This window comes from Cryptomeria japonica, chromosome 4 (assembly GCF_030272615.1).
Source record: "Cryptomeria japonica chromosome 4, Sugi_1.0, whole genome shotgun sequence".
Taxonomy (NCBI): domain Eukaryota; kingdom Viridiplantae; phylum Streptophyta; class Pinopsida; order Cupressales; family Cupressaceae; genus Cryptomeria; species Cryptomeria japonica.
Window position 1 is genome coordinate 520,746,202 of NC_081408.1, and position 72,089 is coordinate 520,818,290.

A 72,089-nucleotide genomic window follows, 5' to 3' on the forward strand; every position below is an offset into this window, starting at 1 on the left:
CGGAACCTGAATGGAGACCCCGAAACCTGTTTATGACACCAAAAACTGCATTTTTCAAGCACCCTGGCCTGATCCTCCTTGCACCCTGCTGTCCCTGGAGGTGGGACCATGGCGCCCAGCGCCCTGGTCCTTTAGGACTAGGGCGCCCGACGCCCTGGTCCCCCAGGACCATGGCGCCCAGCGCCCTGGTCCCTGGCCCTATTTTGGGCCCGGTCTCCTATGGGGCTTCGGGTCTTTATGTTTGCAATTTGGAAAATAGTACTTCCTGGTCGGCCCAAGGTCGGAAAAATCAGTCTTTTAACCCTAATTGACAAGTATATAAACTACATTTCCTCTCCCATTTTGGGGAGAGAGGACATATGTGTACAAGACGTGGAAACGATAATCAAGCATTCAAGCATTCAAGCATTTCCTTCAAGCAATTGATTATTCTAAGTCTCCATTCAAGGCTAAGTGTTGCATTCAAGACAAGGATTCAACCATTGAAGAGGAGATCACATATCACATACAACATACAACATATAACAACATCTACACCTTCGCATGTAAGAATACAAACATTCTTACAACAAGGTACTAGTACTTGTTTTACATTACAATCATTTACATTTACAACAATTTCTCATTTCTTGGTTAATTCCAAAACCGGGGTTTGACCTAAAGGCAAACCCCTCATCCGTAACCCCCCAATCGTCCTCTCTTTTCTGTGTGTAGGTTGCAGGTACGCGGCTGTAATTGAAGATCTGGAATCCTTGTGCAGAGACGAACAGATCCCCCTTCGTTTCGCGGATTTTTTGGAGGACCGTGTGCACGCCGGGCGCCATCGTCCCGTCAACTTTCGCTCAAATTTGCAGAACAGCACCGTCTCGACATTTTACTGCTAATTCCAGGTCCGCAGCTGCATATCATATTCCTATCTCTATTTATAAGTGAATCTTTCCTACTTTACATGCATTCCTAGTTCAATCATTCTTTCCACATTTCTTTACAAAAGAGGGTATCCTTGATGTCTTGACCCTTGAAACTCATATAGAATCCAATCTTGCATTGCGTGGGATTGGATCTTGTGGGTTTCAACCCCTCTTTTGAATGTAAAGTCTCTCCTAAGTGAAAACCATCAACCCTAGTGACTCCCCCTTCTCTCTCCTTGGAGTTGGGGAGGGGAGAACAACTAGGGTTCGATATTTTTTCCGCTTTACATTTTGGTGAACCCGACGTGAACATCCTCATTCTGATTATTCATGGTTAGATCTTAAAATTTTGCTTTCCTAATTATATTTCCATGTTTGATCTTTTGCAAATTTTAGAGGTTGATTGCATAAAAACCCTAAAATTTTCTTTTTAGTAATTGAGCTTGTGAAATATTTAATTGTTAATGTTTGTGTCAGATCTACCCTTCTATTGCAAATTGTCAATTCATATTTGTGTTTTAATTTTGAAAATTAAGTGGTTAAATGTCAAAACCCTAATTTTTAAGACCTTCTTGATTCAACCTTTGACTGATAATTTCACTAATCAAAACACTTCCAAATCGGCTGTAACTTTGGATTCCGCAATAAAATCACAATATCTTTCATCCCTGAAAATTTGGAAAAAAGTTGCGAGGACCGTGTGCACCCCGAGCGCCATCGTCCATGACATTTTTTCTGAAATTTCGGGAGCTAGATCTTACTGTATTTTTCTGCTAAAATCCAGAATTTTGGCTGATTTTATCAATTTTAACACTTTCAAAATTAAAGTCAAAGTTGGTCTAGCGATTGCTTGGATTGAGGCTTCTAATCATTCAAAAATTGTTGAAATTGAAATTTGTGTCAAAATTGTGTTTCTTATAGTCCTAAATCTGAAAAGTGTGTTAGCATTCATTCGAAATTTCAGCGCTTTATTCAAATTTTTGCAGTTTGTGACTTTTGAAATTAAGTGTTTAATTGCAACAACTTTGTTTTCCACTTTCAAATTCGAATTTTGCATGAAATCGAGTCAACTTTTAAATTTCAACACTTGCATTGCTTTTAGTATTCCCTCTAAAATCATAAAATTCAAAATTTCAGTTTCCCTCTCTTTTTCAAAATTCAAATTTTACATTTTTCAACAATCTTGGTAGGGTTCAATTTTGAGATTGCAACTTTAATTTGGCCTATCTACAGATCGTAAAATCACTCAATTTTTTCAGATTAGCTTTAAAATCATCATAACTTTCATCCCTGAAAATTTCGAAAAAAGTTGCGAGGACCGTGTGCACTCCGTTCGCCATGGTCCCAGACATTTTTTCTGAAATTTTGGGAGATTGTCCTGATTGCATTTAACAGCTTAAATCTAGGAGATTGGCTGATTTTATTGAAATTTGCTACCTCTAAAATTCAAAATCTTCTCTCTTTCTTTAGTGCATGAGTTTTACAACAATAAGTCCTACTTACACTATTCCCGTTAGACAAAGCCTTAGAATTAAGTCTTTCCAAGGTGTAATTACCAAGGAGATCGAACCTAATTTGAATGGCCTTTTTAACGAGGACATGGGTAATTCCTCTAATCCTCTTAATGATGAAGAAGCTCTCCATGAGGTTTCTGTAGAACAACTTTCGAAATTGGATAACCAATTTGATGATTTTCGACAATGGATGTCTCAAGAATACCCTGATAGTCAAGCTCTTCCTTTAATTGAGGGTCTAAAACGTATGCTTCAAAGTGATAAGAATGGAATAGATATTTTGCGTGGTATTGCACACATTGTGGATTCAAATGTGATGCCTATGAAGAGTTGTGCTGAAACTTTGGGTTATACACAACCTCCTACTCAAGTTAATCATTCTATTCCTTTGACGACTCCTATTGCTAATATACCTACTTTTACATCAAACATAATGACTACTTCAATACAAGACATTCCTCCTATGATCACTAATCATGGGGGCAATCCCTCTTCTTCAATCAATCCTCTTCCTTCATTCAATCCAACTTCTTCATTCATTCCTTCAATGAGTGTTCCTATTATATCACCACAAATGAACATGACGCAAGGGGGCAATTCGTTTTTCATTCCTCCTTGTAGTGTTCCTCCTGTCCAATCATCTCCTATGACTAACTATCATAGTGTCCCACCACCTTACTCTCTACCTTCTTTCAATAACATAACACCTCCATCACAATCTAACACGTCTAATATGAACTCTTCGACTGAAGCGACCATTAACAATCTTGCACAAACTGTCTCTTCTTTACAGCAACAAATTGCCTCTATGAATCAATCTAAGTTTAGTGTGCCCACATTTGATGTTGCGAGCCCACTTTCTCTTGACATTGTTCAAGCTATTCCCCCTAAACATGTTGAAATTCCGCATTTGGAGCTTTATAATGGTAAGGGTGATCCTCTAACACATGTTAAGACCTTTCAAACAATATGTATTGATTTTGCTTATGACCAAAGGTTGCTTGCAAAACTGTTTACTAGAACATTAAGAGATAAAGCCCTACAATGGTATTGCTCGTTGCCTTCCTATTCTATTTCTTCTTTCGAACAACTTGCAAATGCTTTCATTCAACAATTTCAAAACAATATAAGTCCCAAAGTTACTTTGATTGATTTAATGCATTGCAAACAAGGTGTTAAAGAAAAAGTGACTGATTTCATTGGTAGATATAAGCATTTGTATGCTCAAATTTCCTTTCCAGTGCCTGACAATGATATTCAAATAATCTTTATTTCTAATTTACAAAAAGATATTAGAGAAAAACTCCTGTTTTCTGAGTTTACTTCTTTCCAACAGTTGTGCACAACTCTTCACCATTATCAGCTGACTGTGAGTCAAATGGAACAATCACATCCTATGACTTCGAGTGATAAGGGTGATAGTAGTCAACAACCATTTGGGAAGTTTAAACCGAACAGAGAGTCCATTAAATTCAATGAAAACATCATCAACAACAATGTGAATGCAACATCAGGTGTGCCTCCTATTTCTAAGTTTTTCAAGAAAGAAAGAAAGTTTACTCCTTTGAATGAATCATTGCATAGTATTATGAATAAGTTATTGGAACAAAATGTGCTTACTCTTCCTCCTATAAAGCAAATAGATCCTGCAAAGATTAATTCACCCTATTTTGATAACAAATCTTTTTGTCAATTTCATCGTCATCCTGGGCATGATACTGAAAAATGTTTTGCTTTAAAGGGTAAAATTCAAGATTTGATTGATAATAATACTATTTCTGTTTCTGGAGTGAATGATAAAGGCAACACATCTGTAGCTCCTCCTAACCAAAATCTTAAGATTTTTACTGATCCATTGCCTTCTCATACCTCTAATGCGATTGATAATACTGATTCCTCTGTCTCACCTGATGATCTTGTGTCTATGACTCCAAATGTGATTAACTTTGTGGAGCAGCAGAAAATCCCTAAAGAACTTTCCATCACCTTTGATTCTAGTGAAACTATCAAGGCACATGATGGTCCTTTATATATAGTTGCAAAAGTCAAAAATACACCTTGTCGTGGAGTGCTTATTCATCCTTCTTGTATGGTTAATATCATTACTGAAGAATTCCTTTTTACTTTGCAATTGAATCAAGTGATCTATGATGAAACAAATGTGGTTGTGAAACTATTTGATGCATTTTCTTCTCCTGCAATTGGTTCTATTACATTACCTATTGAGGTCCATAACAAATCCCTTGATGTGGACTTTGCTATTATTCCATCATCCAAACAATTTCGTGTGAAGCTAGGCTATCCTTGGCTATCTTCCATGAAAGCTATTGCTTCTCCTATTCACAAGTGTTTGAAATTTCCCCATAATGGTGAAGTTGTTACTGTCAATCATAGTCTCTTTAAACCAGCTGAAAGAACTTCTAGCGTTCCTATTGATTATTGTTGGCCTAAACAATTCCAACCCCTTCCTCCGCGAAGTGATCATCTTTTCAAATCTTATCAAAAGTGGAAAAAAGATATGATCCTATCTCTAAGTGAACCTAGAACACTCAAACTTGACATCCCTATCGTTCTTGAGAAGGAAGTTCTTCCTTTGAAAGATAAAACTAATGTCTTTCCTCAAGAAGATTCCCAACCCATCCCTATGGATGTGACTATGCCTATATCTAATAAACTTCCTAAAAGTAGACCTATCCCTCCTCATCATGATGGACTTGGTCTCCTTCCTAAACCAAATATTCCTCCTTTATATGGAGCAGTTCCTCCTCCTTCCTCTTATGGAGAGAAGATACCTTCCTCTTCTCCTATTTTTCAACCTAAGAGACCACAACCTAAACACCCAAGTGATAAGGATGAGAACATTCCTCCTCCTCAATCTTTTCAACTTCCTACTAAGACTAGACGGAATCGTTCTGCATGTGAACGCCGGCGAAAGCGTCATCTTAGAGCTCAAACTTTACAATCCCCAAAAACACCTTCAACTAATATTATTCCATTTTCTCCTCAGCCGATGATTGAGCCGAAATCTCCTAAACATAAGATGCATGATGGCCTTGATCCTGTGCGAGTTAAAGATCCTATTTTTATAAATCTTGATGATGATATAGATGAAAATGTTATTCATGATGAAAATGTTACTCCTGTTCATTCTGATAGTGAATATGAATATGTTGATGTTGATAACCATCTATCTAACGAATTTTCTAAAGCACTTATCCTAGCTCCTAGACAAGAACACCGTGGCTTGGGGTATGAACATAGCCCTTGTTTGGATCTTGTGATAGCTCCATCTGCTGTGTTGGATGTTTCTCCTCTAGTGTGTTTCCTACCTTCCCGAAATATTGATCAGCAAGATCGGGGGGTAGATGACGTGCTAGACTAGTTCATTAGCATAGCAGACTCTCTCCTCCTCTCTTTTGTTACTTCTTCTATGTGTTACTCCCATTCTTCTATTTGTTGTCCTTAATGTTGTCTACTTGAGGACGATGCAAAACATTGAGATCTCTTTTGGTCTCTCTCATGTTGACTCAAAAGACACATGTGTTCCCTTCTTCTAGGTGACCTTCCTTGATTGGGGAATGAAGAACAATTATGCATACATACATATGATATACATAAATTATCATACAGCATACTGACCCCGAGGAAAGCGAAGTCACCTTGTGCTTTGTGTTTTGTGTCTATTATCCTTGGGCTTATCTCACACTTGGGGGCTAAATCCTTGTGATAACGTGCTCCTTTCTCATTTCTTATATGTATCACTACCTTAAAGCAATCACCCACGGTGAGGCGTGTGCGATCGCTTTAACGTAGGGGGGCATACATCCCGTTCATATCTTTTCAAGATACTTGAAAATTTCTTGACAAATTTAGCTTTGCCTTGAAAATTTTTGATATCTTTCTTGCATGACTCATAGTGAGGGAACCTTACTACTGACAGTCATGGTTCTCCCTCGTGATCTTCCCTTTTACTTTTTCAATCGAAGTCATAAGATCCTTAGTCCACTGGGGGCTTGGTGTATCTTGCCTCCTTGACATGGTGAAAGTTTTTCAATGTTGTTTCCTTGTACTTTACCGGAAGTATGAGCGTACGTTTATACTCTCGCTAAAGTGGGGGCTAAATGTAGCGTCCTAAAATTGTGACACTTGCAATTTTGACTGCATTTGGGTCTTCACGATGGCGGCGCAACACGGAACCTGAATGGAGACCCCGAAACCTGTTTATGACACCAAAAACTGCATTTTTCAAGCACCCTGGCCTGATCCTCCTTGCACCCCGCTGTCCCTGGAGGTGGGACCATGGCGCCCAGCGCCCTGGTCCTTCAGGACTAGGGCGCCTAGCGCCCTGGTCCCCCAGGACCATGGCGCCCAACGCCCTGGTCCCTGGCCCTATTTTGGGCTCGGTCTCCTATGGGGCTTCGGGTCTTTATGTTTACAATTTGGAAAATAGTACTTCCTGGTCGGCCCAAGGTCGGAAAAATCAGTCTTTCAACCCTAATTGACAAGTATATAAACTACATTTCCTCTCCCATTTTGGGGAGAGAGGACATACGTGTACAAGACGTGGAAACGATATTCAAGCATTCAAGCATTCAAGCATTTCCTTCAAGCAATTGATTATTCTAAGTCTCCATTCAAGTCTAAGTGTTGCATTCAAGACAAGGATTCAACCATTGAAGAGGAGATCACATATCACATACAACATACAACATATAACAACATCTACACCTTCGCATGTAAGAATACAAACATTCTTACAACAAGGTACTAGTACTTGTTTTACATTACAATCATTTACATTTACAACAATTTCTCATTTCTTGGTTAATTCCAAAACTGGGGTTTGACCTAAAGGCAAACCCCTCATCCCTAACCCCCCAATCGTCCTCTCTTTTCTGTGTGTAGGTTGCAGGTACGCGGCTGTAATTGAAGATCTGAAATCCTTGTGCAGAGATGAACATATCCCCCTTCATTTCGCGGATTTTTCGGAGGACCGTGTGCACGTCGGGCGCCATCGTCCTGTCAACTTTCGCTCAAATTTGCAGAACAATACCGTCTCGACATTTTACTGCTAATTCTAGGTCCGCAGCTGCATATCATATTCCTATCTCTGTTTATAAGTGAATCTTTCCTACTTTACATGCATTCCTAGTTCAATCATTCTTTCCACATTTCTTTACAAAAGAGGGTATCCTTGATGTCTTGACCCTTGAAACTCATATAGAATCCAATCTTGCATTGCGTGGGATTGGATCTTGTGGGTTTCAACCCCTCTTTTGAATGTAAAGTCCCTCCTAAGTGAAAACCATCAACCCTAGTGACTCCCCCTTCTCTCTCCTTGGAGTTGGGGAGGGGAGAACAACTAGGGTTCGATATTTTTTCCGCTTTACAGCTGGAAAAAGCCTTATTTAAATAAAATTAAATAAAACAGATATATATATATATATATATATGCTAAACGTTTTTTTTTTTTTTTAATATTAATAAAGAAAAAAAAATAGAGCCAAGTCTGTGGTTGTCGGCGTCCACAAATTGTGGGGGCACCGCAGTTGTGGGCGGCGCCATCCACAGACCGCGGGATCACCGCAGCTATGGGCGGCGACGTCCACAACCTGCGGGAGCGCCGCAGCTGTGGGCGGCGACGTCCACAATATGCGGGAGTGCCGCAGTTGTGGGCGGCGTCGTCCATAGAATGCGGGAGCGCCGCAGCCGTGGGCAGAGCTGTCCGCAGCCTGCGGGTGTACCGCTCCCCTCCTCCCTCCTCCGCGGACTGCTCGGCTCGGCCCTGCGCGAAACTCCAAACCCCTACCGTGGCATTAAAAAAAAAAGCGCCACCTCCCATGGCCACCGCTTCCCCACACCTACACACACACAAAAAAAAAAAAATGGAAATTACACACATAACACAACACACACAAAAAAGAATTATCACACACATGCCCTAACCCTAATTTTGGGTTAGGGCAAACACACATGGGTTTTAAAAGAAAATGTGTGTGGGATATGAGTTTAAAAAATGTTAGGGTTATCATAGGGATTTTTAGGATTATCTTTTAAAAAAGGTAAAGTAATAAAAAGAAAAGAGGACCACCTCTTTATCCTTTGATTACACACACACACACACACACACACACATATATGTATGTATGTATGTATGCATGTATGTATGTACGTATAATTTTATATTTATTTGAAACCAAATAGTTTAATTGCAAATTATTTATAACCACTTTCAAATATTATAGGAGTGAAGAAGCATTTTAATAAGAAGTTTTAAACTTAAAACTTTTGGGAGGATAAATCTTAGGGAATTAAAATGACCTATGTATGTCATGTTGGCCCCCTTTTCAAATTCTAAATTATGAGGTATTTTAATTAATTGAAAATTGTGTTTAATAGATTTACTTAAATCTAAGAGCTAGGACAAATTTATTTAGACCCTAGGTAATTAAAGAACTATAAGAGATTATTAATATCCCCTATCAATTAATGTTGAGATTATTTGCTAAGTAAGTTTAATTATTTATTAATGGAAGATAATTTTAATTCTGTTGGAGAATTATAATCGCGCTTTAAACTTAGATGGTTTTTCACCAAATTGGCTTAGTGGTTAGACTCACTCAAACATAGTTAAGACTAAACTAGTTTTGTGTTATTTTAATTAGGTTAGTTGTATTAGGTTAAGTAATTTAAAAAAATAAAAAATAAAAATTATTTCGTTTGTGCCCAAAAGTTTGGGCATGACATATTGCTAGGTGGAACACCTCGGTGTCTAGTTGGCAGAAGGTTCTTAGTACCATTGGCAAGAAGAAGGCCAAGGATGCTAGACAGGTGGAGCTTATCCTCTCTTCTAATCTACATAAGGCAGATGAGGACATTCAAAATGATCCCAACAATTCACATCTTACTCACTTGGTGGCGGTGGCTAGAGATAAGCTTAGAAGAATACAACATGTAAGAGCCATTGGAGCCAGGACTAGGGTGATGTAGAGGGAATGGTGGTAATGGGCAAATTCCTTGGTTTCTTCTTTAGGGGGTCAACATTTGGCACCATCCAATGGTCCAACCTCTCCAACCTTCCAAAGGTTATCAAGTTTGTCCTTGATCCTTCCCAAGTATCAGTCTTCTCAGGATAACTTAGTTTCTCTAGGAGACTCCTACTCCTAAATACTCAACCCCTAAACCAAGACACCTCACAACCCCCAAGCCCTTTGCCTACATGACCTTTTGCTCAAATGGTGGAATCTATCATATGTGAGTGTTTTTATATGTTTTATATGGTATTTTCATTGACCTTGACCTTTTTGATAGGTATTTATAAGTCCTTTGTGCCTTTTTGCCCCTTGGGACCTAAGAAATAGGGCTACAAGCAAATAGCCCTCCATTTGGACTTCTACCACTTTACCTATCAAAATACCTGAACAACCCCCTAAAAAAATTTGATATTCGAGTACCCTTTTGGGCATTCTAAAATATTTCAAACTTTTGCATCTGGGTTTTGAGTGCAAGTTTTCAAACCCTATTGGGCATATTTTCGGTCTAACTAGCTGGTATAGAGGTTTAGGCCTCAAAACCTTCACCAGTCGGATGGAGAAGAATTTAGGGCTCTTGGAGAGGGTCTGAACATGCCTAAGGGTCCTTCCCATGCAAAATTTTACCACTGTTGTGTCCACTGTCTCAAGGATTCATTCAATCCCTCACTGCATAGACTTGCCACATGGAGATGTCAAGTCTAGGGCATCACTCCAACAGTGCCAAGGCGGGACCTTCTGCTCCCCAAACCAAGAAAAACAACTAGTATACATGGTAATCCATCATTCCTTAGGGTTTTAGACCTTTCCCATAGAGGAATGTTGAATAGGGTCTCCTTTTGCATCCAAACCCTGGTTTTGAGGGTTTTACCAAGCAACGAGGAAGAAAAATCAACTACTCCTCAATCACAAAAATTCAAGACCTCAAACCAACTTCAAATAAGAGGTGATTCACTGCTACACTCATTTCAAAATATTATATCTTCCAAAAGTCCGTACAAATCCGTACCAAGACCAAGAACCCAAGAAAAACAGTAAAAATGACAGTTTCAGATTGGTAGGAAGCATAAATTTCATTCAAAGCCTCAATGTAACCTTTGGGAATCGTTCCTCAGGCTTAAATAAGATTAAGGAAGCCTTCTAACCACTTCCCAATGTACAAAATGCAACCAACTAGCCGTTGGGCAACCACAACTCAAAAAGTTACAAAAAATGCTCATGACAACATAACAACTTTTGACATATTATGGCATCACACACTTGCCCTCATATTGAAGGTTACAAATTGGACACACAACATCTCTAGGACCCCTAGACACCAAAAACATAAATAAAATTCCCATACAAGGCTTGTGACCAAGTATACAACTTTTGAGCCTTAGGGCTTATTACAAGCATCGGTAGTATTGGACCTACCATATCCATTTAGGAACATATACAAAAAACCTTCGAGACAACACATCATGTTGCTTGCAAACACATGGTATAGCACACCTTTGAGTGCCCCTGCACCATAGGGCTAGGATGCAGTGGTTGTCTCAAGGAGATAAAGGGTCTAAGTTCTTCTTCAACTCGCTGAAGCAGAAGCAGATCAGAGAGAAGATAGACAAGTTGTGGGTGGATGGCAGGGAAATATCTGAAGAAGAAGATATCATGGCAGAATTCCTTAGCTTCTAGAAGCTTCTTTTCTCCTCAAAAGATTCTCCTTCATCCATGCTTGCTAGAGACAAGTGTCGGTCTCTTGTCCTTGAGATTATGTCACTTGAAGAAGGCCAGACTCTTAGTAGACCGTTTTCAGTTGAGGAAATCAAAAGAGCCATCAACTCTCTGCATAATGATAAGGCCCCTAGGATGGATGGGCTTACCATTGAATTATATAAGGCTAACATTAGTTGGATTGCAGATGAATTGCTTGAGGTGTACAAGGAAGCTACTATGACAGGGTCACTGGGTGCTGACATTAATAGAGGCCTTATCAAACTTATCCCTAAAGAAGGGGATAAAGCTCTTATCACAAATTTGCGTCCTATTACACTACTTAATGTATCCTATAAGATTCTTGCGAAGATGCTTGCTATTAGACTGGAAAATATCCTACCTAGATTTATTTGTGCCACACAGACTGGTTTTATTAAAGGGAGATACATCCTAGAGAACCTCATTACCAATTGGGAGGCTATAGAGTGGGCTAAAATTTCAGATCAAAAGGTGGCCAAGTTTCTACTGGACTTTGAGAAGGCGTACGACAAGATTGAATGAAACTTTATTTCCATGATGCTTAAAGCTTTTGGTTTCCCTGAGGTTTTTTGCCAATATGTTCAGGTTCTCCTTAAGGATGCACATGCTCAGGTTGAAGTTAATGGTTCTATCTCTCAACCCTTCAAGCTTAGTAGGTCTATTAGGCAAGGGTGCCCTCTTGCCCCTACCCTCTTTGTGATAACCTTAGATGCTTTGTATTACCTACTTAGGGATAACTCTCTCTCCCCTAAAGTTAGAGGGATCTCCCTTCCAGATAAGTTTGAATTGCTTAACATTCAATTTGCGGATGACACTGCACTATTCCTTGAGCTATCCAATGAAAACATGAGTGCTTTATCCACCAAGCTCACCTTGTTCTGTGATGCTTCAGGGGCAATAATTTCCCAAGCCAAATCTACTTTGCTCAGTTGGTCTAAGCGACCACCAGTCTGGCTTTCCACCTATGGGTTTCAATGGGGAGGACCTAACACAATTGTCAGATACCTTGGGATTCCTTTCACAATCTCTCCTTGTCTTAAAGATATGTGGTTTTGGATCAAGGGCAAGATTGAAGCCAAGCTTACCAAATGGAATAAACACTACCTCTCATTTGCTGGGAGAGTACAAGTTTGTCAAAATATTTTGTCATCGTACAGTATCTACTACACCTCTATGTGGATGTTTAGTAATTATCAAATCAATGAGTTGCAGAAGATCATCAGGGAATTCTTGTGGTCGGATGATAGAGGACACATAAAAACACACTCAGTTAAATGGGAGTGGTGTTGTATGGATAAGGCTATTGGAGGACTAGGCCTTAAGGATCTTAAAGTGCAAGGGATTGCACTTGCTGCTAAATGGATCTTTCATGCACTGGAAAGCAACAAACCTTGAAAAGTTCTCATTTGGAACAACATCAGACTAGGTGTTCCCAAGGAGGCTAAATCCTGGAGATCCCTTCCTATTAGTGACCTCATAGCTAGTAATTTCTTAGTCTCTACCGTAGGCTCTGCTATCTTCAAATCTATTTGGAAGGCTTGGGAGAGTATTAGGATTAATATTGATAATAATTGGATCAGCCGGGATAACCAAGTTTGTGGGGAAAGTTCAATTTGGTGGAACTTAACCCACAATGGAAAACCCCTCGCACTCACTCAAGGGTGTTCGACCAAGAAATGGGCCAACAAAGGTATATGTTGTTTTAAAGATATTATTATAAATGGCGCTCTCTTTTCATGGGACGATCTTCCAGTAAGTATCAACTTCCCTTCTCTAATAGAAGAACATATAACATCATGTGCAATGCATGTGGTATCTTGTAGCTTACTAAAGGATGCGATGTGAATGATGATAGATTTGTATCCTTTTCATGGGTTGATGGCAACTTGCTTTGTAATGTGAAGTCAATCTCTATTTATAAAACTTTGACGTATAATGTTAATATTTTTAATCATGTTAATGCTAATTGGTATTCGGATCTATCCCCTGCTCAATGGGGAAAAATGTTTAAGGTTCTTTGGAGCTCTCCTCTGGCCCCTAAAAAGAAAACTTTTAGATGGTTGTTAATGCTTGATAAATTGCCTATTAGTTTTGACTATAATAAAGATGATCTTTGTAATATTTGTAAAGTGAAGGACTCCATCAGGCATATTTTCTTTGATTGTATTATTGCTGAGGAAGTTTGGCTTATTTTTGGGCTGATTTTACCGATGCATATTAACATACTTGATGTTGTAATTGGATTTATTAGAGGCATTAAGAAAGACACTAATCTTTTTTGGAATTTGTTATCTTGTGAAATACTTTGGTATCTATGGAGAATTATAAATATAGAAAGATTTCAAGGGGAAGTAAGGGCCCTTACTAAGTCTTTTCGTAAACTCACCTTTCATTTTATCTTCTCGCATGTTACTATGGTTATCAGGTTGAACAAGGAGAAATTTCACAGATTCCTTACCGACGACCATACAAGACTATTTATCTTTGAGCTCTCTCATGGTTATACCTGGGGGAGAATGAATGCAGAAAGGACTCCCTTTGTCAACGCCCTGGATGCGCTTATGGAGGAAATCCAAGGAAATGGAGAGCTGGCTCGCCATCAAATGGTGCACTTTGCCAGAATGATGGATGATCAGAGGCTGGATTGGATGGAAGGCCCCCTAGGCTGGGTTGCCTGGATCTAGTTTGGGGTTGTCTCATGGTGGATGTTTTGTATAGCTGGATGGCTTTTTGTATATGCCTGTTTAGATGTATAGGACTGTAGTACCGGATTGGTATTTTGTATAAACCTATGTATTAATGACCCGATCTATACATACTTACTGATGTGTATACCTAGATAGAAGGATGACATGAATTGCTGGCTGCAGTTCTAACTGTTTTGTAAATCAGTTTATTCTCTATAATCAATACAAAAAAAAATTAATCTCAAATTTAATTATTAATTTGTAGTATAATATTATATTATTTTTTATGTTTATGTAATAATAATTATAATTGGTCTTAATTAAATAACTATAAATAACTATCAAAGTGAAAATAAACATTTTTTAAATAACTTACTAAAAAATATTGAAATTTATAATTAAAAGTTATTATATTAAATTTTGTATAAATTAAAATGATTAAAAATTTATGATTTTCAAAAAGTATTAAAAAATAGAATGTTTTCAAAAAGATATATAAAATACATTTATAAAGAATACATATAATAATTAGTTTTTTTTCAATAGAAATACTTGTATTTAATTTAATTTAAACTAAATCAAATCCCTATAATTGGTTTTATTATTATATCTTGAGATAAAAAAAATTATTAAAATTTATATATCTATTTAGAAGAAATATTTTATTTACAATATTATAAATAATAATAATAATAATAAAAAAACTATTTAAAATAGACATTTCTTTTTTTTAAATACAAAGGAAATCCAAAACAACAAATTTTTTATACCAATCACATTGTAGATAAATAATTTTTACAATATCTTAAAATTAAAAATATAATTATGAACTTTACAAAAACCAAGTTTATTTTGAAAGCAAAATAATAATCAAGTTTCATTGGTGATTGATTAGTTGGACTTCAAATGCAATAATGAAAATATGTTTTTTTAGCTTTTCATGCATTTAAGTGTGACAAACACATAAGTCAAATGCTTCTAATTTTTAAGTGTCACAAACACATTAGTCAAATGTTTTTATTGAAGATGAGTATAAAACATGTTTGGTTGTAATTAATTGATTGAGTTGGAGGAATTAAGAATTATAACTATTCAATTTAATTGATTTAATTAATTGCCCATAAAGAAGAAATACAATTTAATTGTGAGAAGGATAATTAATTCAAATAATAAATTATTAAATTAACTAGAAAAATATGAGATAATCAAGATTATGATAATAATGAATAAAATATTTATTTAATTGATGAATGAAAGAGTCAATGCTAAATTTGAAGTGTCTATACATATAAGACCATATCCATTTTAATTTACTTTAAAACTATTTTATTTTTAAATATATGTAGACAATATTTTAACATTTTTTAATTATATTCAATTATATAAAATTTATAAGATTTATTCTAAATAAATATATTTAATATCTACATATATAAATTAATTAATATAGAGTCATTTTTTTTTATGGTGAGAGCTTCTCGATTTGACTTGTGTAGTATGATTCGAAATGTTATTTTTTCAGATAACAAAAAAGCACACACTGTCAAATCAAGAAACTTTCACCATATAATTATCAAGAAACTTTCACCATATAATTATCAAGAAACTTTCACCATATAATTATGAACTGTGGATACTTAATGTCTACAATTTTTTTGTATATGTAAAGAATAATTTTTTAATTAATATTATATCATAATATTTCACACAGTTCATAAATTATTACTCCTACAGTGCTGGACGTAAACGGTAAACGGTAAACGGCAAAAAAAAACGAACGGTAAAAAGGACGGGGAGGAGAAGACAAAATCATATTTCTTACTTTTATCGAAGAGGAAACGCCTTTGGCATCAAAATTCAAGTCGGCATAAAAATTAACTAGGATCTTGAAGGAATCGTACAGTTTATTCCAACGCCACGTAAGCTATTTAACCGCAAAGAGTGGCGAAAACAAAACAAATACTATTTTAATGTAACTAATGTACAAGGTAAAATACAAGTAATCCGAAAGAAGAAACAAGCAGTATGGTAGTCAATAATCTGAATAAAGAATACAAGCAGAAGAGGTCTAAAATTATAGTTTTTTAAGACTTGGGATGCGGGCCGCAGGCCCTAAATTTGACGCTCGACCTTACCTTTCAAGCAATTTTCTTAGGACTATATATTCAAAGATGTCTTTAAATTATTAAAACATTCTTTCAGTATAAATAAAATTATTTAGAATCATAATATATATATAATACTAAAAATAAATATTTATAGTGTCATATTTGACCCAAACCCTTTTTAACATTTGATCATATTTGACCCGAATAAAGAATACAAGCAGAAGAGGTCTAAAATTATAGTTTTTTAAGACTTGGGATGCGGGCCGCAGGCCCTAAATTTGACGCTCGACCTTACCTTTCAAGCAATTTTCTTAGGACTATATATTCAAAGATGTCTTTAAATTATTAAAACATTCTTTCAGTATAAATAAAATTATTTAGAATCATAATATATATATAATACTAAAAATAAATATTTATAGTGTCATATTTGACCCAAACCCTTTTTAACATTTGATCATATTTGACCCAAAGAACTAGCCTAAATACGGTCATACAGCCATTAAATTTAGGCTCCAATGGGAGTTAAACATCATACACGTGCTAACTAAGTATACGGCATCAGCTTTAGTTGTTTGCGTAATGCGTATGCCTGGGCACCATTACATCTTCAAACCCTTGTTCACCCTTAATTTTCTGTGTCAGATCCGCGGTTCGATTTTCATTCGGGCAACTTTCTGATGCTTCACTCAACAAATTTTGCGAAGATTGGAACGGATCGAGGGGTTTTCGGCTTAAGTCTGCCATGATTTGGGCAAATATGAGCTACAGGTCTTGGACATTATGGATCTCGCAAGATGAGTGAAGAAAACTGGCATTAAGCGTGGCAGCGGTGATATGGATCTGTCCAGAAGGGTTTGATTTTGCAGCTGCATTGTGCTGTGCAAAGCGTTTCAAAGCGGGGCTTCGAACCCAGGCCGCTCAGTAAACCCAGGCGAGTACATAGACTATGTTGTAATTTGAAATTTTGTGGATATTTAGGATATCTTATACGTCTTCCGGAGTCGAGATTTACGTCTTTGAGAATTATCTGAATCGACTTAACAGTTCCAAGCAATCTGCTCGATCATTTTTACGCTTGCGAGAATTTACTTATTGTATCTAGATTTTGTAGTGGAGATTCAGGTCTGTGTCTCTAAGAAAGTTAAGAGCAAGTACACAAACTATGTTGTTGTGCCAGATCAGTGGACATTCGCTATAATTTTTAATTCATTTAAAGTTTAATTGGAGGTTAAGACTCCTTTCAATAAAAAAACCTAGGGCAAGCAGTAAAACGATGTTGCAGTGTCAGATTTGTGGATGTTTACCGTGTTTATTATATTATGAGATTCATTTAAATTTAAAAAATGGCCATTCGAACTCAGGTCACATAAAAGGCCTTGGTTGAGTAGCTGAACTAAGCTGTAATGCCAGATTTGTGTATTGTTAACATAACTTGTACATTCCCAAGAATTTATTGGACCGATCTTGTATATCTTCGAGAATTTACAGAGTTCATTTAAATGTAAAGTGGAGAGTCAATGTTAGATAACTAAGATAATTTCAGAATAGCAATCAAGTTACATTGTGATGCCATATTTGTGAATATTTACCATGGTCTGACTTGTAAAGTGTTTAATTTGGGTAATAATACAACATCCAACTTGTTGAGTGTGGCATATTGCAATAGATAAGGCCAGTTACAAGTTTTAGTGACAGAAGAGATGCCCGTCATTAATGGCATTACGAGTTGGATGATGTAATTTATTCAAATTTAAAACTTTATCATATTTCCTGGGGATTTGAGCCCAGGACTCTGGTACGGAATCCTTGATGCGTTCTGGCTGAGCTCATCCCATTCAACAGAGTCCGTCGACATGTTTGTTTGTGATGTTTTGTATGGTTTTCACATCTTCAAAATTCTATTAAATTTATTAAATTTAAAGTAGATATTTTAACCCAGGTCAGAGGAAAACCTTGGTTGAGCAATGGACGTTAGGTTTTAGGAGCTTTTGGCAATTAACAGATTAATATAGTATACTACTTTCTTCTTCTTTTTTTTTTTTCCAAAAAACTGGCAATTTAAAGTTGTGTCAGTAAAGAACCTTGAGCAGGTAATGAATACTCATTACTGTGTTGATTTATGGACATTTTAACAAAATATTTACATATTTGGATCATTTAAATTTTTTGAAGTGGAGACATGGATCTAGGTCACCGAGAAATGTCAGCCCCTTTCCTTTCCTTTTTCAGGAAAGCAACAACTATTATGCTACTGTGTCAGATGTGTGCATATTTAACAAATAGTTTTCATTTTGTTGGATTTACTGATTTCTTCTACATTTTAAAGAAAATATTTTGATAAGAAAAATTATATTTTCATACTTGAAAGTTCTCTAAAATTCAGTTAAAATTTTCACCTTTTGCAAATCTTAGTGTTAAATGAAGTTAACCATAGGAAAGCTTTGTGAACCTTTATGTATTCTAAACTTTGCTTTTATACAAATTGTGCGGCATTTTCAGCTTTCTTAATGGTTATTTGCACACTCTGAGCATTTTTCTGTTCCTTAATGCATCTTTTGATCTTCTTTTCTCTGTAACTTACTGTCTAATTGTAAATGATGGCAATTGTCTCTGAGTAGTAGAGGGTAAATTTTTTTCACATCTATTTTTATTCAGTGTAAATATTGTGACATTGAGACTCTTTTTCCATTTTCAGGAGAGGGAATATATTGCACTAGGGTATAAGTTAAGATCTCTTGTTTGCATAAGACACTTCATGCACAAGATGAAGAATGGTGTGCTAGAATGCAGTGTCTGCCATTCGAAGTTGGGAATCTCCCCAACTACTCGGGGGATTTCCAGGGCATATGATAGTCATCGGAGCAAGATGTCCTCAAAGTTCCGTGCTCTAAATGTTCTTTTGGTAGTGGGTGATTGCATTCTGATTGGTCTACAGGTGAGTTCGATTATTTGCTGTTCATTCATTGGCTTGCTGTTTCTTTCAAATGTCTCTTAGTTGAATGGTTTTAATTCTGTAAATTAAATAATATACGCATGTGTTTCAGTTATCCGTATTTGTATGGAAACTAATATGGTGAATATCACTGTTATACAATCACTTAGCATAATTGGGACAAAGAAGAGCAAAGCTTTATAAGTCAATCTTCTTTTTTTCTACAAAAAGAAAAAATTCCCCATTTTAATATATTGGCTAATCACTCCATTTCCGTCTTTTGTTATATTGAAGAAAGCTTGCAATTGACAAAGATGGCTCAGTACAAGCAACTGAGAACAAATAACACCAAGCTCCTAAAGAGCATTAACATTAGAATGCAACTTATAAATCAAAATTAGAATGCAACTTAGAAATCAACAATAGAAGCCAACAATGGAAGTCCAAGACTGACAACTTAGATTCCCATATTAGATGTCACTATTTGGATTTGAACTTGGGCATCCATGCTGAGAACTCAGTGATATATAAATCGAGTCCAATCCCTTGACATTACTCCATTTCCTTTGTTTGGATACTGTAATCTATAAAACCTCTTTGGCATTTTGTATTTGATTGCTTATTTGGAGATGTGCCTTTTGTATTTGGACAACTTGGATGTACTCATTTTGACCCAAATGGTAAATGCTCTACTCATAGATATTCCAAATTAACAACAAATGTTTGCCTTCGTAACTTTGCATTGTTATTTTTGACTTTTATCATTCTAGTTTTAACATTCTTCTCATAGATGGCCTAAACTAACAAAATATAGTTGCCATTGTAACTTTGTATTGCTATTTTTAACTTATATAGTATTGGTTTTTAATAAGCATATTTCTGATAGAGTGATGTGTGCTCTTAGACCAAGGCTGTATATTTCTCAATGATAAAATGTACACTTGATATTTACTGTAAATTGTAATTTTTTTCAGTGACAATACAATTGATTTGTTTACAGGGTACATCTTCTTAATATATCTGATGGGTGGAACCTCAATACTCATTCTGTACCCTAAAGTGTCATGTGGGATTGCTTTTGATAAACACTGGAGAATTCAATTGAAAAGGAGGATCCATAATTTTCTGAATCTTCTTCTGGGTTAATTGTGCTTTTGAATTATTTTTATTTTTGATGAATAGAACCCTGAGACTAGTTGTATTCTACAGAGGATTCATTTAGGACCACTTTTGATGAACTTGGGAATCTGGTGGAAACAGAGAACCCATAATATCTTGAATACATGTTGTGTAAGATGCATGCTATTGTTGTTTGTGGAGGCCATTGTCTTTTCAAGATATTATTATTGTCTTTTGCCAGAAAACTTGTAGGAATGGGAGTAATCTGTAACACAATCGATTCCACTTCTTTTTATACAACAGGTTACAGGCCATATGTGTAAAGAAAAGCAAAAGAATTACATTAGTCTATTCACTTCCTAACTGGTAGTAGCATAAAAATAATGCCTGAACACAAGAAAATACCAGTATCCCATGATGGGACACCACATATCCCACTAGTGCATGAAATTTAACCATGTAATTAACCTCAATACTGATACAAATCCAAGAAAGACTAAATACTGTTCAAAAGTGTAACTGAAAATAGCATAATAATGACAAAGATCATTGGGGATATTCCTCCTTATCATCAAATAAATAAAAGCACTAAGCATCACGAGAAAAAATACAAATTAACCAGCATTAGGATGAGGTGGCATGGCAGGTGCAACACCTTGTTCATGTTCCATTCTGATTGTATCGGTGGGTTGGCAACTGGGATTAGGAGCCAACCATGGTCCTTTCCGCACAAAAGCTCATCCATCAGGGGGTTGGCGAAAAGATGTCGCTTCAAATTCAAAATCTATCAGACTATTACCAGTTCACTAACCTTTACTCTTACACAATTTTATTTTTTGCAGCAGTTCTTTCTATGAAGGGATGTTTATTAACCTTTACTCTTACACAATTTTATTTTTTGCAGCAGTTCTTTCTATGAAGGGATGTTTATTATTAAATTATAATATGTTTTCTTCTAGCTAAGATCAATCCGTGCTAGATTACAAGCACTTTGCTTTGGTTTTTGTTTTCACCTTGAATTTCTAATGAATAAAAACTCCTAGCATTTAAAGGTCCAGGAATTTTTGGGAGAAGCAACATCAATATATAGCTTCACCCAATAGGCTTGTGGGTGTCCATTTGGTTCCTTGAGATTTCTTTTGACAACTCAAATCAAATTCACATTAAATGCTTGATAAGAATACAAAACATAATATAAAAGGTACAACTCAAATCAAATTCACATTAAAAGTAGAAAAGATATTCTAAAGATGCTCAAGGAAAAATAATAGGGTTAATGGTTATTTAAAGGATAAAGAAGGATAATGGTTATTTGACATACTTGGTTGAAGGATACAAAAGGAGCTCTTCTTTGTTCTACGAAGTATTTATTGTAAATACAAAACCAAGTGTCCTATGGTATGTCTTTTAAAGAATGCTTGGCACTCGCTTGATAAATCTTGTGACATAAACATGTTGCAAGGTGTGCGCCCTTGGTCTCCTTGTGCTGTGTAGTGCAGCGCTCGGGTTTGTGACATGGCTTAACCGCCTCCTGTGGATTCTATAAGTCTAGTGGTTGTATCGGGAATTGACAAGTTGAACTTTTGGCGCAATGGCAACCACACTTGTAACAAGTGGTATTAGAGCTTGGTCGTAGGTTCAAACCCCTCGCTTGTGCTTGGGGGGGGATTGTTGCAAGGTGTGCGCCCTTGGTCTCTTTGTGCTGTGCAGTGCAGCATTCGGGTTTGTGACATGGCTTAACCGCCTCGTATGGATTCTATAAGTCTAGTGGTTGTATCGGGCATTAATAGGTCGATCTTTTGGTGCAATGGCAACCGCACTTGTAACAAAACATTTTCTTGATAGCAGTTAAAGATGAAATATTAGATCTATAAAATGGGATTGTTGTTGAGTGTGTTCGACCACCTCTTTGAATTGTGTTTCATGTGCTGGGTCAAAGGCAATACTTAGTACATCTAACACCACCATTTTGAAAATTGGAATCACTTAGAAGCCATTTCATGCTATCATTGAGTTTGATATGGTGGAAAAAGGAAGCAATGCATATATATTTTTCATAACAGAGCCCTAAAGTGATCAACACAGAAACACAAGCATATCTTAAAGTTAAATGAACAAAGCTAGATATCAAGGATGGGAAATGATCCTACCAATTCTAGTCTCAAGTGGTTGGTTATTGAAAGAGAAACTAAGTTGCTAGTTTGAGTAAATGATGAAGTATGGTCATAGATATGCCGGTATAATGAATTTTTCCTTGGGTTTGGTATGGTTGTGTATTGCAATACTATATATATTATGAAAAATATATTAAAATACCCATAATTGTGCAAATATATGAAATTGAAAATACATTTGATGCTTGATACTACGATAGTGATAAATATAATTTATAATTCAAAGTATTTTTATGTGTCAAATCAATTGAAAATAGTATAGTTGACTATAAACATCATGGGCAATGCCTTGTTTATTTTAGAGATTTTATATAACTAATTTATTAGGCTAATGTTATTCATAGTAAAAGAAATAATTACTGGCTTCATGTTATTAAAAACAACACAAGCTTTACATTTTGCCACCTTTGAAGTGTCTAGTGCATTAGTATTGCGGGTTTTGTTTTTTTAACTTTTTTACTTTATGTTGGGTACACACGAAGGGGGTTAATATTTTAATATTAGATACATATAATCTGATTAATTTTTTATTGTTGTTTTGTTTACTAAATGTACGTTACTTGGTTTTTCATATATATATATATATATTTGGTACAGGTGTACCCACAACAAATTCAATCCCCATGTTTTTTTGCAATACCAGCCTACCCACACTGGAACTAGAACTGATAACTTAGTCTCTATACATTCACATATCATTAAGTTTCTATCTATTTGTCGCTATACCTTCACATCCCATTAATTTTCCATCCATCTTTGTTTTACTATATAAAGTCTAAAGCCCCATTGTAGTTTGATCCTCCCCTTATGTTCCTGGGCCATTCTTTTAGCCAATTTTAATGTATTTTATTTTTTCGGCAGCTGATTCTCTGCTTGAATGAATAGCCCCTTCAGTATTCTTATTCTTTTTTAGTAGATACCTTGAACAAGTTGCCTATGATGCTTCTTGGCATATCCTCACCTTGGGTCTATGTGTATCTTTATTGGGATAATTACTTACCTCCATCTTCTTGTTTCAATCTGATAGCTTGATGTCCTCTCTTCTTCCATTTTTTCAGATCTTGATGCTTATTTTGTGCTTCCCAATTTGTTTTTCTTCACGGCATATTTTGTTTTCTGTTATATTATATGCTTGCAATCTGAAATTCCTAGATATATTAAGAATTTATTTCCTTGCCAATTTTATTTTATTTTATGAACACATAGTATTGTTTGCCACATCTTTCACAAGCCAGTTTTTTAATATTGTTTATGTTGGTTTCTAATGACTATTTTCTGGGTATTGCAGCCGATATTGGTATACATTTCTAAGGTTGATGGGAAGTTTGCCTTTAGTCCTGTAAGTGTTAACTTTCTGACGGAGGTTGCAAAAGTTGTTTTTGCCATAGTCATGCTCCTGTTCCAGGTTCATACTTTTCACCATTGCTTGAAATTGCTGCCTTTTTAACTTCCCGTTTCATGTTATCATTGGAATTAGTTAGATAAAAAATTTGCTACTGTTCCAGTGATTTTACATGTGTAAAGTTTTTCTACCTTATGTGGTTGTACATTCAATTTGTGTGCTATTCTGTTAGTTTCAATCTTATGGAACCTTTTTGTTTTGTTTAGAAATGAATCTCATTTAACACCAGTCAATGCTAAAGCCTAAAAGTACATTCACTGTTGTAATTACTAATTAATAAGGTAAAAAAATTTGTTACTGTTTCACTGATCTTATACATGCAATTTTTTATATTTTATGTGGTTCTACATTTAATTTGTGTGCTAGTCTGTAAGTTCTAATCTTATGGAACATTTTGTTTTGTATCTTGTATCATACCAGTGAATTCTAAAACTATTGTCAGCTCAGTCTTAGGATCATATGGAAAGTCTTGCTCCATACAAACCATAAAAGCTAATATCTGAGCCTTTGCTCGAAGAGAGAGATTTAACATCCTTATGAAAACATGGAAGCTTGGCTTTGAAAAGAATTGCCATTTCCTTCTTAAATCATTAGCTTTGCTAAGGTGATTGGGTAGTTGACCTCATGGGAAGTATCCTTGCATATAGCTGAATTGTATGCCAAATAATTTTGCAGCGATTGCTGATCATCCAAGTCACCAAGAAAGTAGGGAAATGAAAAAAATGAATCCAACCTGCAACCATGCCTATAAAATTCTCACAAGAGTCTTATCTCTATAAGACATGATTAATGGACTTCTCTGTCCCATGCAAACTGCATAAAGAATTTGTTATGTCAACTTTGTGAAGCAGTAGCCACCTTGAGACTTTACTTGAAAGAATCTCTTTCTTTTTGAACTAAGTCTGGTAGCACTTTAGCCAACACATTCGAGGGTGTCATGTGGATGTAGTGTCTCACAATTTCTTTTGTTCATATATCTATGCTAATGGCCTTGCCCTTTTCATGTATTCAATAATATCAATCTTTTGTACGTATAAGATGCCATTGACTTCGACTATAATCTGCAGTAACTGGAAGACCTTACTATAACCTCTTTGTGTAGAAGTTAACAGATGGAACATTGATTTTTGCTCCACACTATGTGTGGAAGTCATGGACTAATCCAGAAGGTTAATTAGCAAGAAGAAAAAGAAAAAATATTGTTCATGCTCGTTGCATCAGAATCTCTTGGGTATGTTCAAGAATCATTTGAGACATTGGTCATCGATTGAGTTGAGATGCTATTTTGTGCTTATGTCTGTCATAGCAATGGTTTGTTGTACAAGTTTTCTCAAGTCAAGAAGAAAATAACAACACATAGGTAACATCCTTTTTGCAAATCATTCAGTATGCACTGTTTGTTAGAACTACCATAATCTTTACTACATCAACGGTATATTAACACTTGATAATGATCCCCATATATATAATTTCCTCAAAAAAAGCACACACACATGTAGTTCAAAGAGTTCTGGTAAATATCTTTGTTCTAAACTCCCTTCAGCAGTCATGGAGGTAGAAATGATACTTATAAATCCACCCAAAATGTTTACTGGAAAACAAGTTTGAAGCCAAAATACAGGACAATTTATGATGAATATCAAGTAAAAACTGAGGGTAACCAGGAGAAACCAAATAGGATAGGTTCTATATCATTGTTGTACTCTGACAGTAAATTAGAACATATATCGAAAAGTTTCATTATGCATCTGCACTGCTAAGTAGAACAATTGAATTAGGATAACAGTGGAAAGATTAATGAAGATGGCTGAATTCAATCCTTCTTGTACCATTCTCAAGGCTTTTAAATCTTCTTTCAACATTGAAGTTTTAAACTTAAGACAATTTTCAAGTCCGGATAGTTGAAGTATAAGTGTCAGGGATCCTAATTTTATGGAAACCTTTTGAAAGGCATTTTCCAATGCTTAGGAATTTGATAAAAAATTGATAGGGGGCATCAACCGAAATGTGACTGGTAAATACTAAATAGAGAAGGTTTATCAGCTTGTGGATATGTCGAGGTCGTATGTTGGAATGGCTGACATTTTCAAAAGGGAAACTTTCATTTGTAGAATCTTGAACTAAAAAATTGAGCCTTGGATAGAGGATGAGCATAAATGTCAAAATAAGAATCTATTTGGAGGCTTTTTTGAGTCCAAACTTTACAATCTTATAGCAATCCTCAACTTCAGGTGAAATCTATGTAAGAGAACTGTTATACAAGGAGAATGGAGGGAAAGAAAGCTATGCACTGCTTGACTTACCCTAATCCAGATGGGTGCCTTAATAAAAGTAGGGTTGTTAGCATAATCGTATGCCTGAATAAAATTTAGGTTGTTAGCATTATCATTATCTAGTAATTACTTTCTTTCTTGGGAATGTGAAAGAAAACTTGAACTTGTTCCACCAGAGATTTAGACCACTTAATGATGGGAAAATTAGAAAGGGAAATTTTATGCTATGATACTAAATTGTGGAAGGCTATAATGAAAATCACTTTGTTTTGATAAGAATATCTAGATTCCTCGCTTCTTAATGTACTTTGGGTGCAAAGATATTTATAAAATGGCTCATTTCCTTTAGGTGACAGCTATGATATTGTGACTTTGAGGTCAACCAAATGAAGTTAATGCGCAAGATTTTCATGTTTTTATTGTGTTTCAATTTTTGATGAATGCTCTCAATAGGTCAGTTGTAAATCAAGTATACGTGCACATAGTTGTTATTCTTATGTGAGCTCCCCCTTGAAATTCAGTCTCATCTATTCAAAGATTTTGCTAAGTTTACATTTTTGGCTTAAGTTCACAAATTGCTTCTTTTGTTCCAATATTTTCCGCATTTAAGGCTAAATCATTCTGTTTCAAGGAAAAGGAGGAGATTGAAAGAAAATTATTTTATCCCCATCATCTTAAAACACGAATATCCAATCTACATTCACTGTGAAGCTAGGTGTTTGTGGTCTTTATGCATCCATGAATGCATATGTGGTTTTGCATTAGATCATAATGTTGTTGATTCTTCTGATGCAATCCTTACTGCGAACAGTTTATGATGTTGGTATCATTTCATATTCTCCTCCATGATCTTCAGCAGCTCAATGTTTCTTTGAGGGGTTCTTCCCTTGCAGAGCTATTTATACTTGACAATATCTCATGGCTCAAAAATTTAAATATTTTTTAGGTTTACTCCCTCTTGCTTTGAGCTTATTTACCGTTTATAACCTAGGGGATTTTGACTTTGGTAATCTTCTTGAGCATCATTAACCTATATTGGTTATTCTGGGAATTTGGTGTTAATTTTTTTCTTTCTTTCTTTCTTATAACATTGAGGCAGTTTGAAAGGTACAAGTGCATGCTTGGCTTGAGCAGTTATAGAATTCATTTCACAAACAAGTAGTCTAGACATATGCCTCTTCGCAATTTTGTTGTATCTAACTTCTATTGTTTTTTGGATGTACATGCAGGCCCGGAGACAAAAACCAGGAGAGAAATCTATTCTTTCTTTTTCCACGATATTGCAGGTGAGAATTTTTTAACATCTTTACGATTTGTACTCAATCTTGGTTGCTTACTTCTGGAACTATGTTAATTATCTTTGGATCAGTTAATTGTTATGAAACATATTCCAGGTCATACTAACTAATTTTTTTTTTGGGAGTTAATCAGCAAACGAAAAGAAAATATTTTTTCAAAAAATTTTGATTTGATTGGGAAAAAAGTCAGATAGAGTTAGGGTTATGGAAAAAAGGGAAAAATGGTTAGGGTTTCTGAAAAAGAAAAAAAATTGCACTGATCAATTGCTTCCCCCTCTATATAAATGAGGAGAGGGCCCCTGCCCCCCAGGCAAGATATATGGCCTAAAATTGGGAATGTGCAAATTTTTCATGGTTATTCAGGTAAAAATTGTGATTTATTACGGAGAAATTGCCAGAAAATTATCTAATCGAACAATTAAGTAAAACTTGCAATTTTGGCAGTGAAGAAATCCTGAAATGGTCCAATTCCCAAGAAATCATGATTTCTCGCAATTTACAGGTCACCTCTAATGGATGTGTGTCACCTCTCTAATAATTTATTGACAGGTCAATTGGTAGCCACAGTTAACGATCATAATCTACACTGGAAGTTTTCTGATCTCCAACTGTCTTCCCAAGACAGAGGACATAGAAATATTGAAAAAAGCTCACTAGCTTCATTCCTAGCTTTGACTAGTATATGATTTTGACTTTTATAGCAGTGTTGACCATCAAATTTTCAACCACTCCTGCAGTGTTAATGAAGCATGTGAAGGGAATCTTATTCTTCATTCACTTCATAATGGTCGGTTTATTTCCTGCTGCATAAATGACCATTGGCTTTCTATGCCTACATTGACCAAGAACAAGTTAGTGTTTATTGATCAAGCTCTCCCACATTGATTGAAGGTACAATTGATAATTTCTGCTAATTTTTCAATGTGATGGCTCCGCTAATATTTCATTGTCACATCATTCTGAGAACTGTCTAGATTGATAAAAAACAAGATATACGTTTTTGTAGTACTTACTTCAGTAGCAGACCCTGTGGTTATCCTCTGCATTTTCATTATGGCTCTCAACTCATGGAGCTCTCTCACAATGCTGGACATAGATTATTTGTGGTAGATCTTAGAAAAATCACAATGATAATGAAACGTACGTGAATGGGATTGAGAAGAGGACCAAAGGTTCTCGAAAAGAGTACAGTAATATGACTGGTGGGGCAAAGACAAGTGAACTGCACCAAACGGGGATCACAAGATTTAGGCTTAGAAGAATAACTTTCAGTTAGCTAAATATGTCTCCATTAATAAATTGGAATAAGTCAATAAACTAATTTAGTTAAATATCTTTTTTTTTAGGTAGATATGTGTAATCCATAATCAGCTATTTAATGATTGAGAACAATGCTACAAACACATCCTTTTCCAAAATGAAGGAATTAAAGTATGCTTCTTACTCCATAATTCTTAATTTTCTATATGAGCAAAATTACAAATTACAGTGGGAAAAAAAAGATTCTTAACCTTGTGTCAGAGAAATATCTTTACAGTACTTAGAATAATCTACAACAAAACATGCATCCATGACAGAAAAATAATTTACCTGGAGAAACCCTCTTGGGATATTCTTTGCTACAGTACTTGAGAGAAATACATATATATCAAGAGTTGATTTCTCCCTCACAGAAAATGTTACAACAGACTCCTCTGTGTTTGGCTACTTTTGACTTGGCTAAAATTTGAATGGTGATTTGGATGGGTTTAGACTCTGGTTCATGAGCTACACCATTTGGTGCCTCTCCATACTTGACTATCATCCCTCAACTCTATGAGGAGGACAAGGGAAAAAGAAGGCTGTATCCACATGGATGATGCTTTCTTGCCTTTCCTTTTTTTCTACATGATCCGTTCAGGTCAAATGTTTGTCATTGGATTATTAACTATAGTTGAGTACTCTAAATTTTTAGTTTCTATCATCAATAAATATAATTAGAAGTTTTTTTTTTTTTTTTTTTGTTAAGATAAGTGCTATCATTTATGGGGATAGCTCCCTATATTGCTTGAAATTATGAAAATTATGATTTTAGACAATAAAGACCCACTTGTCAATACACACCTATCCCTCTATGCACGTATACCCAACATTACATGAAAGATCCAAAAAGTTATCAGCCCACATTTATCCATATATACCCCACTACTATTCTGACACTACCCAGAGATTACACCTGCCCCCCGATGGCTTGATAGATTACAGCATCAAATTCACCAATACCGATTTCATTGCGGGTGGAGTTCTCCGGAAGCCACCAATATAATTAGAGGTTAAAGTTTAATTAAATTTTATAGATGTTGTAATGTAAATACTATGTTTATTGTTTTGTGTTTTGAATGTTTGATATGTTGTTGATTTTTTATTGTTTTGTTTTTATGAAAGCGATATTATTGGTTATTTATTTATTTTTTTTATCGTTCATATTATTGGTTATTTTTTTATATTTTTTATTGGTAATATTATTGGTTATTGTTACAATATCAATGTCTGTTATTTAAAATCCATTGTGCAGCAATCTTTCTTGTATTTGAATGGTTTGTATTTTGTTTATAAAAATGATGTTATAATAAAATGCATGAATTTTGTATTCTTAACTGAATTTTGTTTGATGAATTTTGTGATGCATATGATTTTACAATTTTATACCTTTTCTTTAATAGAATCTAACTTTTTACAAATTCCTAAGTTTTACAAAAACAGAACACAGAAAGCTTACCGAGGAATTCAATTGAAAATATAAGAAGCAAACACTTTCTTATATAGGTTTACAATGAGCTAAGAATAGACTGAACTGAAAATAGCAAAAGCTAAATAAAGCATAAAGACTAATTTAAGACAAACATAAAATCAAAATGGTTTTACAAAAACAGAACACAGAAAGCTTACTGAGGAATTCAATTGATAATATAAGAAGCAAACACTTTCTTATATAGGTTTACAATGAGCTAAGAATAGACTGAACTGAAAATAGCAAAAGCTAAATGAAGCATAAAGACTAATTTAAGACAAACGTAAAATCAAAATGGTTCCATTGCATATAGCTAGATTCTAGATGAAAAGTGAACCAAATTAGATCTTAAGAGTAAGAAATTGATGCTTATAGGATACAATGACAATCGTAAGGTCTAAAGGTTGATTGATTTTGACATTGACCACTAGACTTTTAGTAGAGATGTTGTGATTGATGAGGAAGCATGGCCTTTCTAGACATCTCGAGAACTCCAGATTATCCAAGATTAACTAGTTGTAGCTAAGGATTCGGGTGTTTAGCTTTAGGAAGCTTCGCCTGAAGGGGGGGGACTTAGAGCACGAGGAATTAAACCCAATTTTCATTGATGATAACTTGAATCAGCATCTAGGTGACACATATACATGTAGCCCAAGTCATGATGGCAATGCTGATTTGGATGCAGAGACTTCTAATAGAAGACCAAAGTGGCGAGAAAGCACCATTGGAGATGTTTGGGTAAGTGAAATGATCGAGAGTAGATCATCAAGAGGCAAGAGCATGCCAAACACAAACTTTGGTCTCATGGCCAATATTAAGGATGTGTATGAGCCATAGGTGTTTATAGGGGCAAAAGGAAAACCGAAATGGGAAAAGGCTATGGAAATCAAACATGAGAGGCTTATGAAGAATGAGACTTGGGATCTTTCAGATTTTACCAATGTAGAAACCAATTGGCTGCAAATGGGTTTACAAAGTCAAGTACAAGGTAGATGGTACTCTTGACAAGTACAAAGTTCTATTGGTCATAAAAGGGTTCTCAAAAAGAGAAGGCATTGACTATGAAGAATACTTGCTCCTATAGCAAAGTTGAACACCATTTGATTAGTTCTAGTCATGCAATGTAGTCTAGCTTGACGGTCCATCAAATGGATGTGAATAGTTCGTTTCTCAATGAAGATTTGGATGATGAAGTGTGCATGTCACAACCACAAGGCTTTTAGGCTGCAGGGAAGGAGCATCTTGTGCCTATTGAAGAAATCTCTATAATGCTTGAAGTAGGCAGCTAGGCATGGTACATCAAAATTGATAAGTATTTGGTTAAACATGGATTCCTATGGAGTCCTCTGAATCCAAATCTATACATCAAACACAATGGTAATGACATCATTCTTTGTAATGTCCCCAAATTGGGATTAACTTGTTTGTGTCCAAAAACAAGAATTTCAACAATAACATACTAAAGTTAACTCAAATTAATCATTAATAATTTAAGAAGTGATGAACCAATACACACGTTAGTGAATAAGTAGATTATGATAAGCATTATAACTAGCGAACTATCCTATAACCAATCATAGCTTAGTTTGGTAAGAAAACTCAAAAGGGCGCTATTAAACTTCCCAACCCAACTAAGCTCGAGAGCACACAATGTTCAATCATGGCAACTCGCTCTTGTCCAACAAGCGACAAGAACGCCCAACTATGACTAATTCCATCCCTTTGGGTAATCTATTCGCATCTCGGTCCACAAGAAGCAAGGATGTCCAACTATGACTAGTTCAATCCCTTGGGGTAATCTATTTGGCTCTTGGCCCACAAGCGGCAGGATTGTCCAACTATGACCAGTTTCATCCTTTGGGGTAATCTATTCACCTCTCGGCCCACAAGCACTAGGAACGTCCAACTATGACCAATTCCATCCCTTGGGGTGGTCTACTTAGTTTGGGGGAGCCGACAAACCTCATCTCCCTAGCTTATTTCCTCCTTATGATTGGGGTTCCTTAATCCACAATTGGGTGTCCAGAACATCCTTCCCTTCTAAGCCCAAGGGCGGGGCACTCCTTGCACCCCCTTGGCCTCATGGGACTATCAGTCAACCACCATGTGGTGGTGTGCTTAGAAGAGGACCTCATAATTGTTTCCCCTCCTTTAGTTCCCTCACTAACCTTCTCATGATTGGTTGCAGCAGTTTATATATTCTTCATTATTGACTATATGCAATATGTGAGGTTTTATGCATACTATTTTATTCATATATCACACATATATACACTAGATACAATGGATGTCCAGCCATTACTATGGATTTTCATCTAGTAAGTTCATAGCCATATCATCTAGACTGCATAGTATCCTACACTAGGTATAACCGTAATCTTTTAGCATACATTCCTAGAAGGATTATTACATATTACATAGGTTATTATGTATCTATTATTGGTTCATCACTATGTGAAGAGTTATTCATTAAACACCAATTTGCCGTGTACCGATGGTTTTTGAGTTGTCAGGTGGTTGTTAGGGACTGTGGGTGGTCTGAAGCAATATATGTATTTGGAATTAAAGATCTTATGTTCTTGATGCCCATGATCCCCCCTTTCTCCAAGGAAGATCCAGCCTATATATAGCTGTTGGGGTGAAGGGTCACCTCCCTTGCTTATGGTGATGTCTCTCCAAATTGTGTTGCCTCCTTAACTTGAAGTGCTGTTCTTCCATTAACCCAGTCAGCCTTTTAATATAGTAATTAATGTTATGGGATTGTTGATGTGGATTTTGTACACGACCAAACACAGAATAAAAAACCTATAGGCACCTTATCCTCTCTTGAATAAAGCTCCCGAATGCTGAAGATATCGCAGAAGGATCAATTGGAGAAACTTCAAGGTTTTGTTAAGTAGGATCTCTACTCGTGGATAAGCCCTTCGTGGTATGATGTGATTTTGTTGGAATCACAAGGGGACTTACACTCGATGACCTGAACATCTGATTTGCTGGAATCACAAGTCCTATTTACTAACTGGAAGACAAACAAATGGTAAAAGATGCAGGGTCTAGGAAGTTTGCTCTACTGCCTAGAATGCGAGAAGATGGATGGATGACTAGGTGGAGTCCTACTGGGCTGGGTCTCACCATCAGGCTTGAGCAATCCGACACCAACTCAGTGCGATCTTCTAAGGGATGCTTCCAATATGTTCAAATTGTACGCCATCAGACACTGATCACCATTCAAGATAATGCATGAACAATAGATGTGTAACGACTTAAGATTAAGCTCATTTTATGCTAGTTGACCACGCAGGGCGCACTTACAATCAGTAAGGGGCTAGTGGTATGGACCAGACGGATTCCACATAGGTGCATTCAACGACTTCTTTCATTCAATTTAATTATCTATCATCTAAAATGAAGATTCAACAACAGACCATGCATATTGCAACGAAACAACACACTTCACCATAACTTCAATGAAAATGGAGTTTGATTACAATCACTGGCAACAATTTCTTGCCTTTTCCTCCTAATTTACTCTAATTGCTACTCTATCAGCTGACTATTCACTATTAGCTAACTATTCACCCACTAGCAACTATTGACTAACTATTAGCCTTTACAAATGAGGAGCCAGGGCTTATATAGCGCCCTCCATACAATTCAATGGCTTAGATCAACTTGAGATCAATGGCCGAGATTTTACAATGAAAACCCTAATTAGGGTTTGTTACAACAAACTCAATTCTGGCCAATGAAATGATTGCATTATTTGGACACGTCTTCTCTGGAATATTCGACCAATGGATAACCGGGGTAGGTACATTGAAGTTTGTGTCATTTTTGAGGAGTTAGGTACATTGAATCTGGACACGCTGAGATGGACCAATCCGACCGGAGGAGTGATGACTGAGATGCCACCTTGTCTGACACTTGTAATTTGGTAGATGTTCAATTTGATGATGCTGAGAAGCTAACTTTAATTAACTCTTCTGAAACTATCTACTTCTTCAATAGACCCTTGCTTTAACCCCCTTTGTCTTTGATGTGCAGGATGGATGGTGTACCTTCCCTTGAAATGCTGGATTGGAAGAAGTTGTCCTTGATGATGCTGGACTGGAAAAGGTCGTCCTTGATGATGTTGGACTGGAGGAGGTCGTCCTTGATGATGCTGGATAGGAGGAGGTCGTCCTTGATGATGTTGGACTGGAGGAGGTCGTCCTTGATCTGGCCTGGTCTTCTTTCATCTGCAAGACAAACCAAAAGATGATTAAGGTCATATAACGAATTCATTTCAACATAGCTTTTTCTACCTTAAATCATCAACAAGAAGATATCAAAATGAAGCTTGCTCAAGATTCTTTCCAGGGACAAGCCCTATAAGAATTTCGCCCTGGACCCTCTGGAAGGGTCAGGAGCGAAATTTGCTATTTTGCCTAATTTAGACTTCTCTTCAACATTATCTCACAATTAGCTCTTCGCCTGGCCCAAACAAGGTAAAAAATAGGAGTTTCAAAAGATTTCGCCCTGGACCCTTTGGAAGGGTCAGGAGCGAATTCTCTTGGTTAAGCCTCAATTACCCCATTTTTTACTCCAAAATCCTCCGGAAGGTGAGCATATGCTTGTTTTAGTCCAACAAAGTCTATGGATCCATCCTTTTTGCTTCTCACATGGGTAAATTAGGTGATAATGGGAATTTCGCTCTGGACCCTTTGGAAGGGTTAGGAGCGAAATTCCAGTTTTAGGCTTAATTTTACACTTACTTTACCTCAATTCATCTTGCAAGGCTTAAATAACCTCCCTCCAGTCTTTTTATGCCTTAGGAATCAAAATCTTGTCTTGATACAAAGGGGAAATAGTGATTTTGATGAATTTCGCTCTGGACCCTTTGGAAGGGTTAGGAGCGAAATTCACTTTTTGCTTGCCTATTCACACCCAATTTCACTTTCTCCACTTCACTTTATCTGGACTCCCTCATATTGAATCCACTTCACAACTTGGCAACATTGGTTTGATCTTCACAAGGCCTAAAAAGTGAAATTCGTTCAAAAACCTAGCTAGGGACAGGACCTATCCAGAATTTCGCTCTGGACCCTTTGGAAGGGTCAGGAGCGAATTTCTTCCTCTAGCCCAAAATCATCACTTTTGGAGACAACAATCAATTCAAGGGCAATCTTAAGGGCATCCCTCACCTTGGTCTAGGCATGGCTTGGCACAAATTTGAAAGGAATAGGTGGATTTTAGGATTTTCGCTCTGGACCCTTTGGAAGGGTCAGGAGCAAAAATCTTATTTTAGGATTATTCCTTCATCTTTCAACCTTAACCAACTTCAAAAGGGCAAGAACACCAATCCTGACACTCATCCAAGCTACAAAAACCCAAGTTCGACTTGACTTTGGTAGGAAAATAAGGGTTTTTAGGAATTTCGCTCTGGACCCTTTGGAAGGGTTAGGAGCGAATTTCCTATTTTGAGCTTGTTTTGGCTACTCTATTACCTCAATCCAATATTCAAAGGCAAGAACACATCAAAGTCCTTCTAACCATGCCATAAAACTCAAGAATTTGACCATCTCCAAGAAGAAAATATGAGTTTCCAAGAATTTCGCTCTGGACCCTTTGGAAGGGTCAGGAGTGAAATCCATATTCTTGATTGATTTCTCACCTCCTTCATCCAATCCATCTTCAAAATTGATCTAACTCAACTCTCCTCTCCACAATCAAGCCCACTCACCACCAAATTAGCTTGAAAACTTCACCTCTCAATGCCTTAGGCAAAATAAAGGGGGGTAAATGAGGATTTCGCTTGGACCCTTTGGAAGGGTCAGGAGCGAAATCCATGTTCTAAGTTGATTTCCACCAGTTCTCAAGGAAAGAACACATAAATCTACCTTTCAACACGCCCTAGAAACCGGGGGTAAATGAGGATTTCACTTGGACCCTTTGGAAGGGTCAGGAGCGAAATCCATGTTCTGAGTTGATTTCCACCAGTTCTCAAGGAAAGAACACATAAATCTACCTTTCAACACGCCCTAGAAACCAACACTTGGCCAAAACTAGGAAGGAAATAAGAGCTACAGAGATTTTCGCTCTGGACCCTTCGGAAGGGTCAGGAGTGAAAATTACCTTTTAGTCTTCTTCCTCCATCCTTTCAACTTAAATTCACCTCAAAAAGGCAAGAAAACACTTCTCCTCACTCATCCAAGTTATAGAAACCCAAGTTTGACTTGATTTTGCAGGGAAACATAGTTGATTGAAGAATTTTCGCCCTGGACCCTTTGGAAGGGTCAAGAGCGAATTTCCCTTTCTAGCCCAAAATTGTCATTCTTTCAATCCCAATCTTCATTGCAAGGTAAAATCTCATCTCTCTTTGCCCTAGGAACAAGGTTTTAAGCCCAAGCAAGGTAAAAAATATAGGCTTGCAAGGAATTTCGCTCTGGACCCTTTGGAAGGGTCAGGAGCGAAATTTCCTTCCTTGGCTAAAACACTCATTCTTCAACTCTTTCAAACATTCCCAAAGGTGACAACATGTTCATTCTCCCTTTCAACATGCCTTGGACATCAAAATTTGGTCAAACAAGGAAGGGAAGGAGGTCTAAGTAGATTTTCGGTTTGGACCCTTTGGAAGGGTCATGAGCGAAAATCATGATTTAGGCTTGCTTGTTCAATTTTCAAACTTTCAATCTTATTTGGGAGTAAACATTGATCATTCTTCACCTAGGGAGCAAGGTTTCAAGCCAAAACAAGGGAGCAAATGAAGTATATAATGAATTTCGCCCTGGACCCTTTGGAAGAGTCAGGAGCGAAATTCACCTTTTGGGCAAAATCCTCATCTTTCAAAACGTCTAACTCCCTCTCAAGGCAAGAACACTCCACTTCATCCTCCTTCATGCCAAAGCCTAACCAAGACAGGGAAGAAGATAAGAGCTACAAGGATTTTCGCTCTGGACCCTTTTGGAAGGGTTAGGAGCGAAAATCATGTTTTAGGCTTGATTCTTGACTTGCCTAACTCCAATCTTCCTTGGGAGGCAAACATAGACTACTCTCATTTCATTTCCACCTTGGTCCTGACTTTGGCTAAAGGAAAAATGAGTGTTTTCAAGAATTTCACTCTGGACCCTTTGGAAGGGTTAGGAACGAAATTCACTTTTTAGGCTAGAATCCTTCATTTCTTCACCTCCAATCCTCTCTAGAAGGCAACTAAACATCATTCTTCACCCAAGGGACAAGGTCTTAAAATCTCCTCTCTAAGGCAAAGTTGCATTGAACCTTCTCAATTATGCCTCAAAAGTCTATAATTTTGGTCATATCCTGGAGCAAAGTGGAGGAAAAATGGATTTCGCTCTGGACCCTTTGGAAGGGTCAGGAGCGAAATCCATGTCTTAGGACTCAAATCTTCATCCTTAAACGCTTTCAAACACTTCTAGGCAAGAACATATCAAAACCTTCACCACATGCCTTAGAAATAAGACTCTTAGTGCAAACAAGGTGAAGAATGGGTGTGTCCTTGGAATTTCGCTATGGACCCTCTGGAAGGGTCAGGAGCAAAATTCACCTTTTGAGCTAATTTCTCACTTATTTTTTTCCCTTTCATACCTTGGACAAACTTCATTAGGCCTCCTTCCCTCATGATCACATGAATTTGTTCTTCAAGCTGACATGTAGCCCAAGAATTTGGTGAAAAATAAGGTTTCACATGAATTTCGGGCTTAATTCACCTCCTTTTCCACTTGACTCTGCCTTAGTCTTGATCTTTGATTCATTTCCTTCTATATCCTTGCCAAATTTGCTCAACCACTCCCTAACTTCCTCGAACTCAAACGGGACACCACTAGCAAAAACTAAGCCTAAGGAAGACCTTGAAGGAAACCCTAACCCGGAGCATCCACTGACTCATCCTATCTCAAGCAGAGCCTGCTATCCAGTGATTCCCCTGACAGCACTCAAAATGCAAAGGCTAATAGACAAAACCCTAGAAACCCAGAAAACAAACCCTAGAAAGCAAAAAAGCAGGGGTCCCCATTTGCAATGGGGTGATGTGTGAATACATCACAACAGGGATTGACAACCAGAATAAGAGTGGCAATCATATATATTTAATTTGTTATTTGTTTGATATAATGGCTTAATTGCCGAGTTAATTAATAACTGCCAGTGTGATTGCTAGTGTCAATCCTTGATTACTGCCAAAAAGTTAAAATTTGTGATGTCTTATAAATAAGACAAATTTTCTAAGGTTTTTATACTATTTCTTAGGTGGGGGCCATGACATTCTTCTAGTCCTATACATGGATGATATCGTTATTACAGGTAGTGAGGTAAGTGCTATTTGATCAGATCAATTCTGATATTAGTAAAGCTTTTGACATAACCGATTTAGATCTTCTACATTATTGTCTAGGTGTAGAAGCATGACAAATAGGTGACAGCATTTTTATTTCTTGGTCCAAATATGCCAAGAGTTTGCTTGACAAATTTAGAATGAAAAATTCCACTTTCGGATATGTTTACATCCTTGGCATGGGTGCAGTCACATGGACCAACAAGAAGCAAGAGTCAGAAGATCATTCTCTCCTTGACTGAAGCAGAATATTGAGGAACAGTAAAACTAGCATGTGAGGTAGTATGGCTTAGAAGGATGCTTCAAACATGAAGATGCTTCAAGTAGAGCCTTCCCCCTTTTTTTGTGACAACCAAAGGGGTGCTTGCTCAAACTTGGCAAGAATGCAGTCTTCCACAAGCATACCAAACATGTGGAACTACATCGTCACTTCATCAGACAACTTGTAGAAGATGGATCAGTTATCCTGCAGTCTTGTTCTCTAGAGGATAAACTTCAAACAATCTTACGAAGCCATTGGGTCTCGACAAATTTGTTGAGTGCAAGGAGATTGACCAATAAGGGAGGGTATTAAAATATTATTATATTGTAATGGTCAATCAGTTTTTAGACTTATACTAATTTTTTTCTTTTCCCATTTATGTCAAAGTTTTGGACCTGATAACTATGCATTTTTGTCATATATGTTTTTTACAAGATAGAATGGTTGCAGAAAAACCCAAGGCGGATACCATATATTGAGTTAAATGTAGACAAAAGAGATTGCGGGCATCAAATTTCATATTATTAACCTACAGTCATTGCAGAAAAACTTTAGCAATGGTATATATTTTGAACCAAAATTTGAACTTGGGAGAGAAGCAGCCTAAGTAGATGATTGACCTCGTGTTGACAACTTGGATGTCTTTTCTTGTCGTCTTAGTTGGAGTCTTGAAAAACTCATTTTTAATTATTGTTGAATGTTGATGGCGAGGCAACTAAAGTAGGATAAGGTCATTGTAATGCCCCCTCCTTAATTTTTTTTAAATGGGGGCAGCCTTTTCACTCCAAAGTGCTTATTTTTTCTCCTGCAGATTGCTGCCATTCATTAAGATGTTTTATGAAGGAAAAAACAGTTTAAACCAAATTATCGACAGCATGTGTTCTTATGAGGGACAAAAGTTAAATTAAAAATTAATTTTCTGCTATAAGACTAATGAAGGGTGGCATCATTGAGGACATCTGTATATATATTTGATTTTATCTCCTATGGAGTAGACATTGTGTCTAACAACCTGATGACGGAACCCCTCTAGGCCTGAAAATAAAGGATGAAAACCCCTGCCTGAAGCAGATTGGAAGTTATTTTCCGAGGCAATTCAGTGTGTCAAACTGCTGCAGACTTAAAAGTAATTTGGTAATTCTATAAGAGCAAATATTTGACATAAATCTAAGCTGATTTCTGAGTGTCCAAAATAGCAAAAACCAAATTTAACAGCAACCATTAAGTTAGTAATAAAATCAGAAAATTCTTATTGATAATTGACTGCAAGTTTTGCTGTGAGTGAGATTTTATCATATTTAAGGAAGAAAAAGAAACAAATTAAAAAAAGGGACATTACAATAATGTAAAGAAGTATTGCTAATTTTAATTTTTGTAGCTGCTGATTTTTTGGCCAAATTTCTATATGCTAGAGCCTATGTATGCCAGTTAACAAGCTGTGTAGCTATGGTAGTGTTTTTTTTTTAAAACTACATTGGGCTATAATTGTAACACATTGATGCCAGTTACACTCTGGTTCCATTTTATTACTATCTTCTACTTTGCAGTTTGAAATTACATGATTGGTATGATATTTTCTTAGATCCTTAGCAGCTTTTTTGAACATCTGTATGCAGGCAGCTCGCGCAAATTATCTTCTCGCAGTCCCAGCATTTCTGTATGCTATTAATAATTATCTGAAGTTCATCATGCAAGTGAGTGTTCTCAAAACCTTATGTTTTTGAATATTATTTGACACATGGATAATCTAATCACTTTCTTGTTATTTCTTAAACATTGAAATCTCCAATTGGATTTTTACTAGTTGCAAGTTGCAGCATTTTATATTACTATTCTATATTGATTTCTCCCATTTTGTGTTAATATTTTATCTCTTTCTTCTACATTTTCTGGTTCAATCTGATGTTAGTGCAATGCTTTCTTCTCAGGAGTATGGCATATGAGCCATATGCTAACTTGAGCTATTGTTTTGTACCATAATTTAGTTTTGCCAATTTTTTGGTTACAATTCCAAACAATTGCATTATTTGCTTGTGAAGCCAGATGTTTTTCAAAATCGTAAGCCTTAAATTTTGGTGAAGGGATTTCTATATTGTAAACCTTGAACATTATTTTTCTGCTTGAACTGATTGATGATTCTGCATTAAGTGCTTATAGATGAAATCGAATATTTTTCTAGGTTTTTTTTCCTTTTATTCTTGACACAAATGAGTCTCCAAGAATCATTTTGGGAATTGTGTATGTACCAAGTTGAGCTCCTACATTGTTCAAACCATCTCTGTTACAGTGTGTGTGTTTTGCAGACAGAAATAGTTCTGCTTTTCCCTTGTTAATGGAAAATCAAAATTAACAAACAAGGACAGTTTTTATGTCTTGATTTGGAACTTATCTCGATGATCTTATTTCTGCAGCTTTATTTCAATCCAGCAACAGTGAAGATGCTTAGTAACTCAAAGGTAAATTAGTTTCATTCAAGATTTACCGAATGGGGTTCATCCAAATCTGTATGTTATTAGTGAGAAAATGATTATTTTTTATTTACGTATGAAAGGAGATCCTGTATCTTGGTTGACCAGATTATTGTTAAAATCATTTGCATATAAGATGTAAAAAAGGTGTATTCTTTTTTAATGTATTATATTGCTGTTCTGGTTTTTGCAGGTTCTTGTTATTGCACTGCTGTTAAAAGTTGTCATGCGGCGAAGGTTTTCAATAATGCAGGTGAGTGTTACCATATTTTGTTTTTTACCTTTTTGATTGTATTTTATTAAATGTTTGAGATTATTTTGTTTGTTCAGTTATCCTTACCAATTGCTAGACTCAGTAATTAGTTGCCATTGCTTGTAAAGAAAAGTGGATATGTCCACTGTACAGATCAAAGTATCAGGGAATCTAGCCTCATTTTTTGTCTCTACTTGGGAAAATGATTATTTAATGGCTTCCTTAGGTTCTTGGAGCGATTTGTGTTTCCATGGAGAGTGGTTAATTCAGATTGATTGGGAACTTGATTAAGGATTTGAGCTTTGATTTCTTTGTAATTTAGTGATAATTTTTTATTCTTTCTGACAGTGGGAGGCACTGGCTCTGTTACTTATTGGGATAACTGTGAATCAACTTCGTTCACTGCCCGAGGGTACCACTGCACTAGGGCTTCCTGTTGCAGCTGGTGCATATATCTATACATTAATTTTTGTAAGTTGTTGGCATCTTTGTATTTCCTGTTCATTTCCACTTGCATTCTCTAAGCAATATTTTCAGGTAGAAGTTTATGTGTTGTATAAACATATTCTTTACTGTTCGTTGGTAAGTATTCATGATAACGTCCTCAAGCAGCTGTGAAAATTTATTAGGAATAATTGGCTTTTTATATTATTTTAGTGAAACTGATCAAGCTAATCTCTAGCTAGATTACACCCTATATCGTTGTCTGCGGTTAATTATTTAATCATTCCTTTCCATTAACAGTGATTTTATATGGATTCCTTTCCACTTGGATTTTAAAATGTTTATAGTGTAATTTCCCTTTCCGATAATGATAAACATATCAGAAGTTTTTTAATTTAGAAAATCCAAAATACTAAAGTTAAATTTCTTCACTCCAGGATTTTCTTATGTGACTAATTATTTTATGTAACTGCCTTTCAGCTTGCATAAACAACTACAAAATTATTATTTTGTCATGATTGTAATCTCTTATGATAACGTCCTTATCTATTTGGTAATACTGCAGGTAACGGTTCCTTCTCTGGCTTCGGTTTTTAATGAATATGCTCTAAAGAGCCAGTTTGAGACAAGCATCTACCTTCAGGTGAACCATTTCTAGTGATTTTGCACCCTGAATGGATATTTAGGACATCGTAATTTTGAATCTGTGGTGAATGTTTGATCTTAATCTCCAGCATCCTTCTAAGAAGTGAACATATTTTAGCCATTTACTTTCGTGATTCATCATTGAAAGAAATACTAGCTTTGGTATGTCACTTGACCATGAGATTTGTCCGTAACTGTGCTTTTATAATTTAACAAGTACATACAAAATCTGGATATGGTTTGCATTTGTAAACAAGGAGCCTTATGTTCACATCTGAGTTGCCAGTTATGACCTTGCAGTTAATACTGTTAATCAAGAAATTTGGAGATTTATATATTAAATGAGTATGATTGAATTATAATCATAATTATTTTTAGTTATATGGGTTAGGTTAACTGGAGAAAGATCATCTCAACTTGACTAACAAATATGGCTATCAGATATTTAAAAATTGGCAAGATGAAGTAAGAAATATGCATTTGATAGGATCTGGCTGGAATTTTAGCGTTGTCTTAAGATTTAGGATAGTTTATTTTAATTTTTTTTTTGGTTCAGTTTTGAGAGGCGGCTCTGAGCTTTGCCAGCTTTTGATTTGCAGAACTTGTTTTTGTATGGCTATGGGGCTTTCTTCAATTTTATTGCCATTCTTATAATGACCATATACAAAGGTATGCATTGCTTGCCTTGCTTATCTATTGAAATGTTTTTTTAAAAGGTCGTTGCTTTGGAAATGAAAGTACCATATAATAAATCAGTCTTCAAGTGCAACCCTATTCAATACATGCATTGGCTACTGCTTTAATTTTTTAGTTAGCAATTTTCCAATTTTAACAGGTATTTGTATTTATTCATATTTACACAATTTTTAGATGATGGTTATTTGCTTTTGCTCTGAGCTATGAATTAGAAATAGTGATTTTGAAAGGGCCTCACCTTTTTAAGACCAAAATGAGAAGCAGAGATGCTACAACAACATGGAACAATGAGGAGCAAACAGCAGAAAGTTAGAAATACATCAGACCAGCAACATCCCACCTATTAGGGTTATGAAAACTATAGAGTTAACAGCTCAGAAGCACCAGAAATACTAACATTTCACAGTAGCTTGAAACCAAATTTCTTCAGGGAGCTCTGTATTTTGCCATCTGCTGTGCCATTTGTCATGGATGAACATAAATCCTTTTTTGCAAATATTCCATCTTTAGTTGCCAAGCTCGAGACCAAAAGAGAAAAAAGGTGTTCCTTAACAGGCACCTTTTCATACGATTATTGAATTATCCCCCAAACTTCTCTTGATAGGATGAGACACATTTTCAGAGATAATATTAACACCATCTGAATAAGTCACGGAAGTAAGAAGACCAACCACCCTCTCATTTACTCCCAAGTAGAGCTTCAACTGAATCTTGAAGCAAACAAGGCTTTGTCTGATCCGTATATATAGTTATTTGTGACTTCTTAGGGTGTGGGTCTCGATGAAGAACTGTATGATGTTGATTACTGATTGTATTATTTGGACATTTAGCAACGAATAATAAATATCTATCATGACATTCAAGTTTGACAAATTGATATCAACATAGTATACTGTACTTCTGATTTGTAGTATTTATGGTTGTTTAAATTTTTGTTAAATACAATACATGATATGTGGTATTCTGAACTTAATTCCTATTTTTAGGCGGCAAATATGATTTTTATAATTTTTTCTATGAATGCACCTAGAATCTACTGAACCCCAATATTTTTGTCAACCTGGTGTGTCATATCTATATGCAATTCTGATTCAACAACATAGGTATCAATGCATTCAACAAGATACCATTTCTGCTTTGCAAAGTACAACTCTTTTCTAGTAGATTATGTTGGAGCCTATGTTGAAATTCCCGGTCCATGCCTATTCTTAAATTTTTTTTAAAATATCTTGCTTTCATCCCACTTTTTGTCCCATTTGGTGTCTTAGTTCACCCAAATCAGGTTGAGATGAAAATTCTTGTTGACGATTTGTGGTTAGTTTTTTATAGCAACTCAATGAATGGTATCGTCTTTGTTCACTACAACCTTCGCTTGAGAATGAGAAAAATTAGGGTCAGGGGGTAGATGCCCCTTGACCCCACCTTGGGGGCGCTGCCCCCAAACCCTCGTCGAAAAATATGGGGGGAAACTGCGTCGATAGAAGTAGGGAAAATTTAAGCTCCGAGTTTGACACTGATTGGATCGACCAGGTAGATATATTATTTTAGCTGTATAGTCCTTACTCAAATTTATATTATTTTATAAATTATTATTAAATCAGACCTGTTTAGTATTATAATATAATTATTGTATTAAATAATAATATAATACAATAGTATATTAAATAACATAATTCTAATAGTATATATACTATTATATTAATATATTATATTGCTATATAATATTAATATAGTAATAATATAATTATGATATATTAATATAATCATATATAATAAATTAATATTATACTTTATTATTATTGTGTTTAGATAAGCACTACCAAGTGGGCTAGCTCCCTATATTAAATAAAAACCAGTTACATGGTTTGCAGGAGGCCTAGTATTTGTGGTAGAAAAAGTTTATTCCTGCACCAATTTCCAACATCCTATCTACAGCCTCTTGTGGTAGAAGACCACAATTGGCATACATAAATGCCCTGAAATCATCAACATTGTTTCTTTTCTCAACTCCCTTTTTAAAAAGATCCCAAGCTTTTTGCATCTTTACCTTTTTCAAGTCCATAATGCCTAACGTTACATTGGATTCAGGCATCACTTGGAGGCGGTTCATAGACTCACAAACAACATTCAGATTGTCTCTAGGCATAGTCTTGCCAGCAATACACACATCTCACAGAGTGTATCTTAAAACCTGAACTGAAAAGGAGAGGAATCTCTCATAAACGATCCCATCATGTACACGGCCTCCTTCCTAAAAATCAGCCCCGACCACTTTTATAATGGCATCATGTGCCTCATCATATCATAGTTGGAAAGGGGAGGCAATCTGTTCCTCTCGAGTCTCATTAGCACATCTGCACCTTACACTGAACCAGTTAGCCATTAATACAAAAGCTCTTGAAGCGGGAACCAGATAATGATCACATCCAATACTCCCCCTTATATTTTATTATTAGATTCGAACTGTATAGTCCTTACTCAAATTAATATTATTTTATAAATTATTATAAAATCAGATATGTCTAATAATATAATATATTATTATATTAAATAATAATATATACAATAATATATATAATCTATTAATATAATATAATATATATAATATAAGTATAATATAATATATAGGGTATAATTATTATATTATAATATTAATATTGTATAATATAATATATAGGGTATAATTATTATATTATAATATTAATATTGTATAATATAATATATAGGGTATAATTATTATATTATAATATTAATATTGTATAATATAATACAATAATATATAATATAATAATATAATAATGTATATATACTATACTATTATAGTATATTCTAATGCTATAATGCTATAATTATTATATTATAATATTAATATAGTATAATATATTATAATAATTATAACAATTATAATATAATTATAATATATTAATATTATATTATAGTATATTAATAATATACTATTATACAAATATAATAATATTTTTTTATTATATATTTAATAATATAATAAAAATATACATTTTTAAAATCCAATTTTTTTACAAGTTTTTCCGGATTTTTATATAAAATCTTATACTTCTGATTTGCTGATTTTTCCCCAAATGATTTTTGCTGCTATGGTTCAAACTTCAAATGATGGAATTTGGGTCTAAAAGTTGGTGAAATAGGCATAGCAATTTTTTGAGCAATAGGTCTCTCTGAGGTCTTCAATTAAAAAGAAACAGGAGGTCTAACATGAAATTAGGTCAAAATTTATGGCTTTTGGAAGCTATTTCAAATATTACCCAGTTATAGTTTTTCTATACCCATAAAAGCAAGGTAAATGACAGTGAATTACAAATGAACAGGAGGATGAAAATAGAAGACTTCCAAGGATGTGATGTTCTAATTTTTTCGAAATATTATTACATTGGCCTTGAGTTTTCTAAAGGGGTTATATATAATGTTAAGGTTTTAGATTTGTAAGGGTTGGGTGATTTTGGAGGGAAAATTTGTAATATTTTTTTAAAGGATAATAGATATCTGAATTTGTTGGCATGTATTGTAATAATGTTTTTACTCTACTGAAATTGAGATAAATACAAATTTACATTCAGGTTGTCTCCTTTACTGTATTGTTTTATTCTTGAAGAAAAGTACATTTTCGAGGAAAATTGGAAAATTTCACTTGCACATTTGTTGCAAGATTTGTTTGTTTAATTTGCGTGCCTTCAAGGGGGTTAATAAGTCTTTCTAAAGATTGGGGTTGCAGTGTTGATAAGAATTGATAAGTAGAATTTGGGTGGCAAATAATTTGGGTTTATGTCATTGTAAGGTTCTGTCATTTCAATTGTTAAACCACGGAGCTGATTTTGTTAGGATAATAAATTTTTATGAAATTTTGAACTTTATATTCCCAAGGAGCAGGCACCAATCTTTTCAGAATCCCTACCCAGTTGAATATGTAGATTGAAAACCATACTTTGGTGTTGTATGTTAATAAATTAGATGCTAACCAATAATACATAATTTCATTGTTGTAAACCTGTTGAATCCTTGGTGAATGTGTTGTAGAAATATATCTGTAGAGAATTTGTGTATGGTGATGTGTTCTTGTCCAACCATTGAGGGTAATAGGAAAGTTGATTGTGTGAAATTATTTTTATATCCTTAGTATTGTTTGGTTATATCTCATTCATTGGCCCATCCTCTCGATTTTTTTAGTCATAAGAGTTCACAACCCCTTAGAGAATATTGAAAGCAGGTTGTAGAACCAACAGATTGTATTGCATATATTTGACAAGATAAAAATAGAGATCACTAGAGTGATATTAGACAATTGGTCCATCTATAATAAGAAGGGATCACATATATTGGTGTTGGAGTATTGCATGAACTTATATGCCAAGTAAATTTCTCAACGGATCCTCAATGGATCCAAGATTTGTTCCTTCATGGTGACCTATGGAAAACTTTTGCTATGCATGTTATTCTGCATTGAAGATGGACGACAACATTATTAGAGAGTTTTTTTTAACATGGAAACACTGAAGGATGTTGGTGCTGTAAAATATACTTACTGAACCATGTTGGATATTACTGGCGATTAAGAATTTTGCATGAGTATCCACCTTTTACTTCGATTATATTAGCTTGTAAAGCTTTGAAACTAAATTCATATCATCCATTTTATCTTTACCCAAAATGGAACAATGTATTTTATGTGCACATAGATTCTTTGAATTATTTCACAGGATGTATGCTAAATGAGTAAGGGATACACAAGCTGGATCATCCTTTTACTTAGGAAGTTTATAGTTGCTGACAGTGGTTGTGACCCACATTTGCATTGAGCACTAGGCATGGTGCATATAGTACAATGTGGAATCCTTATTTTCAAATCTCTGCCTTTCATGTCTATGATCAGGTTTTTGAATTTTCTATACATAGTGAGTAATTCATAGCCAAGAATGTTACTTTTGTAACAAGAGCCACTTTTATTGTTATTGTTAGGCTAGGGAAACATTGTGTAGCAGTAGATATAACATTCCAGAATCATGTGTAACATTCCAGAATCATGTGTGGAGAACCACAAACGGAATCCCAGATTACTGATGTTTAAATATTCAGCATGTTGAGCTAGCCATCTTGGTATGAGAATATTAGGAATATAGTTTCTTGTCTGCAAAAAGTTATCTTCAAGAGATGAAGACATTCCAATTTATTTAATAGGCTATCGTACAAAATGGGTATCGACCAGGGTTTGTGAAGATGCTCTTTGTTGACTTTCAGGGGTAACATATTTTCATTGCTATGATTATCTCTTTTGGTTAATCCATTTAGATTGTTTGTACTTTGTATTTTGTTGAATGTCTTGATTTCATTATGTGATAATAATCTCATTCACAGGTATATTGATTTCTGTTGTACTGATACCTGCTTTTGGAACTGCAGGGGCAAACGGTTTTAATATCTTCCAGGGTCATTCAAAGGCAACAATGATGTTGATTTTTAATAATGCAGCACAGGGCATTCTTTCATCATTCTTTTTCAAATATGCTGGTATAATAAAGAGTGAACTGTTAGATTCTCTCCTTTTTTTCAATGCAGATGATCTAAGACAAATTTTTAGTTCATATGGAACACTTAACCATTCAGTGAATCTCTAGCAATGTGTATATGGATGCACAATTGTTTGTGTTTAGGAAACTTTTATACATATCATCCCAATCATTTTAATGTCTGCTTCTGCCTTCCAACTCTGTTAATGTTGTTGGACGCAGACACAATCTTGAAGAAGTATTCTTCGACTGTTGCTACGATATTTACTGGCTTAGCTTCTGCTGCTCTATTTGGCCACACATTAACCATAAACTTTATATTGGGGATTTCAATTGTTTTCATCTCCATGCACCAGGTTAGTCAGAATTTTTATCTTTTCCTCTTTGTGGTGTTACCAAGCTGTGAAGTGAACTTCAAAGTGAAGAATTCAGTGATTTTATGTTTCTCTGCAGTTCTTTTCATCTCTCTCAAAGCCTAAGGACGAGGCGCAAAATGGAGCTGTCGAAATGCTGGACATTCAATATAACCACAGGTGCATTCTCTCCCTCAGCTTGTCATACCTTCCTGTTTTGTCTTCCACAATAGATATACATGAACAAAATTTGTACGTTCAACACGAGCTTGTCAAATACGATTTTTTCTTCTAATTTTATCTTTTGTATGTTAATCAAAATTGTTTTGTTTATTAAATGAAGTGGATTGTTCAGGCATGTATCAATGCAAATGAAATGAAGCAGTTACTTCATAAAAAATTATGAGCATTCTAAGTTTGGCATTGAATGCCATATTTGGGTCTACTTGTTTGAGATTTTGATGTCTAATATTGGTACTTTGTTCTGGTTTGTGATGTAAAGACTTGCATAGAATTGTTCTTTATTTATTACAAGACTCTATCTCAAAATCTGCAGCTAATTGCATTACCTCAATGAAATCTTTTATGATTATCTATATGAAAATAGACTATACTTGCCTTTGTTGTCCAAGTGTTGTAACTGTATTTCAACATTGTTTATCAAGTGACCGTCAATGCGAGAGACTTAGCTTTGTTTCTATCTCTTTACATGCAATTAAATATAATAATTTGAGAATTGTAGATTAAATATTGATTGGATGTTGTGAAACAACCTAAGGATCAATAGTCTTTAATTTTTTATTGCATTCTTTGTCTATAAATGCCCAAAACTCGTTTAACTTCATCTTGGCGGCATTTGAATTGAGCGGAGTTTAAAAGTTGCAAGATTTTTATTGCAATAGCTAAAGGGTAAAATTGCAGGTTTGAAGGCTTAGGCAAATTGGCAGTGCAAAGGAAGGGCATTTGATTGGATTTTAGGAAAATTGCAGCCCGGGAAAATCACATTTAGTATAGAGGACAAACAGCTGAAAGTTTTCAGGTCATGTGGGTTGCAGTTGTGAGAATTGCGGACAGGGCAGCTAAAATGAACATTTTATAAGTTGTGGTAGAATTTAAAAGTTGAGATTTTTCTAATGGATTTTTGCATGGGCTTGTTTTTGTATAGTTGCAACAGTTAGGGCACATTTCAGCATTACCAGAAAAATAATCAATGGAGTAGAATGCTGCTCCCTCCAACACAGGAATGTTTAACTCCATGTCATCACAAGGTGTTGACTCCCAAATTGAAAGATGCTAGCACTTATTGTTGGGTATCAGGAATTGAGGTTCCAGGTTTTGAAATCTGGGATCCTTTGTCAACTGTTAAGGTTGCAGTTGCAGGGGAAAGATAATATTGTTGTTGATTTGACAGCAAGGATTACTAAACTTGAATTTACCCCAGCGGTCAGCCACTCCAATGGATTCTCCATGCTGCCAAAAACATATTGAAGTAGTTTTAGAAGTTAAAAACAAGCAATTAGAGATAGTGAATCAGCACAAGCATCTTCTACAAGAAACCATGGTTATTCAGGTTGACGAACAAATTTTGTGGGTCCAAGTGGTTAATGGGAAGAAAGCACCTCTAGCTGTGCAAATAGCTGTCCAAGCAAAGTTTGAAAAAGAAAAGGTACGTCAAACCAAGATACTAAACTTTGTGTTCATGGCCTCCCTAAACTAGTTGACCTTACGAGTAGGTCGCACATTCTTGCTTAAATTTTTGGACTTGAATTATGTTTCCTTCAACAATGCTTGGACAGTATCAAACAACACCCTTTCATTCAATTTAGGATTGTAGGAGAGCATTTGCGAATTCTTCAAGCAAAAAGGAAACTCAGTTTCCTTGGTCAGAAAATCTATGTTAATGTAGATCTGACAGGATCCTAGATGGAATAGCTTTGAAAAGCTACTATTTAGGTTGTGTCTAATAGGAAAGAAAACAATTGGGCTATTATTAGGGATTGAAGGGCTGTAATTTGTGATTCTTAACCATTTGGGTGGTCACACCCTAAATTGTCAGCATGATGAGGTCCTCGGATCTCAATGGGTGGCAATGGCATCTCCATTACTTGTTGGAATTGCAATGGTGCTACATGGTCTTCTTTAGGGACTCTTTAGGGTGTTATTGCTTCCCAAGATTTCATCTTCCTTACTAAGGCCCATGAAAGCCTTGAATGATCTATTACTCCTATCATTAGTTAGTTACTTTTGAGTCTTCACTTGCTGTGAGACTTGTAGATTTAGTGGTGTTCATTGTTCAAGAGGGTTGCCTTAACTCGTTTACAATAACCTTAGATATAGAGTTTCACTGATAGCCTTTGATGTCCACTCTGGATACATGTGACTTCAGGTTCATAGGGGGCCTTTTCCTCTTGAGGATGTCTTCATTGTTGTGTGCTATGTACACATACTTGGGGGTCTAATATTTTGGTCCCTTCATCAATATGAAGCTTGCTTCTCATTCATGTCTTTGCATGGGTTTGCCTCTATTTTGGAGAATTGATGTTTTTAGATTCCTTCCAAGATATCTCTTCTAAGATGTGTCTTTTTGTTAACATCATCAAGCCTATAGTAATATATGTATTTGAGGTTTGGGGGCCTAGCTTGTGATCTGTTGATTGGGCTCATACTATGTTTTGTCAAGATTCCTTAGAGCTTTGTCTAGGTTGAGTTTGCTGCCTAGCTGTTGCATCTTGAGATTCTCATCTGATTTACTTTCTATATCCAAAAAATCAGATCCATTGGGGATTTAGCTTCTAGTCGTGATATAGCTTCTAGTCGTGATAGGTATCTACACTTAAGATTTTTGTTCATTTAAGCAGATTTCTTCATGGGGTTCCATTAGGTGACATCATTGTTGGTACATTAAGCAGATTTCTTCTACCAATATCTCTATTGAAAGGCTTCTTCCTTTCATGTATTCCTTGGATGCACCTACTTGACTCTTTCCTTTGAAGGGGACCATCGTTAGAGTTGTTAGGAGGGACATCTATAGACAATACATCTGAATGACCTAAATCTGCCCTCCTATTCCACCAAAGCTTGATTTTTTAAGTAAAATATTTCTCACAAGGGGAAGATGCTATATCTTACATTGTCCTCGATATCTCCAAGACATTGGTCAGACGACTTGAGGTTTTCTCTTGGCTGACTGAGGGTGTTTTCCCATCTGTTGTGGGTTGAGACAGATTATCATTTTCTTCTCCAAGATTGGATCTTTCGTCTTTGTTTCCTCCAATAGTGGAGATCGAGGAGCATTTTATCTTCAGATGCCCCATTTACTATGAGATATAGGAGAGATGTTATTTCCTTTATAAGGACTCAGACAACAAACTCTTTAATTCCTTTAGATATTTGGGTTAGCAATGCTTGGCCTTTTATCTACAAGAGGCCGTCACCCTTTGGTGCAGATCCTTGCAAGGGGTCTGTATGGATCCTAGAAGTTTGAGGTTGATTGCATCCTTCTTCCAACACATCCAAGAGATTGACAACTCTAAATGGCCTTTAGATACCACTACTTCACACTCTGACACAGTTTTTACCTTAGCACGTTCCTCTTCATCATTGCGGTTCTAGTTCTTGGTGGCATGATTCAGCTCCCCGACAACATAGGTCTACTCCTCTTTGGTCACCCTCCCAACCATGGGGATAGACACATATTATGAGCTTCTTCACTAATACAGGAGATCCTTCGGCCTTGGATGTTTGATGTGATTCTATGGGGAGTGCCTTGTTTAGCCCTCCCAGCTTTAGGCACTCCTGAATGACCGCCGTCACAGTGATTGGTGATGAAACCAATGACTCCATTTCTGGTTTATAGTTATATTTAATGAGATTATGTCGTTCTATTTCTCAGCTCAAGCTCATTGGGGTTCTTGTTCCCTCTACTTGGCTATTTGTATTAGTTTTTTGACCACCTTAGTTGGTGGTCTCCTTTTGCTTTCATTTTGTTTTTGGTTCTTCCCATGTGGGGCCCTCTCAGATTCTCCTCGACTTTCTTAGACTAGTGTACTCTTGAGTCCCATTGACCTACTTTTGGTCATTGATGGACATTAATATAATTTATTTCTTTCATTCTTTTATTTTCAACCACGTGAACAGCATTTGATCAGCTTGAAATTCATGAAAGTCCAAACTTAGGCATTAGAAATCACCAAGTGTAACCTATAGACATCACCAAGTGTAACCTATGTATTTTAATTTTTTTATTTTAGCTAAATTTGCTCAGTTTCTGATTATGTTTTGCATATCATATACGAGAAGAAGTCTTTTGTGGAAATTCAAAAAATTGCAGTAGCTTATATAAATTACTATGTTACACAATTTTAATTATTTTATAGATATTCTGAGCATCTGTATCTATCTACCAAGTTATATTATCAACAGGATTATATGAGCTGAATAATTGCTGAACTTTTCTGTCGCATTAGACATCACCAAGTGTAACCTATTTATTTAAAAGTTTTTATTTCAGCTAAATTTGCTCAGTGTCTGATTATGTTTTGCATATCATATACGAGAACAACACTTTCATGGAAATTCAAAAATTGCAGTAGCTTATATGAATTACTGTGTTACACAATTTTAATTATTTTATAGATATTCTGAGCATCTGTATCTATCTACCAAGTTATGTTATCAACAGGATTATATGAGCTGAATAATTGCTGAACTTTTCCGTGATTATTAGTAGCAATCAAATACATACATAGAAATACTAGTGAATCTAAGAAGTTAGAAAGTGGTCTGTGTCCGGTTACCCCTTCCCCTAGTGCAGCATGTCATGGGTTTCACCCATGTTAGATTGGCAGGGGTAAATGCAGTAGTATTTGAAGCATCTTTGTTTGGGCGATGATGTGGGTACTTAGGTGAGGCAGTGTTAACTTTAAGGAAGCTTGCTATCCTGTCACCAATTGGCATAACTTTAGTATGCTGTATGATGGGGTACAACTCACGAGGACATTTCCATGTTATACCATGAGGTGCTATACATCAATGTAGGAACTGGGTGTATGATTTGTGTTACAAGTCAGTTGAGAACTATCTGGAAAAGTCATAAGATATGGGAAAGTTAGTCACAATGCAAGATTTTCAGTTTTGAAGCCTTTCTAACTGCACAGATGCAAATAAGATCAAACTTAACTCAAGGACGATTATGAGAACTATACATTTTTGGAACTGAAAGTTATGGCTGTTTTATGCACCTTTGTATGCACATCTATACTTCTTTCATCAGTGTCTGGTAGGAAGATAATCTATTCTTGTTCTTCTCTACCTCAGCTTGAAAACTTGTCCAGAGACCATTTAATCTTACAAATAGGTTGTGGATGTTTTTTTTGTCATATTATAAATGAGGAAATTGTTATCTTTGTAGTTGTTCAGGAGCCAAATGTTGTCTTGTGGGAAGGTATACAAAAGAACATGTTGGTTCCCAAAGTTGTGGGCCCCAAATCCCTAAAGCCAAATTTTCTCACAAGAGCCAGGGGTGTCAAATTTGGGAAGATAAACACAAACTTATGTTCAGGTTGGGCAACACTGGACCAATTTATTGAGGTGGGTAAAATTTTAACTTGTGGCTTTGTTAAACCAAGGGGGGCTTCCCTAAGGAGCTGGGTTTGATATCATTACATGAAATAGGCATTCACCTTGATACAAACCATACGCAGTGCATAGTATACCCCTATTCAGGTTGTCACTTCGTATCTATATGCTGGTTTGAGCACCCATGGTCCTACTCCTTATAAAATATATAACCTACCACCCAAATTGCCTAAGAATGTGATTTTGATGGCCCCCTAATTCTGTTATACACATTTAGACGTGGCCATATCACTGTGCATTGGCCCCATTTATTATTCTCAACCAATCTCACTAGGATTTTTAGATAAAAACAGTTTTAATGTCACCCTTAGGCAACAGATAACACAGGGGACCCAACTAGAAATTTCTCAGATTGGTTATTAGAGTGAATAGGGTCAAATGCACAAATAGGGGTAGAACAAAGAGAAAATAAGACAGATTAAAATGAAGTGTTAATCAGCACACAACTTCCATTTAAATTTCTGTGACAACCAAATTTAGGACTTTTATTAATCATCAAATATTCAGTAAGTTCCTTGTAATTTTATTTCCATTTACCACATATTGTACTGTGATACGCATTTTCTTTGTTTCCCTTGCATTTTCTTCATATGTATTTCATTGTTGTCAAGTTTAGATTGTTGTATGTGCTGCTTTTACTTTTGTTGTCCAGACAAGATCTTTCAAAACAACTAGTTTGAATTCTGAAGATAATTTGATTTTGGCTTTTCATGTGCTCGGTTTATCTCTCTTGAACCGGTTTTCCAAATCCATATTACGTGGAGCTCGTTGTTTGTCCTTGTATAAGTTTTTTAAATTCCTCTGAACTTCCTTTTATATTGTGCTGCAACTAGTGATCTGTTGTGTAGTGCTACTGCTGTGTCAAGTCTATGGAAGGTCACTCCGAAGGCAATGAATTAATTTTTTGCCTCATTGGCTGGTTCTGCCTTTCTCTTAGTGTCTCAATTTTTATTTAACCAGTTATCTGATTATGTTTTCAGAGGATGTTTGACTTATCCTTAGTCATCCCACTTTTTTTGGATATGATGGAGAAGGAAAATTTTAAATTATTTGATTAACTCATTCATAAAAATATTGAACAAATTTTTATGGAAATCGGAAGCATAAATAATTGTATTTAGAAAGGTTTTATTTAGTAAGTTGGAAGACAGTCATTTTGTACATTTCTAATCTATTGATCTTTGAATGTTGCAGACCAAAAGAGTCATCCTTCATAAACATGACAGCTGGAGCTACAGAAGATGTAAGTATTCCTTTGGCTATTAAATCGTTTGATGAAAGTGAGATGATGCAAGGAAGATTAGATTAAAATTTATTAGATCTGTGAATGAGCTAGCGATATCGACCAAGGGTATATGGTGGATATCCTCGTTTAAGATGGTTTTGTCATATCCATTCTGTTAGAAATGTAGCATATCAAAATTTTATGCTAGTTAGAACATAGTGTAAAATGAATGCAAGGGTGCATTGTCTGATGATGATGATGACGAGGTTTTGACATTAATTGGTTTAGATTTATTTTAATGCAGACATTTTGAATCTCTAGATTTATATCACTGCTATATATATCAAGGCAAACTTTAGACTAAGAAAAACTATGCCATTCATATTAATTTTTTTCTTCTTTATGCCTGAGCTTTTGCTCATGTACAATGGTAATTGATATGCAATTTGTAGTGAAATCCTAAAAAAATGATGATTCTATAAATGTTCTTGTGAGTAATAATACTAAACAATCTCCTGATCTGTTGTGTGGTAATTGTCATAATTTGGCTTCCAAGGAAAGAAGATGGTCATCCTACAGCTTTTTGCTATGGAACTACAGAAAGTTGTCTTTACTTAATCCCTGGAATTGATTAGTTTTTTTAATTTAATGCCCTTCATTTCTGGGGGAAATTTGATGAGTAGGGGTTTCTCTATACCCATTGCAATCTGTACAGCCATATTTATCAATAGCATAATAAGTGGAATTTGTTGGCATCAAAAAATCCTTTATGGGCCTGGACTCTTGAATGGATATCAAGAAGTCATTTGCAAAGTTGAACAGTCAAATAAAAAATTTCCAATGTTACATTTATGGAGAATAAGATATGCAACTTCAACTAAGATATGATTTCATTCATGATAATGATACATCGCCCAACCTTTTATCTCTTATGTACTGTCTACCTGCAACACCAGTCCTCCAAAATATAAAGGTTTTTAATCGTATCTTTCTCTTCAGGAGTTTCTAGTCTGAGTTTCCCATTGGTTTTGAATGAAACCATTAAAAGGCAATGATATAATTTATATCAGTTCATTTATATTTTAGGTTTTACTCTGTTGGGTACTGTTTTTAAGTGCCACATGGACATCTTGTGTGTATTCACATGGAAACTATGCGTATAAGATTATAATCCATATGAAACTTTGCTTTTTGACTTCCCGTGCATACGATCTACAATAAATTTCTTTATTTCAAATGTCAAAAAGATATAACTTATTAAACAAGCAATATCACAACTCTGTAACTGCAATGCCAATAGTTGATACTTGATACCACTATGACGTTTCAATCCATATGATGCCATCAAAATAGATGGATCTATACCTTTTAACTTGAGATTCCTACAAGTCTGGTGGGTGAATATGGTCTGCTTTTATATAGCTCCTTTATCTACATATTTATGATATATGTTACGCTTGTTGATTTTTATCTGATAAAGAAGTCACTTAATCTATTTGATTGTTCAAAGAATTTTTTTCTTAGTTCCATATGTAGCGTATATTGGCATTTAGCTCACCTGTTATTTTAAGATTTAATATTAAATTTATTTATTTTCCTGAGAAACAATGAAAGAAAGAATGATTTTGCAATTCATATATTGCGTTAATTATAGAATAAGAAAGGATGGTTATAACAAACTTCTAACAGTGATTTTAAAGCTGGTTTGATTCAGATGCCACTCTTTTCTCAGTAGGCATCCGTGTATAGCATTACTTCATTTTCAGAAGTCTATTGTAGTTATCTATACTTAGCAAGCTGAGTAGATGGTGCTTGAGACATATTTGTTAAGATACCTTCATTATGCATTTATGATTTGTAAATATGATTTGCCACAATGCTATATTTTGTGCATTTTCAGTTGCTTTCTTCCTGCAATTAATGTTACATTTTTATTTTTATCTTGAGCACATTTAGAAAAACAGAATAGGAACTTACTATTAACTTGATTGGTCTTACAGGCCAGTCATAGCATTGTAACATTGAATGAAAAAGAACCACTTCTGCCCACCTGAGACTCAGGGTTAGGTATGTTGTATTCTAAGTTCAAAATGTTAGTTGTGGTTGTACATATACTCATCATAGGAGATATCACATGTTTCTCGAATAGTAAGTGCAATAAAGCCTTGAATATTTATTATATTTCTAACAAGTTTTTGTTGCTTGTTTTCTTGTGCAGGCAATCAATAGATTGATTTTTTTGACTTTAATTTTTGGTACAATATAGGTCAATTATTTCTTCATTTTGTAACAATAAGCAGCTGTAATTTCATATCCAGCTCTAATATATTCTTATTCTTATATTAATTCTAGAAAGGTGAGCAAAGTTTTTCCGTGGAGAATCTCTGCTGAGCTCTCCTACATGGTTCACTTTTAGAACATGCAGAATGTTACGAGATGTAATGGAATAACATTCAAATCCCATGTCAAAGGGTAATTGTAAATCATAGCTCCATTGCTAAGGCTTGCCACCGAAGACAGATGGTTCATTGTTTGAGAGAAACATGATTGCAACTTTAAATTTTTGGATACATGAGAGTTAATAGCTTGATGGAGTGAAATTACACATTGAGCTCTAGGAATATTCCACTGGGAGATAGTAATGAAAAGGGCTTGCATTAATGCCTTTCCCATGAATCCTTATGGCTTCAATTGTTTCCAAGTACGTTTGAGTAGGTTTCTGAATGTGGAATATTCTCCATTTTCTGCCCGAATCTGTGGTTGAATTGTTCATGCCAATGAACTCCTTTTTCCATCGGGTTATGATTTATGGATTGTTTTTATCAGTCACTTTCTTTACTAAATCATCGAGTTGTGTTCAAGTCGAAATTGAACTGAAATTGGTTAAAAATTGAGATTCATCAACTATCATGCAGGGAAAACTAATTCTATTGGAACTATTTCACTGATCAACTTCAGAAGTATATCGCATTTGGGTAATGGAGTCTACCAAATTATCGGAAGTGTTCCAATTTTACATTTTAGAGGATGGAGACTACAAAGAATATCCAAAATGATAGAATCTCTCTCATAGGACTTCAACCTTTGCACAGAAGATAATGATTTTTACCTTTGCACGGAAGATAATGATTTTTTTGAGATACAATGTTTAAAATTGTCATGCATTATTTTTATTTGCAAGGGTTTCAATTTCTGAACTGGTTCATTACTCATCTTCTTCTCGATAGCTCTCAAAAGCATCATTTGAGTGTTCGTTGATTGCGATTCCAACAAACCCTTGCAGATTTTAATAATTGTCTAATTCATATTATTTAATTCTTCAGACAAGAATAATTAACAGTAGAATGCAATCATTCGATACTGTTTTGAGTAGCTATATATTTGCAATTAAGTTATAAGATCTTCCAATTAATAAAATGTTAGAATGCCGAGAGATTTCATTCTCAAGGTCTTTATTTTTAATTAGAATAGCTTTCTTTGAGAATCATCTTGGGTATATTTTACATAGTTTAAAAAAATTAAAAAATTATGCGAGTAGCATCAATAATTGCAACATGTAAAATGTAAACTCGTCTCCATTATTTTAAGATAAATAAAATGTTGTTATACCTTCCAAATTTTTGAGGCAAATTTAATTATGATTGTTTTAATTACTAAGCCTTTGGTGAGCCACGTTTACTGGATTCTCCTACACTAACAAATAACCATTGCTCCTTCTCATATTAATGGGGCTGTAACTTACTGTATAAAGATTGCAGCAAGGAACTCATAGAAGATAATTTAATATTCAAGTTTGTGGTTGAAACATATTCTGTTAAAAAGTGATCTTGAGGTTTAGTTTTCTTTTATTGTATAATTTAAGAGTACATTTCTATATTCTCTTCCAATAAAGAATCATCGCTTCTAATTTTACGCTCTTTTTTAATATCATTTATGTAACACGAAAAACACGAGAGAATACAACATTAAAGATCACAAAATGTTCTTAAAGGTTTATTTCTTATAATTTAAGTGTATTTATACTTTCTAATATAATTTTTTTTCTTTATCTACATTTTTATACAACTTCCATTTCTTATGTTATCAATTATGATATATTGCCTCTTACGTTGATTTCATAGCCTACTTTATCTTTTATTTCAGATCAGCTTCAAATTACTCGTGGTAGAAGATCACCTTTTGCCTCGATATTCTAATGTTTTTTCTTCACATTTTGATGAGTTCTCTATGGGGAAATTCCCTTAGCTTTCACGTGATCTGATAATTTGGAAGATAATATCTTGGTTGTGTTGTTAGTAGGAAGAAAGGTCTTCCTAAATCATTACTCATACTAGAGTGTTGGATGAGGCCAATTTATACAAGGTTTGTATTATCTAAGAGGGACCCTAGGGGTCCTAGTTCTATTTTTTGTTTGTTGTTTCAACAACTATGTTGTAGCCATTCCTCTTTCTTTTGGAAGTATTTCTAATCTATTGTTTTTGGCTAGCATTGCCTTATTTTGTTTTGCAAAGGGTTAGAATTGTTGTTTTCTTCTTTATTTTAATAAAAAACATACACATAAGAAAAGTTCACTCCAAATATATAGATCACTATTCATTAACTTGTGAATGCATAATGAAACTAAATCAATAAATTAAGAAAACTCTAAACAAGTTAAATCTTATTCATTTCCTAACCAAGAGTTGCCAAAAGCATACAAAAATGTGGGGCAACTTGATGAGGGTTGGAAGGAATTTTTGGTATAGTTTTGCAAGCTTTAAGACCACAATAGGAAGGTGTATGTGTTGGCAATTGACACTCATTTGGTTGGTTTCAATATGTTGTCATTGATGGCAACATGACAACATGTTCCGGCTTCATATTTTGGATTAGTTGTGTACCGGCAGACACTTCATCAGTATCGATACCGGCTGATCGGAAGAAAATTTGAAAATATTATTATATATTTTCTTAGTTTTTCTATATGTTAGTAAATGGCATTTTTGAAGGCCTTTAGGGCATTTTTAGCCCTTGAAAGTGGATTTCGCCTACAACTCTTGGAGACCTTTCCAACGAGTTAAACGACTCGTAATTTCAAGTCTTGTGCAGAAAGTTATGCCTAGTTAAAGTTAGGATAAATTTTATATAGTTTTTTTGAAAAATTACATAGTTTTAGATTTTATTATGTAAATAAACCTGATATGACTGTTGGTTTTTTGATTCTCAAGGAGTTGTTGGTGACCCTTGGAATCCTTTGGACTACTATATGTTGGATTTTCAAATTGAATACAATACTTTTTGGCTTGCTTCAATTCTGTATTATCTTGTTCATCCACAACACCGCAGGTTCTCACTTAGGTGTTGTCGTCCGAATCCATAATTTAGATTAGTGGTATCAGAGCAAGTTTGCTCCTGTATGTCATCACACGCGATCAACATATCAAAGATTGGGGTTGGAAACAAGGAATCCTTCAGACTACCTTACTTTGAGACGCACATGATCATAGATAGCTAAGTTGCAAATTGATGAAGACATTAAAGCATTGGTTGCAGATGCATTAACAAAACAACGAGAAGAAATGATGGAGCAGTTCAAGCAGATGTTGGAAAGTCGTGGGTCACCTGCGAACCCACCATTCATAGGGTATACACCATTCAAGGTGCAAGTGAATTTTGATATACCCACCTTTCAAGGAACGATTGATGCAGATGCCGTTGATGACTGGGTTTCAAATCTGGAAAGATATTTCTCTGTCAACCAGTTCTCAGATGAACGGAAAATAACTTTTTCTCTTCTCAAAGCTGAAAATCATGTGAAAGATTCTTGGGAAGCGAAGTTAACAACCAAGGCAGTAGAAACAGGCACTACGTTCATCTTTGATAAAAAACCCACATGGGGAGAATTCATGGAGCACATAAAGGAAGAATATTTTCCTGTAGATACATATGAACATAAATATATGCAGTGGCAATTGCTTCGACAGAAAAAAAGACCAAACTGTTCAAGAATATACTAATTTGTTTCATGCTTTAACAACAAAACTTGGCATCAAAGATTGTGAGAAGCATCGAGTTTTAAAATATCAGAGTGGACTCCATAGGTATATTCAAACCGAAATGGAATTCCTGAACATAGAGCATTTACCTAGTGCATATAAATTTGCTACAAAAATTGAGGAGAAATTCAAACAGAAAGGAAGGAGGGATAACTTCGCAAATAACAGATGAAAGAGCTCCAAGAAATCTCCTCCCAATTCACCAACGAAAAAGGTATGGGGTATGAAAAAGACACAAGAGAACAATATGTGGTGTGAATTCCATAAGAGTCCCTCTCACAACACAAAAGATTGCAGAACCATAAAAAGTTTAATGATGGAGACATATGAGGACAAGGAAGAACTTAAGGTGGCAGAATCTTGTCCAAAAGAAAGTCATGAACAGGTCTTTGAGGCTGATCCATACGCACAGGTAGCTATTACAAAGATATTGCCCTAGGAGGATGAGGAGAGATTGTTTCACTCACAGATGTGGGTTGGAGGAAAAGCCTTGCACTTTATTGTTGATAGTGGAAGTCAAAAGAATCTAATATCAACAGAGACTGTAAAAAGATTGAATTTGAAAACAACAACACATCCGCAACCCTATTCTATGGGATGGGTAAATCAAGGGAGAGATATCCAAGTGCACCAACAGTGTCACATTTTCTACTCTATAAAGCCTTTCAAAGATGAAGTAATCTGTGATGTGGCTCCTTTAGATGTTTGTGATGTTTTGTTGGGACAACCATATATGTACCAACGCCATGGTGTCTATGAATCTAGACCTTGCAGCGTGACAATCAGATTAGGTGAGAGAGGTAAGCCCTGCATACACTACCTCTTTGATTAGTGCTAAGCAAGGTAGGAGGTTGGTTGTCAAAACCAGAACATTTATATTATTAATGATTCGTTCTGAAGAAGAAAGGAAGTCTGTATATAATTCCAATGACATCACAAACACCACAACATAGCAGAAAATATCAATAGACCAAATTTTGATAAAATATGAGAATTTGTTTAAGTTGCCAACTGGGGTACCTACACACTGCCAAGTAAGACACACTATTGGTTTGATACTAGGAACTCCATTGCCTAATGAACCGGTCTATCGTAGATCAGTATTAGGAAATGATGAAACTAAGAGGCAAATACAAGAATTGATTGAGAAAGGACATATTCGTCCAAGTGCATCACCCTGTGGTAGTCCCATGGTTCTGGCAAAGAAAAAGGATGAAATCTTGGAGCATACCAATAAGAAATATAAGGAGAGACATGATGAGTATCACACTCCTCATAATTTTCAAGTCGGGGACAAGGTGTGGCTGCATATTCGGAAGGAACTCTTGAAGCCATATTTTCCTCCACTATTAGATGTTGCAGAAACAATTTCCACTACAGAATTGAATCCAGGTGCAACTTCTCCATTCCAATGTGATTAGATTGTGGACACCATGGTGAAAACACTCAAACAACGTCAAATTTATCTATACAAAGTGGTTTGAGCAGGGCAAATCACTCAACAAGGAAAGTGGTTTACCAAGGAGCAGCATCAGCTCCGTTTCCCCCATTTCATTCAGAGTATTGATGCAATGGAGCCCATTTCTCTTTAAGGGGGGGATAATGATCAGAAGAAAATTTGAAAATATTATTATACATTTTTTTAGTTTTTCTATATGTTAGTAAATGGCATTTTTGAAGGCCTTCAGGGCATTTTTAGCCCTTGAAAGTATTTCGCCTACAACTCTTGGAGACCTTTCCAACGAGTTAAACGTCTTGTAATTTCGAGTCCTGTGCAGAAATTTATGCCTAGTTAAAGTTAGGACAAATTTTATATAGTTTTTTGAAAAATTACATAGTTTTAGATTTTATTATGTAAATAAACCTGATATGATTGTTGGTTTTTCGATTCTCAAGGAGTTGTTGGTGACCCATACTACATGTTGGATTTTCGAATTGAATACAATACTTTTTGGCTTGCTTCAATTCTGTATTATCTTGTTCATCCACAACACCACAGGTTCTCACTTAGGTGTTGTTGTCCGAATCCATAATTTGGATCACCGACACCGGTAGGTTGGATGGATTTATTTGGTTATTGGCATTGCAGGCCGACATGGTTCACATTCAGGTTATCGGTATTGGTGACCGACATCATTTGGGAGATCCGACATCGACAATTGTTTTTGATATTCATGCGTTTATGTTATTTAGCCGACATGTGTATTCATATTGTAATTATCTTTGTAAGCCGACATAAGGCATGATGGATTGTAAAGGGGTGTATAGGTCGGTTGATTAGATCATTTTGTAGTATGAATGTATGTATAGGTAAGGATATGGATATGTAATGGAGATGCGAAATATATGAGAGAGATCATTTATGTGAGGATATTTATGTAAGAGGGTATTCTGGTAAGGGTTTAGGGTTTCAGACCGGAATAGATAGCTTAACCGGAACTGTATTCAGGCATAGAAGATGCTATCATTGCAGTTCAATCATTTCTTCAGATTGTAGTCTAGATTTGTATGTGGTCAGTGAGACTCTTTTTGTGATTGAGCAATGTGCTCAAGGCTGTAAGTTTTCTTGCAAGTGCATGCCCCTATATTTTGTAATATCTCTTCATATGGCTAGTGGATTGATATTGTGGGTCACAAATCCTACCGTGGTTTTTCCTCTTTGAGGTTTTCCACGTATAATTCTGTGTGTTATGGTATTCATTTGTGTGATTGGCTTATTGATTGCTTTACTTCTTTCAATTCTATATGTATCGGTATACCGGTTGGTGAATACATGTTTTAATAAGGTTAAAATTGATCATTCTAACAGAACACCGATTCATCCCCCCTCTTAGTGTTCTTGGATTCCAACAATTGGTATCAGAGCCTTGTGCCTCGAAGGAAGTTTAACAGCTTGAGGAAGATCCTGAATCCGGAATCCATGGATATGAGTTTGGAGAAGCAACTTGAGGTGGCACTTGAAGATTATGATGCTGAAAGGTTAAAGAACTTGAAGTTACAAGATGAATTGAATTCTGCTCAGGAATTCATTCTTGTCCTATAGGAGAGACTGTTATCTGTTCAGGCTAGGAGGAAGGAACTTTTGCAGAACAAGGATAATGAAGAGAAAGATTCCCTTAATGAGAGATGTCTGAAGCTGAGTCAGGAGAACATGGTCATGAGGAATGAAATGCAAGCTATAACTATGAGGATGTCTAAAGAGATTGAGGACCAAAAGAAAAAGGAAGAAAATCTTGCTGTATCTCTGAAAAACAAATTTGAAGAATGTGGAAGGTTGGTTCATGAAAATGATATGTTGAGAACTGATTTAGTACAATCCTAGAGTAGTGAACAAGAACTTGAGAGACAAATGATAAATCTGAGAGATGATCTGGCTATTGTAAATGAGTATAAAGAAAAATTCAAGATTAGTTCAGCATAGCTAGACGAGTTATTGAAGAGACAAAGGCAGAATGGAAATTCCAGTGGACTTGGATTTGAACAAGGTCAGAGTTCCGGTACTGCAAATGAAGATCAAAACCATAAGGCACCTGTCAGATAGTTTAATGCTTATAAATTTAATGGTAGATGCTTTGTTTGTAATAAATTTGGTCACATGTCTAGGCAATGTAGAAATAGAGCAAATCGAAACCTTGATTCTGCTCCTGGTCAATGTTCTAAATGCAATAAGTATGGTCATAAGACAAAAGATTGCAGAATGAATGTTAAATGTGATGCATGTGAAAAATTTGGACATATGGCTAATCAGTGTAGGTCAAGCAATTATACCGCCTTTAGCAAAGCAATTCAAAACAACAATGTTACATGTTATGCATGTAATGAGGTTAGACATATTGCTAAGTTCTGTAGAAGCAGAAATCCACTAGTTGGTAATAATGGATCAAATGAGAAAGGGAAAGAGAAGGTTAATGAAATCTGACAAGATCATACCCAGAGATGGGTCAGGAAGTCAGAAGAACAATCAACAGATGGATATGCACCGGTTACTCAACTGACAAAGGAGGCTGCTCCTGCATCGGTAGGAAGCTCATCCGGTAACTAAGGCAGATGCCTTAGGGGTAGGCAAAATTCATGAAGATAGTGCATATGCCCCGAGAAGAGTTTCTAAAAGATGTTCCAGATATTGAAGATGCTTATTCGACATGGAGATGTTTAATCGAGATCCGGTATCTTCCACAAGAAGTCATTCATATCAATGACGAATTAGGGTTTCTTGGAGGTTAAAAGGATGAATTCACTTCATTTCTGACCACTTTGCATTTAGAGCGATTTAGAGCAATTCAAAGGAAGTCTAAGGTGATTCAGAGTGATCGATATCATCTTGAGCGATTTCACCAACGATCAGAAGAGTTCTTAGGGTCTTTCACCGACAACTATTCACAGGTATTTATCTTTCATCATGGAAGCGAGACCATCATCTGAACCTATGTTTATTGCAAATCCTACTATAGTTGAGGTCAAGGACCGTCCTAGACCTATTTTCAAGCGATATCCACATATTGCTACCTTGAACAATTTGGTTGGCATATTTCCCCGTGTCCCAGAAGGATTCATGTATGTTGAAGATGCCATAGCATACATTCACTGTCATATTGAGGATTTAGGAACGAGTGATATTAAGAGAATGTACATGAACGAGTTAATGGGAGATTCTAGAAATATTAAGCTCGAGTACTAGCATATTGAGGATCTAGGGTTTATCGACATTCTGGATTTTCTGGAATTTGAAGATGAGATTGTTAGATATGTTTTGAGTAGAGTGCATGGAGAATTTATCTGGTTAGACATACCGTATAAGATTTCGAAGGAGGCCATCAGGGCCATCACCGGTTTATCCCAGGTTGGCCAAAGTCTTGACAAGAAGGTTTCTAATGATCAGGTCAACAAGATCATCGACGCAACATCAGACAAGCGATCAATGAGGATTAGTACTATCACTGACATAGATATCAGATTTAGAAGCATGGTCATTGGTTACAAGGTAACTCAATGAAACCGATTAAATTCTGTTTCTAGCTCTTGCATTTATGCAACTCATAAAATGACGAGGGAGAATGAGAAGTTAGATCTATGTGGTTGGATGTTGGATGAATTGTTGATATAACCTAGGAAAGATCAAAGGAGAGAATAAATGAACATTTCGGTATGGAAACCTAATTGTCTGTTTAATGCTGTTTTTCATCAATGAGACTCCCAGTTTTGGGAAGAGACAATGGGCATTCGATATCCTGGTAGGGAGGCAACTCAAACAATCAATTGCTACATTGAGTAGTCAGAGAGATGATAAAGTGTGGGGTTACTTTAAAGCATTTCAAAAGGCTATGAATTCTAGGGAGAGGGTTCCAAAGCACATTGTTGAGAAGTACTCAACCAAGATATGCTTCATGGTCAAGAAAGATGAAACTTTGATGGAGGCACTCATGCCCCAAAAGATTTGGATTGAGGAAATGGGTTATGAAGTTGATGCTCAGATTCTAGATGCTTATGCACAGATGCTAATTGATGCACCTATTGATGAATCTGTAAAAACCTTTGGTATTGCTAAGCAGAAGAACCAAGAGGTTGAAACTGAGTTCAACCAGAAGAAGAGGGAGAAGCAGGAGGGAAAGACAAGTAAATTTGTTGAAAAGGTTTCACAGGACATTAACGCATTGATTGATGTTGTTCCAGAGAAAGGAAGAAAAAAGAAAGAGCAAAAAATATTCATTGAGCCAATTGTAGCAGAATCTAGATCTGATGATGACACACCTTTAGCATTCAAGAGGGTATTAAGGAAGAAAAATGAAGAGACTAAGGTAGAAGCTAAGAAGCAACTGGTTAGGAAAGTTACTATCAGGGTACCGACACAGAAAATAGCACCTAAAGAAACATCTTCAGCCCCATCCGATACTCGAAGAAGGAAGAAGAAGGGTGACACCGATCTTGCACTTGTATCTGGTAATGTAACTGCTATTCCACCCAAGACTTGTGCAGAATTAGTTAATGAAATAACCAAAGATGGTATGTTGAAGAATGTGCAATTTTATTATGAGCATTTAGATGATGTTGAACAAAGAGAAGTAGAGGAATCAGTTTTGTTGTATTTGGATATTTATAAGAAAGCCTTGTTAGAATTTGAAAACCAAATAGCTACACAATTATATGACATATTAGATGCTAGAAGATTATCAACAATGGAAGAGGACAGGCATTTAAAGATTCAAGAATTGTCATATGTTTGCATTTCTATTACTCCAGAGGAGATGGACAAGACACTTGAAGTTGTAGATAGGAAAATCTTTAACAACAAGCATAGAATAATCAGTCTTATGTTAGGTAGGGTCAATGAGATAGTCAAGGAGACACACAAGGCATGGGTTAAATTCTTTGAATAAAACCACCGTTTTTATACTTCACCAAAACCTAAGACAGATACTACAGACATCCTGGTTGAAGGGAAAGGTAAAGGTATTGTGGGTACTTCACCCTCAATTTTGAAAAACATTAAGATATTGGACATAGAGCCCCCGGTAGAGACTAATGTCCAGGCAAATGTTGAGATACCGGTAGAATCAGAGAGTATAAAGGTTGCAAATGTATAGGTTACTAATGTTGAGGACAACAATCCTCCGGATCAGAATGTATAGGATGAAGACACAGTTCCTAAGGAGGAACCGACAGTTACTGAGACTGCACCAAGTGACGAAGCCACTGGTGCAAGTGAGGAAGCTATAAAAGTTAAACCATCAGAGGAGAAAAAATGGGAATCCAATAGGGAACTGATAGTGAGTCCATCATTGTTGTCAATTGACACCTCGCAGGTTGAAAAGAAAAGCATAACGAAGATGAGTTCTACTGAACTCATGATGATGGCTGCACATAAAATGATGAAGGGGGGATCTATGGATGCAGAGGTTATAGATCAGTCTATCACTGTTTTGCATAGACTTGTCCCAGAGTGTAAGTTTGACAATGAAGAGAGCCCATCTGACAAGCTTAAGACAATCGCATAGCACATTTCAAAGGACTTTCAGTCTTTACAACATATATCAAACCGACAGGCACTGGAGAGGTTTACACAGGCAAAGAGAGCTACATTTGATCAAATGATTGAGTCAGAGAGGAAGGAGATTAATGATAAGTTTAAGCTGATAGATAACTCTTTAAGGCAATGTACTAATATTTATAGAGTATGTTGTAACATAGGTTTACTCACAGCTGAGATAGATAAAAGGATTAAGGATATTCAAGAGGAGATTGTAGGTATAGTTAATTCTTTTGATGGATCAAATTCTTTAACTACATCTATAGATGGTCAAATTTTGGTTTTGGAAGCCCAAGTTTTAGCTTTTGAGAGGGAAAAAGATAAAATCATAAGGAGATCCAAAGGTCTTAGAGGTTTAGTGAGTCCTCGATTGGATTCATTAAGTGTACATAAGAAGGAGTGTATAGATATGGTTGGTAAGCCCACATCGACAGAGCTTAATGAGAAAGAATCATATGCCCATATGCTAAATGGACTTGTATCTATTTCCGACACTTTCAAATCTAGTTGGGATACCTATCTAGAGCTTTTGGAAAAGGCCTGTTTGGATATGTTCAAATATATTCAGCTCCAATAAGGTATTTTGGGACATTCACTGTACAATCTTTCATTCTTCATCCCATTTTTTGGTATTTTTTTTGTAGTTTTGGCATTGATGTCAAAGGGGGAGTATAGGTGAAAAATATTCAAAAGATATGAAAGTATGGAGTATTTTGTTCAGATGGATATTTAGTTTAGGGGGAGTAGGCTGAGGATGAAACCGACAAATGAAAACCATAATCATTTTTCACATGAGTGTTGCCATCAATGCCAAAGGGGGAGATTGTTGGCAATTGACACTCATTTGGTTGGTTTCAATATGTTCTCATTGATGGCAACATGACAACATGTTCCTGCTTCATATTTTGGATTAGTTGTGTACCGACAGACACTTCACCGACACCAACACCGACACCGACAGGTTGAATGGATTTCTTTGGTTACCGACATTGCAGGCCGACATGGTTCACATTCAGGTTATCGGTATTGGTGGTAGACATCATTTAGGAGATCCGACATCGACAATTGTTTTTGATATTCATGTGTTTATGTTATTTAGCCGACATGTGTATTCATATTGTAATTATCTTTTTAAGCCGACATAAGGCATGATGGATTTTAAAGGGGTATATAGGTCAGTTGATTGGATCATTTTGTAGTATGAATGTATGTATAGGAAAGGATATGGATATGTAATGGAGATGTGAAATATATGAGAGAGATCATGTATGTGAGGATATTTATGTAAGAGGATATTCTAGTAAGGGTTTAGGGTTTTAGACCGAAACAAACAGAGCTTAACTGAAACTGTATTAAGGAATAGAAGATGCTATCATTGCAGTTCAATCATTTCTCCGGATTGTAGTCTGGATTTGTATGTAGTCAGTGAGGCTCTTTTTGTGATTGAGCAGTGTGCTCTAGGCTGTAAGCCTTCCTGCAAGTGCATGCCCCTATATTTTGTAATATCTCTTCGTATGGCCAGTGGATTGATATTGAGGCCGGTCACAAATCCCACCATGGTTTTTCCTCTTTGAGGTTTTCCACATATAATTCTGTGTGTTATGGTATTCATTTGTGTGATTGGCTTATTGGTTTCTTTACTTCTTTCAATTCTATATGTACCGGTATACCGGTTGGTGAATGCATGTTTTAATAAGGTTAAAATTGATCATTTCGGTAGAACACTGATTCAACCCCCCCTCTCAGTGTTTTTGGATTCCAACAATATGATGACATCTTGTGAGTGTCATGATGGCATAGGGTTTGTGTGCTACTCCCTCTTTTTAAGGGATGGCTCCCTTGTAAAGGTTACACCTCACAAATGAGGTTACAATAAATGGGAGGTTTTTTTAATGTATTGATAATATATTACCAAAAGACTCAAAAAGTACATCTAGTCAACTTAAATGGCAAAATATCTAGATGGGTGTCACAAAATAGAGTTACAATGCATAAGAGATATTGTATCAAACTACAACAAAAAAAGAATCATAATGCTTGAAACATGCAACAAAAGATAATGTTGTTATCAAGGATCAAAGATTGTAGATATAGTCATAATGTTGTCACAATACTTTCAGGAGAAGCCTATCATGAGATCAAAAAGCTACCTTTGTATATTGAATTTGGAATTGACTGTAAATAACATGAATTGTATAGAATGGAGTTGGCTAGGTATTGTATCAAATAAAATAAGCTACACTGAAAAGAAAATTCTTATCCAACTACTTCAACAAGTCTATAACTAAAGGAAGCCATATAATTCCACCTAATAGGTGGCTTAAGAGTGAATATGTCCTTGTTTGCTCTTCTTTTTTTGGTATGGAGACAAAATCATCAGGAATATAGACTTCGCCTCTGGATCTCCAATTTAATGACAATTAATCCTTGTAAACCTTATTATACAATATCTAGAACTTAAGGTAGGCTTTCAAGAAAACATCATTTTCCTTCCTAGATGCAGTCCACAAAGTAGCATAGATAACTTAGGCTTGCCAATGAAATTGTGCCACAATCCCTTAGCTCCTCAACTATGTCCCTTGAAATCTAAAGTGGTAGTAACTTGGATAGCAACAAAACATAAAATGAGTCTTTTCGAAGACTCAACAAGCTTCCTCATCCATCCTTGATACCATTCATCATTCTTAGATAGGACCTAAAGAATCTCAATAGAAAGAACAAGCCAATAAAAATTATACACTTTCTCAAGACCTTTAATGCAACCAACTATAGTTTAAACAATGCACTAACTTTTAATTGGAACCTAAGCATTCGACCTAGAAAGAAAGATGGACCAAACTTCTTTAGCAAAAAATTATATGCTCAAACTTTCAGAGACTCTACACAAAGGACATAGATAAACATAAGATTTAGAAAGAGGAAGATTTTTTAGCACGAAAGCCATTTGAAGCATGCTCTAAGATACTAGACACACACCTTTCTATGTGTGAAAGACAACCCATTTGAAATCAAGTAATTAAACCCTCTATAATTTCTGTCGGGAAAACAAACATAATTTATTATATCTTTTTAATATTTTGTAAAAAGACATACAAGAAAACAAGCACTTTCACTTATGTGTTTACAAAAAATTCACATTTAAGTTGTAGCAGTACATCTATATAAATAGATAGAGAAATAAACACCTTATCAAAGCTATTTGGCACTTTAATCTGTATAGTG

At 35.6% G+C, this 72,089-nt stretch overlaps 1 protein-coding gene across 2 annotated transcripts; it reads left to right on the forward strand.

The window, feature by feature from the left end:
- Positions 1 to 16,524: 16,524 nt before the first annotated feature.
- On the forward strand, positions 16,525 to 58,637 carry LOC131050225 (CMP-sialic acid transporter 5). 2 transcript variants are annotated; one of them, XM_057984407.2, is made up of 16 exons: positions 16,528 to 16,922; positions 18,687 to 18,926; positions 23,505 to 23,621; positions 27,121 to 27,177; positions 40,167 to 40,244; positions 40,962 to 41,006; positions 41,212 to 41,271; positions 41,620 to 41,742; positions 42,281 to 42,358; positions 42,960 to 43,029; positions 48,487 to 48,594; positions 48,816 to 48,949; positions 49,047 to 49,126; positions 55,778 to 55,826; positions 57,809 to 57,875; positions 58,027 to 58,561. In XM_057984407.2, exons 2-15 carry the CDS (start codon positions 18,747 to 18,749, stop codon positions 57,860 to 57,862), a joined length of 1,233 nt encoding a protein of 410 aa, XP_057840390.1. In that variant the 5' UTR covers positions 16,528 to 16,922; positions 18,687 to 18,746; the 3' UTR covers positions 57,863 to 57,875; positions 58,027 to 58,561. The 2 variants fall into 2 exon arrangements, with proteins under 2 accessions (XP_057840391.1, XP_057840390.1); XM_057984408.2 differs by lacking the exon at positions 23,505 to 23,621 and having other exon boundaries at positions 16,525 to 16,922; positions 58,027 to 58,637.
- The last annotated feature ends 13,452 nt before the right edge of the window (positions 58,638 to 72,089 follow it).

Excerpts from the sequence above, each read along its gene's own strand:
- LOC131050225 (XM_057984407.2), top strand. The coding sequence starts at position 18,747 with ATGCACAAGATGAAGAATGGTGTGCTAGAATGCAGTGTCTGCCATTCG. Across the intron at positions 18,927-23,504 it reads GCATTCTGATTGGTCTACAG|CCGATATTGGTATACATTTC; the intron begins GTGAGTTCGATT and ends TGGGTATTGCAG. Across the intron at positions 42,359-42,959 it reads AGACAAGCATCTACCTTCAG|AACTTGTTTTTGTATGGCTA; the intron begins GTGAACCATTTC and ends TTTGATTTGCAG.